The sequence below is a fragment of the Xenopus laevis genome, chromosome 2S (assembly GCF_017654675.1).
Source record: "Xenopus laevis strain J_2021 chromosome 2S, Xenopus_laevis_v10.1, whole genome shotgun sequence".
NCBI classification, from domain to species: domain Eukaryota; kingdom Metazoa; phylum Chordata; class Amphibia; order Anura; family Pipidae; genus Xenopus; species Xenopus laevis.
The window spans coordinates 73,123,763-73,195,851 of record NC_054374.1 but is presented as its reverse complement, the minus strand read 5'-3'; the positions used below and the strand labels follow the sequence as shown (position 1 = coordinate 73,195,851).

The following is a 72,089-nucleotide window of genomic DNA, read 5'->3' as shown; positions in this document are numbered from 1 at the left end:
TGCAATACAATATCAATGCAAAGTGATACATCGTACATAGTATTTCCCTTTTTTAAATGGGCATTACAAGTGTCTATACTATTTGCATCTATTTGCAGCTAAAGATGGCTGCACTTTTCTTCATTACTAGGTAATGTTGTTTTTTTAGATAATGAAACGAAATGTTAGTGCGGTATCCACTAAAGCAGCAGTGCTCACATTTCATTCTCCTTCTCCAAAGCTCTACTCTAACAATAAAAGTATTTGCCCTAAAGCCCCTTGTCTGCGAGTGAGTGACAGCAGCTGCCCCTAACAAGGTGGGGAATTCTTCCAGACTGTTCCTCTCTGCCAGGCCCTGGGGCCTATTCACCTCAGAGGTGAGCAGATTTTAATGCAGATCCGAGCAATGTTGACCTTGCAGTTTCCCACTGTCAGGCAATCCAAAAACATAAACACAAATAATAATAGATGTGGGAAATATGAGATGGAATAAAGTGTTTTTTTCTGCCAATTTGGCCTCTTCCATAATTATAGGGACAAGTAAATTGTTGGAAAAAAGATTAATGTGGGCTATTTCTTCATATAGATTATATTCAGTAGATATATAAATGAAAAGTACTCATCTCTTACAACACTATGGTGCAGAAGAGAACAGATATTCATAACAAAGTCAAATTACATAAAACACAATAGAACATTCCATTCAGGCTGCTTTTTTTCAAAAAAGGTGCTAATTTAATGCTGTCATTTAACCTGAAAGGTTTCACAGTGTGAAATTCAAAAATGAACTGTTGTTCCATCTTCATTAATCTAAATCAAAATTTAATATGGGGGCTATATATCTAATCCATCCAAATGACTTCCCTTTTCCAATGTCCGACATACAAGCCTGCATAACTAGGTGCAAATGGTGTACCCATAGTCGTCCCACGTATTTGTTTGTGAAAAAAAACCCTCAAAAAAAAATAATTATGAGTAAAAACAAAATCAATAGCCAAACCTAAAAAATAACTTTGTGCCAAAGACAATTGAGACATATGTTTTACAAAATAATTAACTGCTTCTATTCTATCCTTGTTTGGTATACATGTGTATAAAGACGTGATATCAAAAGTCACTAATCTATAACTACGTTCCCAAATAAAGACCTTCAATTTATTTAAAATGTTTGATGTATCTCTGACATACTTAGGGAGCTAGCACATGGGCAGATTCGGGGAGATAGCCTGGCAACTAGCCTTCGCCGTGCCTGCCGCCTGCTATAATAACAAAACACTAGCGCCAATGCACTAGCGGTGCTTCGATTTCCAAAGCTACCCGAAGTTGCCTCACGAGAAAAGTTGCCTCATGACAAAACGCTAGCGCCAATGTACTCGCAGTGCTTTGATTTCCAAAGTCGCCCGTAGTTGCCTCATGAGGCAACTTTGGGCGACTATGAAAATCAAAGTGCATTGCCGCTAGCGTTTTGTCATTATAGCAGGCATGGCGAAGGCAGTTCGGGGAGATTGTCGCTTTGCAGAAGAGGCGATTAGTCGCCAGGCGACTAAATCTTCCCGAATCTGCCTGTGTGCGTGAGGCCTCAGACTCTAACTTAATAACCATAGGTGCCAAAAAATGATCATCATATGTAGATAAATTTGCAGTATCCGACTTCATACAGGACATCCTGGGGGACAAGTGATAGCCTTATGAATTTTTGGAAGGTGACAAAACCCTGGGATTCTACGGTGTGGATTCCATATATAATCTTTTTCTTGTCCTGATATTGCGCCACTTTCATAGCCTCCCATCAATAAAACACTTAATTCCTTCAGAAAATCGTGTGTGGGATCTTTGTTTAATTTTAAATATGTTCAGTCTTGCCTAAGTTGTTATTGTACAATTAATTACAGGCACAGTACATTGCCCAGAGGTTGCAGTCTGGCATCAGTGGGGCATCTTCAGTTAAACATTGCCGTAATGAAATACAAAAATAGAAAGCAAAGACCTGGGTGGTTACTACTAGCAGTTGTGTTTGTAAATCAACCTATACATGTCAGCTGCTGTGGAATGTTGGTAGTTGTGAAATATGAGGGGGTGTTTGGACCCCCTCATATTTCAATCCAAGCACCCTTCCTTTATTTCTTTTGTAATAGTGAGTTGAGTCATCTGTGTATTTTATACCCAAATATACATACGATTGCTGCAAGAGTACAGCTCTACTACTAGTTAAAAGCAGTACGGTACATATTTTGTTTCAGTTCCTACAACCCGCACCATTGCCCACTGTAGATTTTACACTTTGTCTAAGCTGAATGAATCTAGTTATGCTTCAGCCAGTGATGTGGTGATGGTTGTATCACAGAGCTCTGTGTTACTCAGTGGCTTGACCCCTCCAGTGTCCAAGAACATGTGATGTCTATGAGATCATCTCAATGCTAACATTGTAATTATCCCACCATAACGAGAATGAAAGGCTGTCACTGATAACTTCAAGTGGACGTCACTGTGGTTTATTTATTAATGTGACGTCACCTTTCATTTATTGAGTCTCGTGGTGAACTTGTTATGATCTGTTAGAGCAAGCACTATCAACCAAGCCACAAGGCCATAATTCAAGTTTTTCTGACAATGAATGGTGTAACCTATATCTTCTTTGTATCTAATTACTTTAGCCATTTTTAATTGATAGAATAATTTGTTTACAATTGTGGGAGCAGACGGATTTGGCTTTGCAACATTAAAGCTCGTGCAGATGTGCAGAATTGATTCTTTGTATGACGAAAAATCATTAATGCAATGATGATCTACAACTAACTATTCGGATTAAAATAATTAGGAAAATTAACAAATCAGACAATGTTCTGACCATTAATTGACAGACAGCAATCGTAAGAAAGTTATGTCTGACAAATTTTAGACACATGCAAAGTATTATCATTACCCAACAGACATTTTCTGACTTGTCCAATCGACTAAATGACCAATCACCATGGTACAAGAATTGTTGGGACGATTACTTTGAGCCCACAGACTGTCTGGATATTGTACAAAACTGTATCTTTGCGTCTATGGGCACTGGTACCAGCCGTATATTCAGTTCTGCAGATTGTGTGCAAAGTTATTGTAATCTGTTATTACTTAAAAACTTGTTGATGTTGTATAATTAATGGATAATGAAGATTATATACCTTGTAAAGCAACTGAATATATGTCAGAATAAAGCAATTGGGGCTGTTATTTTAAGGGAATATCATAATTTACAAATGAAATTGAATATATTGTAGTCCAGCAGCTAATAAATTAAAGGCATTGTTCAAGAGTTATTTACATAGATGTTCCCGGGTTTGAGTGAGACAACTCTTTTCCATATATTATATAAAATTACCACTGGGTATAATGTGTGTGGCAGATAAAACAACTGATATTTTAAATAAAATTAACAATAAGTAAAATGGCAGGTCTCTTCTTTTGCAGCTAATGTTCTGAGCAAAACAATGGGATTATTGTGTATTTTTAACATTATATATTGATCCAATATTAATCCAAATTTTTTAAACTGTCCACTTGGGGAGCTATTTAATTGGACTTGATTATATTTTACTGAACCTTGGCAGATGGATCAATGTGGTAGCTCTAACTCATATTAATAAAATGTACAGATAAATAAAGCAGAATAACCTATTATCCAGACTGCTTGGGACCTGGAGTTTTCTGGATAAAAGATATTTCTGTAATATGGATCTCCATACCGTAAGGCTGCTAAAAACCATTTAAACATTAACTGAACCCAACAGGTCTGCTAAAAACCATTTAAACATTAACTAAACCCAATAGGTTTGTTTTGCAAATCCCAATAAGGATTGTGTATATCTTAGTTGGGATTGAGTACAAGGTATTGTTTTATTATTACAGAAAAATAGAAAACCATAAAAACATTTATGAATTATTTGATTAAATGGAGTCTATGAGCCTTCGAGTAATTCTGAGCTTTCTGGATATAGTATCATAGAAAAAGTTGTTTGGGAGAAAACAATTTCGTTGGGGAGCCCCAATGTAGATTTTAAAAATGGACAGAGAAACAACAGTAAATCAAGAGAACAGATGAGCAATAATATTTGAAAATGTAATAAATTCTACACATTTTGGTTGCAAAGTGTTGTGTGAAAAATGTCAGTTCATGTAAAAAAATGTTTATTCTTTTCACCATTATTTGCATGTGGGTGAGGATGGAAAGCAAAATTCTGCAACATTCTGGCTGGAGGGTTATTCTTTTTAATTTCTTTTCTCAAGAGTAGTTTTTTCCCAAGCCTTGCATGATTGTACGTCAAGTATAATAATAAGACTTGTTTGCTTGCCAAGAGGTGTAAACCTCACAATATACTTCACTCAACAAAAGAAAATGTTATGCAACTTGTCAATCCACATTAACTCAAAATATCCAATGGTTAAACAGTTATTTGCAATTGTGTTTGAAATCAGTAATTAAAACATATTGGAAAGTTGCTTTACTACAATCTATTTCATTAGGAAAAATAGTATTTTTTGTTTATATCCCTTTTTAAATCCCATTGTTTATTTGACTTGTTTCTGTCAGTAAGATTGTCATTTCATAAGAAGCACAAATGTACTTGTAAGAAGTACAATTAAATATAAAGTCGCAAGTGTCAAGGTTTAATTTTTATTTTTAAGTAATTTACACATTTAAAAAAAATGTGCTGCTTTTGTTTATTTCATTTCTAACTTTTTTTTCCTGAACGAACTCAAGCCATTTCTCTGCTTGAGAGCTAAATTACAGTACCATATTTCCACCTAGTGGCAGTTTTATATATTGAGTGTCTGGAGGATGCATTGCATCTATTTGTCTGTAGCTTTCATTTTCTATGTGGAACAAAGACTTGCTGAAGTAGAGGCAATGATACAAGAGCGGAAGTACTAACATACCTCCCAACATTTTGGAAGTAAAAAGAGGGACAAAGATTTTTTTCCCGCACATAGCGCAACAATTTTTATGACCACACCTCTTTCTGTGGCCGCACCCCCTAATTACCATGTTTGTTTTACAAAATTTGGAAGGTTATGAAAGTTTGAAAATATTTCTCCTTATGTAAACTGTGTTTTTGTGTCTCAAAATTGTTACAAAGTATCTTATTTGCACCTGTTAGCTGTTCTGGGCTCTCTGCTAAAAGCCAATTAAGTGAGAAACTTTGTTTCTTTTTCTGACTGTTCAGTGCATAGAAAAGAGGGACTTTCCAGTACAAATGAGGGACTGCGGGTTGAGCTGTCAAAAGAGGGACTGTCCCTCCGAAAAAGGGACAGTTGGGAGGTATGTACTAAGTACATGTAAAGTGAGGCTAAAACCATTAATAATACAGAACATGGGTTGGTTGATCCCAATGTTATTAATAGGGGAAAAAGACAAATATATAGGAAGGCCGTTTTTTTTGTTGCAGAAAAGGTGGCAACCCTAGTTGCCAGTAGTTTACCTCTAGCTATAAAAGGGTACCCAGCTGCAATCGATCTCTTTCTCTCTAGCTCCCTAATAATTTGGAGAAGGGAGGTGTCTGAATACATTAACTCGTCCCATCAAAGGGGAAACTGGGAGCTGTAGTTCAGCAACAACTGGACAGCTGCAAACTGGATGATAAACAAATTATGCAAAAAGATGTTTCATTTTCTTGTTACAAGCAGGTGTGGGTGTATAGGAGTGTATAATTGCTTTGTTATACCTGTTTCTTCTGAACTATTTTAACATGAACATTTCATACTTCAGTAGATAAAATAAATAACAAAAGAAAACAAATATTATTAGTCTAGGGGTTGAATCCAAGATGTTCCCTGAGATGAACTTACTAACAGCACTGTGGGTGTAAAGCATTGCCATTTTGTGGTTAATATCCTAGCTTACATGATGATTGGAAAGGTGTCAGACTGCAATACTGGTGAGTGATATTGGCCTCTAGACCTAGTTTTAGCCTTTAGGGGAGAATGTGATAGATTTCAATTGTCCCTTTTGATTTGAGCTCATTAATAATGGAGTGGCTTGGGGCCACAGGGTGTGACGTGATAGTGTTAACTCCATCAGGTTTGCTGAACATCACAGGGAGATAAATAGCTGGACCAGAACCTTGTCACCTGTAAATTAATGTTATATGGCTAAATATCCCTCATATGGCTGGAAGGCCTGACATTAAGTAGCCATGGAGACAACATTGGAGAGACAAGCCAAACTTTCCACAAATGGATATTCTTTATGCTCTTGTTTTTCTTACAACATATTGGATTCCCCTGAGCATCCATACATGTAAGGGTAGGGGACTTCACGGATGATTTCCACGCGATCCGACGTGCTGTACAAAAACGCAGGTGCCACGTTGGATGCGACAGAAATAAGGTAAGTAAAGCGCGTTGGATCGCGCGAAAAATCGTCCGTGAAGTCCTACCCTAATTAGCTAATACCTTTACTGAGATCTCCTGCTTAGCTTAATATCTTTGTATGTAGAAGTAATCTTTATTATTTCATCCATAGATATTTAATTTGGATCTCCTGGGACAGGAATTGATTTTCTACATTAGGGAATTCTCAGGAGAGTACTAGCATGATACAATTACACTATACTTAAATTATATATAATATAATAATATAATTAAATTATATTATAGATCCAAAACAATTGTTGTTTATGATCTTTATTTTATACCAGCAGCAGTGTCACAGTGAGTACAAGTGCAAGTGAATGAACTGGGTGCCAGAATCTATTTACATTCAAGTGTTATGTTTATTAAGATAATTTATGCATTCCAGGTGCCAACACAACCTACATTAATCCCACCCTATGGCCCTTGTTTAGTTGTAATAAAACTAATAAACTCTGCATCAATTAACACATGTGCTCTTTAGGAATATGCTTCAGAAAACATGCTAGAAAAGCAGCTATTCTTACTCTAGCAGTAGTCTAATAGTCAGTACATGCGGTGTCCTTAGGGCTGCACAGTCAATACCGTGAACAAGGCAAAAAAAAGAGACAGGTTGGTTCACTTAATCTTTCCACTGCCTACTTAATTCTGGTTTTAAAGGAACAGTAACACCAAAAACTTGAAAGTGCTTTAAAGTAATGAAAATATCATGTAGTGATTCCCTGGACTGGTAAAACTGATCTGTTTGCTTCAGAAACACTACTATAGTTCATATAAACAAGCTGCTGAGTAGCAATGGTGGAAATTGAAAAAAGGCTATATGGCACAGGTTAAATAGTGGATAACAGATAACACCATTATGTTCTACAGATATTATCTGCTGTGTAACCTGAGCCTTTTCTCCTTTGAATGGCTGTCCCCATTGCTACACAGCAGCTTATTTATATAAACAGTAGTAGTGTTTCTGAAGCAAACACACCTGTTTTACTAGTGCAGGGCAACACTACATGATATTTTTATTAATTTAAAAGACTTTTATTTTTTGATGTTACTGTTCCCTGAGGAAAGCTTTATTACCCATACCATGCATATTTACTGAATTAGTCCCCACCATACCTACAGTTTCCAGTTTTACTGGAATTTAATTTCATACTGTGCCTCCAGGTTCTAGGTAACTTTCTCTTGTAGACAATGCCTTTCCTCTTCTAAAAAGAGTCACATGGACTCTGTCAGCTATGGCCCTGTTAATTCCTACAGCTGTAACTTGCACTGGCCTCAGATCTGTATACTTGGTGATTAAGTGGAATAACCCCATCTTTTCATATGTGGCAAGCTATTCTTACTATTATTATTACTTGTACTACTACATATAATAATAAAATAGATTTAGAAAGTGCAAGTTCAAGAGGTAAAGAGGGCCATGTCCAAAAGAACATACAATCTAAAAGCTAAATATTTCTCATATACAATAGCGGATTGCATCATAATGATCATTATCATAATCATTAAAGGCTGTACGGGAATCACTGTAGCTCTTTTAGACAAAAAAAAAATATCTATATATGTATGTATATATATATATATATATAAATATATATATATATATATATATATATATATATATATATATATATATCTACACACACACATATATGAATAAAAGATAATTTCGATGAATGACAAAAGTGCAGAAAGAAAGAACAAATGAAAGAGAAGAACACTGCAGAACTGAACAAGTTGTGGAGCAGTTGGGAGGCAGGAGGGTTAAGTCCTGCCTAAGGTGTGTGTGAACAAAATTTAAACGAAGGTAAGAGAAAGGGTCATTCAGAGCAAACATGAAGTGCTTTCCAGATAGACAAGTTGATTAATAAAAAGAAATGTTAAAAAAAAGCAGCCCCTGGGCAGAGTCATTTCACATGCACTTGTCAAAATGTTGCTGAAAGATCGGAGGCCAGGAAAGTGAGTCTGGCCTCGGGGAGAGCATGTTCCTTTGGCTTTTCCCAGGTGTGCTCTTGCCAGTGACATAGAACTTACCTGGGAACTTTATCCCTTGCCAAAACCTTGCAGAGCCGCAAGGGGAAAAACAGTCAGAAGGGGGGGAAAAGGGGGAGGAAATAGTGGAAGCGTAGAATAGAGAGAAAAGCAAAAAAACTGAGTTTGAGAAGAGCAAAGTGAAAGTAAGAGGTAAAGAGGGACTAAAATACACATACCAGTGAAAACGTGGGTAATAAAAACAGGATATGTGGTTCTCATGTTTGTTTGTCTTATTACATATGAATTAAGAAGGAACTACTTTTGCCCCCATAAAGAAACAAAACAATGCCTTTTTGTGTTTTTGGCAGATATGTTTGTTCTACTATGCTTTTGGCTTCATTATAACTTTAGGAAAAAGCCTATTTTCAAACCATAATTAAATGCTCTAATAAAAATCAGTTTGTACTTTTGTTAAGAATACCTCAAACCCATGACCTGCCACTCTATGTAAAAGACATACGGGGGTGATGTAATGAAAGGCAGAATATTTGGTGCAGGGCTAGTAGTCCACAGCTGACCACCCAGTAAATGCTACCTGCTGATTTATTTTCACGGGGTTCTAGATCTTTCATGATCATTGTGCTTTTCTTACATTATGTGATATTAGAACAAACATCCCTCTGTCTTGCTCCATAAATAGTGTATTAAACATGGCTTTACATGGCTTACTTATAGTGAAGCAATAACCACCCTTTGGTGTGAGGACCAAGCTATGGACATCACCTCCTGGCAAAGCTGCAGTTTTCAAAGTAAATTGCTCTGTCCCATTTGCTTTATGTTGTGGGTAAAGCAATACATGAGTTTCTAGTAGGGTTGCCACCTTTGTGTGGCTCATTATCTGGGCAGGGGGCAGGGCTTTGACAACATAGGGGAGGGTCAGTAACGTTACAGGCTGGGAGTGCCACATCATGTGGGGGGGGCTTTGACATGGGGATCGTGATTGGCTGATTTCCGTATCAATCAGGGGAGATCCTGCCAGGTATTCCGTATCTGGAGAATCAGCAGACTGTCTTGACCCGAGCAGCCCTTTTGAAAAACAGGCTATCCAGGTCAAATCTGGATAGATGGCAACCCTATTTTCTAGTAACCCATAGCATAGCATAGCATAGCAATCAGTAGGTAGAGTTTATTGGCTGGCTTGTTAGGAGAAGGAATCCTGTAGGAAAAGTATAACTGGAAAAGGAGTGGCTGTCATGCTGGGAGTGAGTCGAGCAATCAATGGCTGTCTATTACATTTAGTGGCCTATTTATTAACATTGTTTGTCTCCAATGTTAATACATATACCCCCCCAACTTACATTGTCTTTATGCGGGTGCACGTATGTGATATTGTTATTACTACTGATACGTATTTGGCAACTTTACTTTAAGCTTAGTTTGGAAGAAAGTCTGTCATGGTAATTTTGTCTGTTGTGGATACTGCATTATTGTTCTCAAAATGCTGGAAATTGGCCTATAATGCTCCCCATGAGAATTGTACAAATTAAATGTGCCTTTTTGTTCATACTTTTTGGGTTCTAGTCTTCTTTGCAGACAAGAAAGTACATAAAATTGCCCTCTATCCACTGCTTTTATCTCTCCTGCCTATCCTTTTGATGGATTTATTAAAGGGTAAATTGTCATCAGCTACCGCTTCGCACCACTTTGCCACGTGCAAATTTGTTACCACTACGCTAATTCACTAAAATGCAAAGTTGCGCCGAACGCTGGCAACTCTTTGGTAGCGATACTTCTTCAGTGCAAGCATTTCATAGAGAAGATTTGCTAGCATTCGTTTACGCCTAGCGAAAAGTCGGCAGTAATCCTACACTTAGGTCAATTTGAATACAGCAGGTACATTAAAGTTGTATGTACGTCTTTATTAGAATGTGTTGTTGGTGGCCACTTTTTATTACGAATGTCCAAGGAACCTTAATAAAGACAAAAGAGATCATATAATGCCCAAGACATGAGCCCACTGTAAAATGAATGTTCCATGGCCCTCAAATGTCTGGAGAAACTAGATTGAGGAAGATGTAGCTTAACTCTAGCAGTTTGCCTGGTCTGAGGTGGCGAGAAGGAAAGAGGTAACGTTCAGTAAAATCCGCACTTTAGTGACTTTGTGGAGCAACCACTGTTCTCATGAGCAAAAAGTCGCCTGGCGATAGAGTGCGAACGAATGCTAGCGATGGTCTCTTTTGCTAGCGAATTGTCATCTGCTCCTGTTAGTGAATTGCCAATGTCCCTGCGGATGTGATTTCTGGTGAAAAGTCGCTAGCGTTAGCCACTTCGCACTTTAGTAAATCTGCCCCAATGTGATTAAAGACCAAAAAGAACCTGCCAACCCCTCTGACGGTCTGTTTCCCTGTAAAGACCCTTGTTTTGAATAACTCTTTTCAAAATGGTATAACACATTATTTTATTTATTAAATATTAGTAAAAGAAACATGTAGGTGGAAATGCAACTGTGCTGAATTTTCCTTTCCACGAGTGTTGAAAGTGGGGTAATAGACTTGGAAATGATATTTGTAGAAGACTGATATCTTTCTTAAGTGCCCCTGGGCACCCTCCTGTTCTCTAATACACAGCTTGAATTGGTTTTGTTGCTAGTGTTGTATTCTCTAAAATCATGGAAATAACTGTACTATAATGGAATCAATAAATTACATGTTAAACACGTTCCTAGAGCTGAATAATAATGAAAAGCAAATACATTCCTCACTGCCTTGTGTGTTTTTAAAAGCACGTTTCAAACCCAAAACATTTCAAAGGGCTCCTGGTTTGGCAATATACTGTTGTACTTACACAATGTATTCTCCAAAATTATCTGCACAAAATATCAGCTACATACTGTATGTAAATATGTTAGTGAAAGGGAACAAGGAAGCAATCATAGCCCTGTTACTACTCAACAGACAATATTTTACATTCAGAAGGCCCTTGGCAGCATCTGGTTTCCAGAATAACATGTCTTCTTGACAAATAACGCATATTAAACCAGAGAAAGCAGAGGAATTGATCTCTTTGCTCTTCTCTCCACACTGCTTCCACATAATGTTGGTGCCACTATTAAGCAGAATTAACACAGAAAACAAACATCTTTCTAAAGATGCAGTACGATGCCTATTACAGCAGTGTGTAGTGCGATTGGTCAGCTTTTTACAGAAAACATTTTCATCAAACAAAAGGTTACCTCCTAGTTAGGGAAGATATCCATTGCAGGCGGAGATTACATGAAAATATTAAAATAATAATGCAAAATATTGCATTAAAATGCTTCACTGGAGAAGATACATAAAATATACTACAGGAAAAGCACACTTGTATCCCTGAAGAAATAAAAAATATATGCATTAACAGGCTTTTATTAATCTGTATTTTAAGCTTAAAGAAAATGCATGGGGGTAGAGCTCTACATCAGGGGTGTCCAACCTGCGGCCCGAGTACTGCATGCGGCCCAGAATGGATATGAATGCAGCCCAGCTTGAAATGCTCAGTTCCCGAGGAAACGTCATAATAATATAATAATAAGTCTTTTTAATATTCAGGTGTCCCATATTCCAGTGTATAGCTCCATCTGGTTATCCAACTGGTATTGTAGTTCTTTTCTGTGTGCTTTCTTTACTTTTACAAATCAAAAGTGTTTGTGTATTTCATGTATGGCCCCAGACAATTTTACTTTTTCAAATGTGGCTCAGGGAAGCCAAAAGGTTGGACACCCCATGCTCTACATCAGTGATCCCCAACCAGTAGCTCGCGAGCAACATGTTGCTCTCCAACCCCTTGGATGTTGCTCTCTGTGTCCTCAAAGCAGAAGCTTATTTTTGAATTCCAGGCATGGAAGCAAGTTTTAATTGCATAAAAACTAAGTATAGTACCAAGTAGAGCCTCTTATAGGCTGCCAGTCCACATAGGGGCAACCAAAGAGCCAATCACAGCTCTTATTTGGCACCCCAAGGGACTATTTTATGCTTGTGTTGCTCTCCAACTCTTTTTACATTTGAATGTGGCTCACGGGTAAAAAAAGGTTGGGGACCCCTGCTCTACATCAACTCAGCTGTGTCCTTGCAAAAGTATTAAACAAAGGGCCTCCATATTCACAAACTATAATTCTTATAACTTTCACAAAGAACATTGGGCAGTCATGGAACTTTAACAGGAACAGTATATTTATTGAGCAGAAAGGTAATTCCTTCTGCAGGTGTCTGCTCCTAGTGTACCAAATTCCTCAAAAGTTACTCCAAGGAATTACACTAGTATCCCCTGAGTCCTTCCCACTTAGGTCCCAACAATCTGGCGAGTGTCACAGGAGGAACACCATGCTTGGTCTGGAGGTTTGGCCACCTTCTTATATTCATTCAGGATATAGAAAAAAGGCCAGCACAATGAAGCAATATTTTGTGAAATGTAACATTTCAGGAGTACACCTCGATAAAGGGGTGTTCCCCCGAAACATTGCATTTCACAACATGAGAACACAGTGTGTGGACTAGGCTGTTAATTCCATACATCATTATGCTAAATTGAGAAGTCATTTTAAATAATTACATTAAGTTTTACAATTATTGGACCATGCTTGTGATTCTAACTGACAAGAATAGGTAACTATAATTTTCTGCTCTCCGTGTAACCCTGTTCAGACACCACAAGAGAGCACACAACTTAATCATAGACAAGCTTCTATTATGAAAGCAGTTTCCACATAAAACATTTGTAAGATTATATTTCTGTGTCCATCTGATCTTTCTTCTTCGCTTGATAACTTTTTCATATCAGAAAAAGTATGTCTCCACAGAATAAATGTTATGAATAAATGTATGCCTAATCCAAATCGTAGCTTGTTGTTAAAGGCATCCTAAGTGGTTTAAATGACCTGCATCTGCCCCATGGAACTGATATCAGTTTCCTTAGCTGTGAAACATATGTCCACAGCCATTTTGCAGAAAGGACATTATCCAAGGAGCCTGGGACACATTAGCAGCCCTTTCATTGGTAAATACCAGAATGGCACACATCTCAACGTTAACATTTAGTTAGGAAAAATATCAGGGATATTTGTGATAAAAAGCAGCCATCAGACAACTATAATACGGTACTGTATATACAGATGTGATAGGGTGGTGCTAGTAACTGGAGTGAGAGGAGGCAGTGGTGCTTTTGTTCCCAGGTTGGAAGACACAATGAAACCCCCCTTACTCCTGCTGTGCTGTGCCCCAGGATCAGTAGTGTAGATAGCATCATTGTGCTCTTCAACCAAAAAATTGCCTACTACACTACTACCCACCAATACCTCAAAGCAGTGCTGCATCTGGTTATCATTCTTTCATTATTTTTATATCCAAGCTATCCAATCCAAAGCACATTTTTAAGGTGCTCAAGAAAATATTACAAAAATATGATGCCATAACAAGAATGAAACCTATTGATCTGTATAATCTCTCTATTTATGAAACGATCCATCTTTATACTTATTAGTAGCCTATAACTATCACTCTACCTATTATTTGTCTGACTATGGATTATGTTTTAGTAGAGATTATATTTCCAAATGGCAAATAATTTACTAGTAGGTGTAGTAGAGTAATAGAAAACCAAAAGACCCAACAGTCATGACATACATGCTGCCGATTCTGTGTAATTGAATCATTAATTGAGGCTTGTTCCAAATAATAGCAGTGTGGAGTTTAATTCGTGAGTTCATTCATTCTGTGAAAAAAACCGGTGTCAATTACAGCCCTTATTTAAGGAAGGAAGGAAAAATATTGTACATGCCGATTATGGTGTATTTCTCTCTCTGAGTAAAATGAGTCGTTCTAGATATTGTTCAAAAGAACAGCGTACTTTGATTATAAAGTTGATTGGAGAGGGGAAAACATATAAACAAGTGCAGAAAATGATTGGCTGCTCAGCTAAAATGATCTAAAATGCTTTAAAATGGCAACCAAACTTGAAAGATGTGGAAGAAAACTAAAACTACCATTCGAATGGATAGACGAATAGTCAAAATCACAAAGACTGTTACAATTAGAAGATGACGTTGTGAAGCCCAGCTATTGGCTAGAAGCCCCCGCAAAGTCCCATTGTTGAAAAGACGTGCTGAAGAGGTTACGATTTGTCAAAGAACACACTGGCCTAAAGAGAAATGGCACAACATTTTGTGGACTGATGAAAGCAAAATTTTTATTTTTGGGTCTAGGGGCTGCAGACAGTTTGTCAGATGACCCCCAAACACTAAATTTAAGCCACAGTGTTTGGCCTATTTTTGAAGGGATCATGGATCAGTTTTAGACCAACAAGATTGATGTTATGGAGTGGGCAGGCCAATCCCTGGACCTTAATCCAAACGCTAGCAACCAGACTGCTGAAATTGCAGAAATTGAAACTGTAGAACTGCTGAATAAAAAAGCTAAATAATTCAAAATCACAAATAATAAAACAAAATGAAAACCAACTGCAAATTGTCTCAGAATATCAATATACACATCATGGTAAAAGTTTAATTCAAAGGTAATTAATCCCTTTAATGCATCAACGTATCTTATCTGTGCATTTTACTTCCATATTATTTCCTAACTGCTAACACTCATCTACTAATCTAACCCCATTTATGTCTATCAACTATATATGTTTTATACCTATCTGTATGTTACGCATTTCCATTTATCCATCAAATCAACATATTTATTTTGTCCATAGAAAGTTATATTACCAGGCAGAAACATAAAAACATCTAAACTATACAGAATTGGTAAATAAACAGGTCTTACCTGATTTTCTATCCAACAATGAATTCTGTCAGATTCTTTTATGCAATATTTGAAAGTTTATTTCCACCCCTGCAAGCTAAGGAGAAAATACATATATTTCATTGCTGTCAGCTGAACAAAGTCCCAGGGCTTCGAGGCAATGGGGAAAGATAAATCAATAAGTTAAAATGAAGATGGCAGATTGATGTGGAGGATGGAGAGGGCGTGAGATGTGCTTGCTGTGTAACCTTACTAAGGGGGTGTTTAGCTCAATCTGTAGCTTAAATGGATATTTTAAGGGTTAAATGTTATCTCTTTAGAAGCAGGATTTCAGGATTTTTGTCCTAGATCAGACATTTTTTTAGCCAGTGCTTTGCCGAACAAAATAATAGAACTAATGAAGAGACATATCATCCGTTATTATAATGGATCTATAGAAGATCCATATGTCTTGAAATATAGTGGATAGTTTAAGATTCAATATACTTTTATATATAATGCTTGTTGCCAGTGAGGAACTCACCACAAATTTTTTTTTTGCATAATGAAAAATATTTAATTCTAAGCAATTTTCATACACACAAACACAGTTCAACAATCATGGTAGGAGAAAACAGAAATCCACAGAAATCCAAGGGAAAAAAAAACAAGTAACTGTTGCACTCAAAAGACTTATTATTCATCAGTAGGACAATCATGTTACGTTTCAGAAATAATTCCTTTTTCATACATGTCACAGCCCCCCCCCTCCTCTTGGAATGCGGTGTTCTTCTTCCCCCATGCAAAGTGCTTTTTGTTATGACCAAATAACTCAATTTATGTCTCATCAGTCCCAAGCATTTTGTTCCAAAATGACTGTGGCTTGTCTAAATGAGCTTTTGCATACCTCAAGCAACTCTATTTGTGGCGTGAGTGCAGAAAGGGCTTCTTTCTCATCCCCCTGCCATACAGATGTTCTTTGTGCAAATTGCGCTGAATTGTAGAACGATGCACAGATACACCGATACACCATCTGCAGAAAGATGTTCTTGCAGATCTTTGGGTTGTCTGTAACCATTGTCACAATCCTCCGCATATGCCACTCCTGTATTTTTCTTGGCCTGCCAGACCTGGGTTTTACAGCAACTGTCTGTGGCCTTGCATTTTTCTCATTACATTCCTTACAGTTGAAACTGACAGTTTAAATCTCTGAGGTAGCTTTTTGTAGCCTTCTGCTAAACCATGATACTGAACAATCCTTGTTTTCAGATCTCTTGAGAGTTGCTTTGAGGATCCCATGCTGTCCCTCTTCGGAGAGTCAAACAAATAATATCTAACATATAGTAGAACAAAATTCTGTGTGTATATATTTCTGTGGTGCTCAATCTGGAAAACCTTGATGCAAACCTCAGTTTCAATCATCCATGTAATGTAGAAAATCAGATGGCACACACTCTGGCAATCGTGCTAAATATTTGCAATTTATTGAGATCTCCACACAACCTCGGAAACATTGTGTGGAGATCTCAATAAATTGCAAATATTTAGCACGATTGCCAGAGTGTGTGACATCTGATTTTATACATCACCTAAGAGTCAAACAGAAGCTTGCAATTGGCCACCTTAAATACTGTACCTTTTCTCATGATTGGACACACCTGCCTGTGAAGTTTTAACAAGCTAATCCAACCAATTTTGTGTTGCCAGTAATCAGTATTGAGCAGTTACATGCATAGAAATTAGAAAAATTACAAGGGTACCCAAATTTTTGCACAGCCAGTTTTTCACATTTGATTTAATTTCATACAACTACACTAAAACTCTTTGTTCAGAAAAACCCCAGTACTCGGATTTTCCTGGGAAATGAAAGACGTACCACAGTTGTTTTTTTGTTGAAAGTGGAGTAAATTATTATGCAGGCTGAGAGGGGTTCCCAAACTTTTTCATATGACTGTAGATAGTGTGCAATTGCCCTAGGCTATGCCAATGCATACATTCATCAATTTATCTATAGACATCCTTTGTTCAAATAGTTTAGGACTTTTACCATTAAAGTGGACCTGTCACCCAGACACAAAAATCTGTATAATAAAAGTAATTTTCAAATCATTTAAAAATCTCAGCTGTCAATCAAATATTGTCTGCCCATCCTTTATGCCTAGGCATAGAGGCAGGGCAGACAATTACATTCACTTTCCATTCAGCACTTCCAAGATATCACTGCTCTCCCCACATTCCATTTGGGGTCATTGTCTTGTTGAAACATCCATTTTAAGAACATTTCCTCTTCACCATAAGGCAACATGGCCTCTTCAAGTATTTTGATGCATTGAAACTGATCCCTGGTATGTGATAGTCCCACACGAGAAACATCCCCATATCATAATGCTTGCACCACCATGTTTCACGGTCTTCACAGTGTACTGTGTCTTGAATTCAGATTTTTGGGACGTCTGACAAACGGTCTGCGGCCCCTAGATGCAAAAAGAACAATGTGGCTTCTATCAGTCCACAAAATTTTGCGCCATTTCTCTTTAGGCCAGTCAATGTGTTCTTTGGCAAATTGTAACCTCTTCAGCACGTCTTTTTTTTCTAAAAGAATGGGCTTCTTGTCGATAGCTGGACTTCACATAGGCGTCTTCTAATTGTAACATTACTCACAGGTAACTTTAGACCTTCTTTGATCTTCCTGGAGTCTTTGCCATTTTGGCTATTCTTCTATTGATTTTAATTGTGGTTTTCTGTTTTCTTCCACATAATTCAGGTTTGGTTGCCATTTTAAAGAATTTGAGATCATTTTAGCTTTGCAGCCTATCATTTCCTGCACTTCTTTATACGTTTTCCTCTCTCCAGTCAACTTTTTAATCAAAGTACGCTGCTCTTCTGAACAATGTCTGGAACACCAAGAAAGTCTGCACAACATTTGCTGCCTTCCTTCTTTAAATAAGGGCTGTAATTGACACTGTTTTTCACAGAATGAATGACCTCACTAAGTGAACTCCACACTGCTATTATTTGGAACAAGTCTCAATGAATGATTCAGTTAAACAGAATCAGCAGCATGCATGTCATGATGTTTGTTTTCTATTACTCTACTACACCTACTACTAAATTATTTGCCATGTAGAAATAACATTTCTATCAAAAACAATGATCAGGTTAGTGATAGACTGAACACAACTGCATATTGTATCTTGATATTCGTACCAATGTCTGTAAGGGAAAAATGATTTGGTATATAACTTTTTTGCATACCACTTGGCTTGTTGCTTATATTTCAGGGGTGAGCAGTGGTAAAGTATATAATACATGAGGATGTACAATATACAGGATGTACCAGTATAATAAAGGAGTGATTAAAAAAACATACAACTTTTGAAGGTAAAGGCATTCTGGAAACAAAAAATTGATTGTGTGACCCTAGGGGCCTAATTGGCCAATTTGTTTTAAGTTGATTGAGATTTATATGTTTTCACTGAAGCTATAATTCTTTTTTTTGGACATTACAAGGGGAATTATCTTCAATTGGACACTATGGGGCAGATTTTGTCAAGGGTCGAATTGCAAATTCGAAGTAAAAAAATTTGAATTGCGAGCTATTTTTGTGTACTTCGACTAGGGAATAGTCCAAATTTGAATATCGAAATTTATCATGTACGGTCTCTTTAAAACTTTGACGTCAACTATTCTCCATCTAAAACCTGCCAAATTGCTGTTTTAGCATGGGGGGACTCCTAGAACCTATTTGGAGTCAATTGGCGGAAAATACTTTGAATCGAATTCGATCTTACTTTGTTTCAAACAATCGAATACAGCCTATTGCAAAAAAAACAAAAAAAAACCCTTTGATCTTTTTAATACATTTTGGTTGGTCTTTTATTTTATTTAAATTTTGAACTCCCGTGACACACACTTTTTTCTCTCTCTACCTCAATATATCTATATCCCTCTCTCTCTATATATATCTATATCTTTTTGACCCCAAAATTGGTATGCATACCTTGTTTTATTTTCTTTTGTAGGAGAAAATCATAAAGGAACAGTAACACAAAAAAATGAAAGCATTTTATAGGAATGACAATATAATGCAGTGTTGCCTTGCACTGTTAAAATGGATGTGTTTGCTTCACAAACACTACTATAATTTATTAGTGATGGACGAATCTGACCCATCGCTAAATATTTGCAAAAAGGCTAAAATGTGCCAAAATGCATTAAGAAGTCTATAGGTCATTTTTTTGGCGCGTCAAATTTTTTTTTTTTGTCACACAGCTATTTTTTTTCAGCCATTGAAGTCTGAAAGCATAATTTTTGAGGCTTAACGCGGCCAAATAATTTCACTTATCACTAATCGTTTATATAAACAAGCTACTGTGTAGCCATGGGGGCAGCCATTTAACCACAGTATTCACAGTAGATAATACAAGTTCTGAAGAATCCCATTATTTACTGCAGAGCTTATTTGTGATCTGCTGAGTATCTGTGCCTTTTCTCCCTTTTCAGTGGAATGGCTGTCCCCATGGCTACCCAGCAGCTTATTTATATAAACTATTGTAGAGTTTCTAAAGCAAACATCAGTTTTACCAGTGCAGCACAATACAATTTATGTTCATTACGTTAAAGCACTTTAATTTTTTTGGTGTTACTATACCTTTAAATGTATTTAGGAGAACACAGAGACCCACTCTAAACAGACTATTTTTGGATTCCAATCCATAGGTTAACAATCCCTGAACTGACAATAAAACTAACAGTTGGCAACTTAAGGTGACCATACATGGGATGATAGAGGACATCTCCAAATCTTTTCAGTGTAGGCAGCTTATTAGCCCATGTATGGGTCTCACAGACTGCTTTATATCAGAAACGGTTTTAAAAATGTAGGTATGGATCTATGCACTCTGGAAAGCCTTTTTTTGAAATCCCTGCAATATGGATATTTTTAATTTCTTTACCCTTTAAATGGTTTCAAAATATAAAATGTACTGGTAGATTTTTCCCCTCTAACCTCTCAAATTTCACAGACGCAAAAAGAAAAACCAAAAAAACACAATTTATTTGGCATACTGCCTTTATATTTTATTTTAGACACATAAAACAAATTATATCCCTGCAAAGTTAAAAAATTACACAGCCAGCATCTCAAGTCTAGCAATAGGGGCTGCTAAACCATCCTTAAATAGCTTTAAAAAAAATTACCTCGTATTGCTATAGACATACATCCACTGAAAATTTCATATAACACGATTTAAACATCTATTGACAATATAGAAACCAAAAGAAATGTACATCAAAAATTCAATAATTGCAAAGTTTATACAAGGAATCCCCACTTCTAGACAAAGAAAGAAATACTATAAGAAATAAGGAAACGTACTTTATACTCATTTGCTAGGGGGAATTTAAAAAAAATGTTATAATAGTAAACTTTTCAAATGTCACACAGGTCATAAATTACGCAAAAACAAGCTTGAAATTTTTTAAAATGCCCTCAAAGAAAGCAGGTGGTGTCCCTTTTCAAGCAAGCCTGCATTTGGCTACATAATTGCTAACAAATAAGAGTCAGCGTAGGGGAATTAGCCCTCATAAAGGGACACTACTGTAAATGTAATTTCACATATGCATAATCTAGTATTTTGGATAGTACTTCCTAATAAAATGGGTGAGTAACCTTAAAAATATAATTGATGTGTCCAGGTCACTCCCGTTAAATACCATCTCTGAAGAGTATTGATGATTTCATTACCCCCTTTCTGCCCAGTCAGTCATTTCTCACTGATGGACAACACACTGCAAGACAACATGCTTTTCCCATAGTATGGACTGGAATGGGAAAACATTCATTGTTGGTAGATCAACTAACTGCCTTGTCAACAAGATATATTATATGTGCTTGGCAAGGAAAGCAGTCCATGGCAAAAAAACAAAAACAAACAAAATAAATAAGGAAAAAGTGCTTCTCAATTTATGAAAACCAGAACCATGGGACCTGTAAAGCAGAAAGTATACAACATTTGACAGACATTCTACCATTATTTCATGTAAGAGCAAGCCATTCCTAGGAGAGGAAAAGAATACAGACTGAAGTACTAAGTGACCCACTGCAAAGTCACACAACTGCAAATCTGAAAGATAATAAAAAGCATGTTCCTTTCTAACAAAATATTAAAATTGGCGAGAATCAGTTACAAGTAAGATTCGGACAGTAAAAAATGGTCAGTTCTGTGACAATGTAATTTGTAAGATTGTCATTAGCGCAAGTGTTAAGAGTTAAAATGCTTATGCTACAACTATCTACATAGACTAAACCTACCTTGAGACCACTCTGCAAATAAACCCCTAGACAGGCAGGCTGTTGCATTCATAGGTTATGCCAAAGTGCTGGTTTAATGCACCAAAAACACTCTTATGAGCATTGCTACAAGTCTCTCTTCACCTTGATACAATTATCTGAAGGCAAGTCCAACACAAATTCTGGACTATCACCACTGCCACCAATCTCGGGAAACCACAGATTATCCTTCCATTGCAGTTTTCAGCAGTCTGCAGTCTACCTAGATATAATTAAGATCAGTTTAAAGGGAATCCATCATTCGAAACATTTAATGCTTTCTTTAAAACAGTCCTGGAAGTAGGATGCCCCTTACCATGAAAACAATAGCACAAAAAGCCTGCAGGATTAACATTTAAACAATCTGTAATTATGCATACTTTGTAGCCATGTCACATGTACCTCCATTACACAGTATGGTATACAGAGTTCTAATAATGGGCCATTTTCAAGCAGATACTTGCATTACATTTTTTTCCCTTTATACTTTTACACACAAGTCATGGGTTGACTGGGTATAGGAAAAGGTTGTAACTGGACAAGTCTAGAGACCGCATTGAGAACTCAGAAATAATTCAAGAACCCAGAAAAACAAACAACTGCCAGTAAGAATGGAAAAATACAGATTAGAAAAACACATACATTTAGGGGGAAAAAAATCCTAAACATTCACGGCAAGACAGATTCCCTTTAAAAAGTTTAATGAGAGAAAAACTAAAATCTGCAACAGCTACTCAAACCTCAACTGGTACAGTATAAATTTTCCCCAAAACAGTAATCCATGCACACCCCTGCTATTTACTAGGAAAGAAAAAAAAAAGTCAAACCAGTTCACAATAGAATTGCTGCAATACAAACTGTACAGTGTTTTAAAATTTACAAAACACATACCCCCACGTCAACTTAATGCTTACCTTCCCTCCTGCCCACTCATGTCCCTTTAGCCTCAATTTACCAGAACTCAAACAAATAAAAAGAAAACAAATGCATCTGATATTGGAGTCTTAAGAAGGACAAAATCATACTTGCCAAACTGTACAGCTCTCCTCCACTGTAGGTATCCTGGCTCAGTTTTATATCTATATACAAGACCCTTTTAAGAGTCAAGTGGCCAAAGCTAGACACTGCAATAAAGTTGGCTGCATACTGAAGCTCATGGCACGGTTATGGTTTGTTGCTTATTCTGCAAGCCTAGAAATCTGTAAATAGAAAACACTGTTGATGATCGCAGCTAACCCAGAGTGGCTAAAAACACTATTTGTGGTGCGGGTGTAAAGCAGTAGCCTTCTGCAGTTTACAATTATGTAGTGAGGGGTGAAAAGCAATAGCCTTCTGCAGTTTACAGTTATTTGCGATGACTCTGGATTAAGCAATGCATACAAGTTTTTATTTACATATTGCACAAATAGTACTGGTAAAAGGTCTGCATTATTATTCTTTCACTGACCTTCAATATGTCATTAGTATTAACATTTTATACTTGGATTAAGACAGAAATGACTGCAAATTCATGTTAATATTAATTTTGGATGTTTTAGTACTAGTTTGCACTGTATTATATAGGCAATCTACTAATATCAGTCATTGTCTGTCACATAAAATAAATGCTCAGTCTTGCTAGTTAAGAGTGGGGTTTAAGCCTAACTGGGTTTCTAAACCAAACCTTCACTAGTAAATGGTGCGCAACTTGATGCAGTAGCCTAGTGACAATTACTGCAATGTAGCACTAAACATAGTCGTTTAAATATGTGAACCCTACACCTCCATATTTTGTGAATGACAACTCCTAGAAACATCACTCACTTAATGCCAGGACTGAGAAACAGTTTCAAGAGGGAGAAAGCCTCAGCCAAGGTTGCCAAAGAGCTTCCCTGTGGTAAAATTATTATTAATCTAATCATAATGTATCAGGTCTAACAATCATCACTTTAAACCAAACTGGGCAGTTACTCTAGAAATCCTCTGAATGACTACATCCAACAATTTCATTTGGGTGTGATCGGTGGTCACTGAGAATAGAAAGCCTGGCTGTTGTATGCATCAGCAAATCAGAGATTATATCCGGCTGCTCTTCTAATGTGGCCCAATCAATTTATGATCAGTCTAATTAGATAATATACAAATAATTACAGTGGACCAACTAAGGCATGCACCATATAAAAAATTTAGTGTGCATTTACTATATGTTTATAGTGGTCTGTGGAAAGCTTTTTGTGTATGACCAGCTATAATCTTGGTGAATTGAACTGCTGAATAAATCATCACCAATCAACACTGCAAAGCTATCAAGGTCATACAGAGATTCTCATCAAGCTGCAAACATATTACATACAAAAGATTACTACCATAGCACTTTCAGGAGGCCTGGCACTAAAGTGGGTTACCAAGCAGCAATAAAGCCCAAAGCAGCACAATAACCCTCCCGTTCACAACTTCTACTGTCCCAGTGAGGTATATTCTGTGTTTTTGTAAATATGGAGAGAAGTAAAGAAAAAGAAACCGCTGGTCAATCCTGTTGTCATGCTGTAAGAATACGGATAATCAGAGCAGAAAAACAGTGAATGCAACTGAGGTATACAAAAGAAGAAAAAAAAAAAGACAGGGCTTGTTGAAATTAATGGAGTTGCCACATCAAAAAAAACCTGCATGTCTGCAGGTAGTAGAGCACTGTAAAAGTTTGAAGTACCTTTTAGATTTGAGAGAGAGCAAGAAGGATAGCAAAGAGCATATGTAATTCGGTCGGTTTTCATTCATAAAAATGATACTAAGTAAAGGTATAATAGGAAAATTATGTACATGCTGATTATAAGAACACACACTTGCGTTCAGAGGACCAACACGAATATAAAATGCTGGTATAAATTGTGTAGTCTCAGCTGGCCCAAAGCTGCCTAAATCTCTCCCAGTGATGGAGTTGAATTCTTTGCACATGCAGGGCCTGCCCTGCTGGCAATGAATAATTCTATGCCATGGGTTCTAGAATTGTCTAGAGTTCATAGGCTTTACTGGAAGTAACAATCTCCATTTGATAGAAAAAATTCATTAACAGAAAACCATAGTTGTGAGAAAGTGATTTTGAAAATTATATTCCCCACAAATTTGCTGAAAGGAGAAAACATCTACACCATACAACACCCAAAATCCAGGAGGATGCTGAAATCATGTTAGATACTAAAATGCTTTATTGCCATAAAATTGTACCCCACACCCCATCCCTCCGAGTGTAAAAACTTAAACTGCAGCAGCATCGACACAGGCGTCTGTGTGTGTGCTGGCAAAATACTATCATATTGTTTTCCTGGGAAGCAAAAGTGCCTGGGAAAGGAAGAATAATGGCAATCTGCATGTGAAAAGTTATATGGCAGTGCTCGCCACATGGCCCTTATATTAAATCTTAATATTACACATTCATTTTATACAGAAATAAAAACTTACCTTAATTAATATGCAATATAGTGCAATAGATTTGCAGCCTACACTCATAAAAAGTACAAGTTTGCAATGGTTAAGAACCTGACAGACGGCATTACCTGTAAAAACATTAAGAAGGTATTTTACAGTAAGGACTAAACCTCATATAGCGAGTCTATGGCCCCACTCAGATACACTTTTCCATTTAAGTACAGTCGCAAAGCAGCATGTGGAGACAAAAAGCACGTACATTTTTGTTACAACCAAGGATGGAGAAATGCTGGCTTGCAAATTAAAACAATTAACACAAAAAGAGTTGCTTGGAGTAAAATGTTCAGATATCTTTTGAGCTTGAGGTAAATATTCAGTCCAATGCATCAGAAGACAATCCATAAGTTTTTTGATATAACTAAATAAAAATGTCTGCATCTTTCCTCCATTCAAATGCCATCATAAAGAGATTCAGTGCAAAAAGTCCAAAATGTGCTGGTGGGAAGCCAAGAGACAGAATTGGCCCTGAAAATTACAGGGAAGCCTGCTGAACAGAAGATTTCAGGGCTTGGAAAAGAAGTATGAGGAGAGTTTGTGCCAGTTCTCACTGTGCTGTCAGGCAAAGTACATTGTGTGTTGTGTGTCGTGGTGAATCTGAACAGCTTTGGCCAGAGCCTGAGGATCTCGACCATTGCTCTGACCAGATACATGACTTCCTTCAGCACTGTAAGAAAAAAAAAGAAACATTCATCCAAGGTCACATATAAGGCAAGACTATTCACAAGATTTTATTTAAAATAAAATTTAGCACTGTACAATTAAAAAAAAAAACACATACTTATTACATACAGAATGAAGAGACATTTTGGCCATGAGCTTCATTAAGGGCTAGTCCACACGGGGAGATAGGCACGCGTTTGCGGTCGCGGCGACAAAGCGCCGCGCCAGTCGCCGCGACCGGCGCAGGCGACAGTTTTGTATGGGCGCCTATGTAAAAACGCCTGTGCTAACCACACGAGGCGATGCGCTTTTCAACAGTCGCCTGAAAATGCCTCGCCAGGCTTTTTCAGCGACTGTTGAAAAGCGCATCGCCTCGTGTGGTTAGCACAGGCGTTTTTACATAGGCGCCCATACAAAACTGTCGCCTGCGCCGGTCGCGGCGACTGGCGCGGCGCTTTGTCGCCGCAACCGCAAACGCGTGCCTATCTCCCCATGTGGAATAGCCCTAAAGAAAAGCTGAACAGAAGGGGTAGGCTAGAAATTGCATACATTATGTTTTGGGCTTCTGTACCAGCCTAAGGGAACCACAGCCCTTTAGCAGTAAAAACTGCCCCAGTAACTCCCCATCTTCTTTTCTGCTGATTCACTGCACTTGTTCTATGCTGAAGTTACTTACTGAGCTTAGGGACCCATTCACAATATACAGTACACATAGAATATAAATGTTACACTATAAGACATTAGTAATTAATACATATAATTACTACATGGCAGCACAGAAACCAATACAACTAGCATCAGAATTTAATAATCAGCCTTGAAGCATCCGCTTATATTACAGACAAATCATTTTCTGCTTGGTAATTTGCGACAACCCCTAACAGCTGCTCAGAGCCCACTGAGCATGTGAGTGTTGCAAAAACTTAAAAAGATAGTGACTCCCTGTGACAAGTTTGAAGTCCTGGATCATTGATGCTATTGAGAAGCTGAAACTTAAGGCTGGTTCAATAAGTTCAGTATATAAAATATGGGATTCTTAGGCATATGCATGTTTAGGGTTTAGTTCTCCTTTAAAGTAAACTGATGGATACTATAGTTGATAACATTCCACAGGTGCTGCAGATAAATATATCAAAGTGAATATTAAAGGAGAACTCCACACAAACATAAGCTTTTTGAAAAGTAAACAATTTCTAACAACTTTGCAAAATACATCGATTAAAAAATATGCAGACTTTTCATGATTTGTAATGGTTTGGAACAGTTCCCTAAACCTAGCCCCCTGCTGATCTGTCTGACTAATTTTCTGAGCTGACTGACTACTGTTCGTTTGTATCAACAGCCATTTGTCCTCAGCCTGCATCCTCCAAACCCCAAAATTCCCTGCACACAAGATTTCAATAAGGAACGGAACATCATAATGCAATGCATTGTGGGTTATGTAGTTCTTGTACGCTGTCTGTAAGCTGTGGAGAAGTTGTTACAATTTGTAACATCAGTCGTTAGTCCCTCCTTCCCTGCCAGGATTTCAAATGATGCAGAAAGAGAACTGGTAAACAGCTGGATTTCAGCATAGAAAGGGACATTTATGCATACTTTTTAAAGAAACAGGTAACTGTGATGGGTATATTAGGTGTTTGTTTGTTATGTGGGCCTCTTTATCAAATTTTGGTTTGGATGCCGGAGTTCCCCTTTAAGCTTGAAATGCAGTAATTTACATTTCCAGATATTGTGCCTGCCCATGCCCATGTGATAGCCCATGCCTTTGAAGATGCACAATATATCTCATCCTCATCTTATAATTTTCTCTAGTACAGCCAAGATGAGGGAGAAGCACAGATATTAATTTATCTACATACATGTACAGGACATCGTTAATTCCAACAGAGAATAAGAGCCGTACCTGTCATGATCCTTATCCACAAGATGATACCTTGCTCTGAATGCAACCAGTCGAGCATAGTAGGCAGGAGCAGGGATGGAAACAGATCGTGTGCAACGCACATATGTGTGACACAGCTGATAGGTAAGTAGCTGGAGCTCATCAGCAGTGAAGCAGTTGTCATCCCATAGAACCTGGTAATGAGACGGACGACTTGTTCCCTAGAAGTAAAGAGAATTCTTTCAAAATGTAAACCAATATTAATTAATTGTACCAGTACAAAGCTGTTAAATACAGCTGAGCTATACAGCATTCAGTGGATGCCACAGTTACTCAAAACAGTCAGACCAGTAGCACACAGGGAGATTTGACTGCCACATTGCTCTCGGGGAAAATAGAGCTAGTTAATTAATTTCCCAACTTACAGCGTTCATGTGAAATTGAATATGTGCTACTCAAAGTCTTTGTTATTTCCTACTGCTGTTAGTTGGTTATCAGTGACAAATTATCTATTGGGGGCATTTTGACCTCTGTCGAGATCTCAAAAGACTGACCGTATTTATTCAGCAGCTCTCTAGTTTGATATTTCAGTTATATTTCAGCCTTCATACATTACATTTATGCCTAACTATTTTAGAAACATTTTTTTATTTTTCACAGACTATTTACCCAGTTATTTTATACTGAACAATTCCTTAAAGCCGAGACAGATAGTATTGCAGCTTGTTACCATGTATTTCCAGTACCTGGATCCCAGCATGACTACAGAGATAGAAATCAAACTCTGACGGATGTGTTATTGTGCTGTCCACTGTAGTTCCTGCTGGCACATTGCCACTCTTTCCAACCTACAAGAAATGTATGAGTTTGCATTAGGAAAAATAGGATTTTAGGCAAGAAAAAACAAATTTATAGATCGATTGATATAGACTTCAGTTCAGAATACATATTTAGAATTAACAGTGACTTACCCTTTCTGTTTTATCAGCACAAAAAAGCCTTGTATGATGCCTCTTTTGTACAACAATGTAGGTAATTCCAGGCCTGTAATCCTCTTCCAAGCTTATGCAGGCCTTTCGAATTGCCATAAGCTCTGGCCATGCTACCTGAATGGGGTTAGAAAAAAAGGTCATAAATAAAGTTTTTTTTTTTTAAATTTTATAAGAAAGATTTTAGATTGGAATGTCACATCTTGGACTTTAAGTCCATCTGCTGCATCAATTCTTTGCAAATCAGAGGGACAAAGTCCCAGTGTTTCTACACAATTCCAACTGAATGAGCTCAAGTCAAAAAGGGGTTAAGGTGGCCATACACCTTAAGACCGATTTGGCAGCTTTTCTGCCAATGTATGGGGGCTTTCGACGGGTCTTAGATGGATATCAATAGGGGAGGTTTGATTTTTCTGGCGATCGAGGACCACATCATTTAGTTGATGCGGTCCTCACCCAGTCGGTGACCATTCGGTTCATTGTAATCCGAATGTCCGGCCCTAGGGCTGAATGTTTAGATCAACCCTATATTGCCCTGATATTGGTGGGCATATCGGGGAAAGATCCGCTCTTTGTCGACCTCGCCAAACAAGCGGATGTTTTAGTGTATGACTACTTTTATATTTTCCCTTCAAAGTAAAAGGCTGGGCTGTGTGTTCCATTCGGTTCAGCCAGGCATGAAGATTCGTCCAACTACTGAACGGATTTGCATATTTAAAAAAATTAGGTGCTGGGGGGGGGGGAGAAATGATCACTGTGTGTGGTTAATATGTTTACATTTCCTTGTTAGTGTGATGAAAAGTCATGTGATTTGAAGCATTTGGTTCAGCCAGGCATGAGAAATCATTCTAATACTGAACCAAATCCTGCATTCAGTGCATCCCTAGCATTTTTCAATACAAATGAATTATAGGAATTAGCACCAGAATGTTGCAAACATCAGTACAGAATCTCACCTGTTTCATTTGACCTTCAGAAACACCTCCTCTATAGTAGATTATTCTTGTTGGTTTGAAGCGGGTTGACTTGTAAAACTGAATAAGCAGTTCCCGAACCATGTTGCAAAGATCTTGAATAACTTCCTGGCTGTACAGCAACTCTTGGGTTGTCTCTTGGCGTGAGGTCTGAACACGCACAGTGGCACAGTAGCGGCTCGGATGTCCATCCATACTGCCCACTACAGCAGCAATGGAAGGTTTCTTGCCATCCCCAGCAGGGGGGTGTGTTACATCAGCTCCCAAAAATATAACCGGCTGCTGAAACACTGAAGGTCTGCAGTAAAAAAAAAAAAAAAACATTTAAAGAGGTTGTTCACCTTTCAGATAACTTTTAGTATGACTTAGAGATTAAAATGACAATTTGCAATTGGTTTTCATTTTTCTTATTATTTAAGGTTTTTAAGTTATTTAGCTTTTTATTCAGCAGCGCTTCAATTTGCATTTTAAGCAATCTGGTAGCTAGGGTCCAAATTACTCAAGCAACCATGCATTGATTAAAGCACTGCATATCCTGACAGATTATATATATATATATTATATTATATTATATTATATTATATTATATTATATTATATTATATTATATTATATTATATTATATTATATTATATTATATTATATTATATATATTATATATATATATATATATATATATATATATATATTATACTAAAAGTTACCTTAAAGGTGAACCACCCCTTTAAGTACAATAATACAAAGTACAAAAAAGTACAAAACAATCTGAAGATAATTTAAGTAAACACAAATTAAAGTGTTGGAAATAGTTCTTATAGGATTTGACCAAATATTAAGACCACATTAGAAAGACAGCAGTCTGAAAATAATTTCAGATGATGCATTATGTTAGATGAATGAAAAATGTTTTAGCAGTGCAAACAAAAGTAAAGTTAATGTTGGTCACCAATAAACAGATTGAGAGCTGATTAAACATTAAATTATGAAAGATCAATGTATGGTCAAGGGAGGGCTAATTCCCTTTGCAAAAGGCCTCTCTATTCAAAAGCTTTGCTGCTCCCCATACTGGCTGAAACACTATCTGTTTTGGGTTCTCTAGCTAGATACATTTTGTTTTCCTACTTCCATTGGTTGAAGGTAATGTGCCAATATTAGTGTGACCCTGAATATGATAAAAAATTCCCTAAGTATGGACTACCTTCCTTCCTAAAAAGAAGCCACGTCCATCCCAAAAACCCATGTACCTTGAGCCTATTAAACTTCAACAGAAAAACCGTCATAAATAGATAGTAGACACATAGCTAAGACCCTTATATGACAAGACTATTCATTTGAGAAGGTTACAAATGGTTTTTTTTTATAGTCTTACCTTTGGTGAGGCACCAGCACATTATTAATTCCCCCTAGCTTGGCATTGATTTTCAGGCAGAGGTTTGATAGAGTCTGAGGAGACGTCTTGACTACATTTTTCACTTGAACACACTGGGTGGCCATACCAAGTAGTGTATCCCCTACTCGTTTCACCTCCGCTGTAAGTAAAAAAAAAAAAAAAATCCAAAACCATAAATTTCTCTTAATACTACACTTTTAAGTTGCAATTGGCGATGTGCTGAACCCATCATTTTTGGATTCTGTTGCATTTAAAAATCGGTCAAGCAGAGCTTTTAAGTCACATGAAAAGTTGTAAGATTCTGCAGAATACTGAACTGAATTTTGGATTCCATGCATCCCAACTTGAATATAAAATACATATTAGGGATGCACCGAATCCACTATTTTGGATTCGGCCGAACCCCCAAATCCTTTGCGAAAGATTTGGCCGAATACTGAACCGAATCCTAATTTGCATATGCATATTAGGGTTGGGAAGGGGAAACATTTTTTACTTCCTTGTTTTGTGACAAAAAGTCACAATTTCCCTCCCTGCCCTAATTTGCATATGCAAATTAGGATTCATATTCAGTTCAGCCTGCCAGAAGGATTAGGCCGAATCAGAATCCTGCTGAAAAAAGCCAAATCCTGGCTAAATCCCAAACCAAATCCTGGATTCGGTGCATCCCTAATACATATGCAAAAAAACAATTACACAGCCATGAGTACATTTTTTCCCATTTGCTTCATTTAATAGTCATTAATCTCAAAATGACAGTCATTAAGTTTTAAATTCTGTCCGTTCATGGTATTAATCATTAGAACTAGCACACAGTAATCAAGATACCTTAAAAGTATTTTTAAACTCCATGTGCAATTTGGTACTGCCCATAAACACGCTGGCCACCCCATATTATAAACAGATCCTAATAAATAATTATGAGAAATATAATAGAGATTAATTAGCATCTCATGCTATTTCATACCCAACTGAAAGTCTAATAATGTTTTCAAATTTAAATTATAGTTACAATTATTTAATATAACATTTTAGCAGAAGTAATGCAGGGGCAGATTAGACATTTATGCTTGCTTATATGCACTTTAAATACATTGTATTGCTAACATCCACTGGTAACATCTGTTTATACAGAAGCTCTAATATAACTATATAAGAATTTGTCCTTTTCATATGAATTAAACATGTTGCTGCCAAGATAACCCTTATTTGCAGGTACTGGACAGTTCATATACTGTAAATGTAGATAAAATGTCTTCATTTTAAAGAGGGATCTAGCCAAAAGAGACATTACCATAATCTTCCTTGGGTGCTTCGCTTAGCAATTTACATACACTTTGTTTTTAGCAGATTTTGTGATATTAGCACAGAAGTACATAGAGAACATATAAACAGTAAGGGTAGCTGACACCCTTGGCCTTCAAAAAAGTACTTGCCCAATTATCTTACCATAAACCGGGGTCTTGCCAGGCAAAATCACAACGATAAGTTGAAGACCAACATATGTCAACTTTAGATGTTTGAACATTGGCTCCACGCTGTCAGCACCTTGAGCATATTTACAGAAGCAAGGCTGACCTTGAATGGGCATCCCTGCATCTTTTGAGATCTTTCTTAACTGATCAGTGAAACTCCTGTTTTCAAAGAAAAAAAATATTACATGCTAGTAAGTAGCTTAAGACAATTTCTGTAAAGAAAAAAAAAACATGCAAATCCTGGTTCAAATCTCAAATTAGTGCATCTAAGCAGGTGGCTGCTTTTGTGAGGTAAGCACCACTGCCAACTCTATGCAGCCCAAAAATGGTGTCATGCTTGAGAAAGGGGTCACGCCCCGAAACGTTGCATCCGCAATAAATGAACAAGGTTAAACCTGCTAGTAGTACCCACGTTGTGCCGGTGTTTTCTGTGTCTACGTTGCTTTTGAGGTTGCCCAATTCCTCTATCATCGAGCACCTGGGATTCGTTTGATTCTGGACGGCCAGGGTGTGCGAGTGTAAGTTTTTCTTTTTACAAATGAAATAATCTATCCATTTCATGTGACATTGTAATCAATGCAGCACTCACTTTAACAAGTCTTCTCGGCATTGCTTCTGTGGTGCAAAACAAGCAACAGCCCAAACTTTGATCTCAATACCAGCGTAGAACTGCTTTCCTCTCATGTCCCAAACACCCTGGTTTGGGGTGGCCACAGTTTTATTCTAGAGAAAACAAAACAGAAACAATTCATTGACCTCTACACCATGATTATACGATTCTACACTTAGCTTAGCTAAGCCCCTGCTGTGAGTGAGCTGCAGACTTTGGAAGGGAGGGTGCCTGCATCTTCTTTTCTCTAACAGCTTTCTGCATGCTCATTTGTTAATGAAGTCCCGGTAATGACGCATGCGGATTGGTTAGGCTAAAGGGGAAGTTGAAACTTCACTCAAGGAAAAAATCAAGGCAACAATGCAGGCACACAACCTCCTTCCCTCCCTTCAAGTCTGCAGATCACAGACAGCGGCTAATCTAATAAAGTTAGGGCCCCTGTCCAACAATGTGTTTTTTGATTACACCACATAATAATGGATGGGGCCTTGTGATTTCTGATGGCAACCCTGTAAAAACACCAAAAAGTTTTATTGGACCCCATCTATAAATTGCACGTTTTTTTGTATTTAGAACTTCAATTGTCAATGTCTTCTAAAACCAAGGCTAAGAGCACAGCGCTGTTCCTTTGGCATTTCTCCACTGGTGGAGAAAAGCCAATGTGCTTCAATCTCATACTTCATGTATTCTGTACAGACAGGCATGGCATCAGGCTGTGTGCAGATACATAGCACAAAATGGAAAACTCCATGTCTGTCAGTGCAGATACACAAGGGAGAGGAGAAAACAGGTGGAGAAAGCGGAGGCACAGCCCCGTGTGCCACTGGCCTAAAGCCAGGTATAGATAACCATCTTCTATTTTGGTGAGTTTGCCAAACAACTTGTTCGTCGGATTTGGAAAGTTCTGGTACAAACCAGGTGTAGAGAGACCTGGTGGATGAATGTCCCCTATGTGACCCTATAGATTTTTAAACCTACCCAGTAACTCACATGCTAGGCAGTAACAAGTACTTCTTCTGTTTATACCTTTTAAATGTATACAAATAAAGAAAACCATCCTTTCTTCACCACTAGGCTACAGCCTTTCTTGTTTTTGACAATACCCTCAACCAGGGATCCCCAACCTTTTTTTTTACCCATGAGCAACATTCAGAAAAGAGTTGGGAGCAACACAAGCATGAAATGTGTGCTTTAATTGATCTTTTGATATCCATATGTGGACTGTCAGCCTACAGGAGACTGTTTGGCAGTACACCTGGTTTTTATGTAACCAAAACTTGCCTCCAAGTCTGCTTGGAGGCCACGGAGAGCAACATCCTTGGGGTTGGTGAGCAACATTTTGCTCACGAGCCACTGGTTGGGAATCACTGAACTAAACTACTGCAGGGATATGAAAAGTGAAAGATTCTGACCACCCACAATAATAGTAGTTTAGGCAAGACTGGAATTGCAAACCAAGCAGAACCTTCAGAGGATGTGGAAAACAAAGAGGAAATAAATGTATACATTTACGTCTACATTTTTAAATGCAAAGAAATGCAGGTTTCATTTAAACAGGTATGGGATCAGTTATTCGGAAACCTGCTATCCAGAAAGCTCCAAATTATGGAATGGCCATCTCCCATAGACTCCATTTTATCCAAATAATCCAACTTTTAAAAAAAAATATTTCCTTTTTCTTTGTACTAATAAAACCATACCTTGTACTTGATCCAAACTAAGATATAATTAATCCTTATTGAAAGTAGAGCCAATGTATTGGGATTAAATCATGTTTAAGTGCTTTTCTAGTAGATTTAAGGTATGAAGATCCAAATTACAGAAAGATCTATTATCTGGAAAACCTCAGGTACTGAGCATGCTGGATAACAGGTCCCATATCTATATTTCGCAGTTACATGTCCCTTTATTTTTTTTGTCTTACATTCTGCTCCTAACTTTCTGACTCTTAAGCTGGCCATACACGGGCAGATAAAAACTGCAAACAGACCAAGTCGGCAGCTTATTGGCCTGTGTGTGGGGCCCTCCGGCAGGCTTCCCCGATTGATATCAAGCCGAAAGTCGGCCAAATGTCTATCGGGAAGAGTTAAAAATCGTCTGTATTCCATACATGATGATCAGATTGTTGGGCCCTAGGTCCCACGATCGGATTAGGTGATATCGCCCACTTCAATTTTGGCATATCGGGCGGATATGTATGTGTATGGCCACCTTTATTTTAAGAATGTATAGCCCCTATGCTTTTCCACTATGAGCAATGAAAATATGTGAGAATATGGAATTGTTATTTTTGTTGCTATATCTCTTGCATATCTCTCATATCGACCTTTTTGGCTAATCTTATTTCCTTTAGTTATTAAATTTCAGGCTAACTGTTCCTTACATGGAGATCAGTAATGCATCACCAAATGTTAAAAGAAGGGTTGCTGATTCTACTACTGCCGTTTCAAATACAAAAAAGGAGGGTTGTGGGTGCACTCCTAAGTCCATATAAAAACATATTTAAATACAATCCCCTGTCTATAAAAAGAAAAACAGGGTTTTTTGTTACAAAGTTATGATCATAAAATTGATAAGCCGCCATACCACGTCAAGGTAAACCCCATACGGCGGTCCCTAACTTGTCTACCTGTGATCAAAATATAAAAGCTTGGTTTCAATCTGTGGACTAGATCCTCCCCCACCATCTGCATATGCGGCTTTTGAAAGGGAGACTGCCCAAACCAACGCCCATTTTTAAAAAACAAATGTGACTGTGAAGGGACTATAATGAAGGCAAAGTAAAGTGTATATATATATATATATATATATATATATATATATATATATATATATATATATATATATATATATATATATATATATATATATATATATATATATATATATATATATATATATATAGGTGCACACTTGTGTGTATGTGTGTGAATATAAGTATAAGTACAGGTGTGGGTATAGATGTAGAGAAGAGATGAAAAAGGAAGAGCTAAATGAGGAGTGTAATAGGTGTAATGTATGTGAATCAGTGCAAAAGTGTTACCTATAAGTCATAAGTGCAGCAGATACTCAAATACATACCCTACTCGTCAGTTGATTAGCTCCCATTCATTAGCAGACGCTTGGAGAGGAACAAACCCTTATATTAAAAAGTATACTCATTCTTACGCGCATAGGACGTACCAACAAATAGACCAATATTTTTTTTTTATCTCACAGGAACTTACACCACAATTGGGCGAGGTAAAGCTTTTTAATGTCCCATGGTCAGATCATTCCCCTTTAATGCTTCCTTTAATGTGTCTGATGATCTTGCAGGTTTAGGTGAAAACTCAATGATTAATTATTAATGATTCCCACAATTGAGTAAAATATAGCAACAACCCTGGAGCAATATTTTGAAGATAACGTGGGTTTCATTTCACAGGTGACTAGATTATGGGAAACAGACAAGGCCATTATCAGGGGCAAATTTATCCAGCTAGGATGCTGAAGTAAAAAACAGAGCAGTGCACTTATTGATAATCTGTCCCTGAAACTTGATAGAGCTATATGCGGGTTGTCACACTGCTGATCTAAGGAATGAAAAACTGTACCCAATTTGAACTTAATTTCTCTCTCACATACAAAGTTGTTAAGCCGTTTCGCTGGTCCCAACAAAGGTTTTATTCTAACGCCAATTCAAGCAAAATGTTAGCCAACTGAGACTGAGAAATCTACCCCCACCCTGTAGCAACATATCCCCTTAAACAAGCGAATGAACACCTCATTAGTAACCCTCAAAAAATTGTCCATAAATTTGCAGTTTTATAACTCGTTATATTTATCCCCATCCTACACCCTTCCTAGACAATACGACCGATTGTTTCACCAGCAGCTCCACTTCTACAAAACCAAGTTTGAACAATGTCACTGTTGCAGAAAGTCAGAAAGATTTAGGGCCTCCCAGTTAATACATTATGCAAGGTCTTTAAATTATTGGAAGAAAGCTGAAGATAATTTCTTCTTGGAAAGTTGGTGTTCACCAATCCCAGTGCAAATGCATGATCACTATACTTTACCCTTAAAATATCTCAATCAAGAGAACACTTGAATACTTGTCGGGATATAATAAAGTTCTGTTAATACATAAATACAGTATTATGAGAGCCATCTTACAAAGTTATAATCGAATGGTACTTCACTCCAGAGAGTATTGCTAAAAGTATAATGACAGCACACACTAGCTGCTTTGGGGGTGTACCCAAACCAGTTCTATGTATCATATTTGGTATACATGCCTGATAGTAGTTTGCATCTGGGCCAGAGTATACAATATTTTTTCTATACTTCATATTAACAAAATGTGACCCACTGTCTGCCTTACGAAATAGAAAATGCGAAGGCTTTACAAAACTAAAGCATAAATTGCTTACGGTCATTTTCTTAGCGACTAAACAAATTGCTAAAGCTCTTCCTTGCTTTTAAGCAAAATGACAAATGAAAAGATTGCTAGCTTTCTGTCCAACACTCACGCCAAATTCTTAAAAATCTGGCAGACATGGCTCAACTACAGATGGCCAGACCACTCAATGAACACACTGCTTTCAATATAATTTTATGAAGAGCGGTCTCCTCTTTTCATTCTGGTTTCAACCTGCTCAACCAGCGTTTTCAGTATCACTATGATAAATGGTAATTAGTCATGCCTTGAAATAGTTTAATTACAACTACCCTGTTTGACACAATACAGTGTTGCATTTAAGATGTTTCATTGTTCGCTTCTGTATGATTTGTTAAGATATAGACTTTATTAACAAAAATTATACCACAACCTTGAAAATGTCAAAAATTAAGGAAGAAAAAAAAAAAAAGAAGGGTTGCTGACAAATATATGTGTTTAAATCATTCAAATGCTGTTACAGTTTAAAACAGCCTCATGCACTCACCCGTCCTCCATACTGAAGCATCGGTGCTGGTAACACTCTGCCTGTAAGGTCTGTCATTTCATTATGAACAACAATACCAAACTCCTTAAGGTAAGGATCTGGTCCACCAACCATGCTGTTACTCTTCACCTAGGAAAACATAAGTAGGCAGAGTTAGCCTCACCTTATTTTAAGAACGGTATCATGTGGAACCTTTGATTTATTGGCTATTAGTAGTTAACTAATGTAGCCCAGGCCCTGCCACAGTCTACGCCACTGGGCATCACTGCTTCAATTGGCAGCTTTCATTTCTGAGGACATGAAGAAAAACAACAAAAGTGAAATGGCTTGCAATGACATGATGTAAACATAATGATATTATTTATAAAGGACAGGTCAACCTATTTTCCTCTTTATATCAGGAAATAGCTCCTCCCTATCTGTAAGCATAATAGGAGGGTTTATGCAACAGGAAAGCGAGAGAATTAAAAGGATTATTCACATAACTTTTAGTATGGTGAAGGAATACAAGTCACCGGCACAGGTCATCTTTTGGATCTTACTAAAGAGTAATAGTTAACTTAGGTGAACAATCGCTCTAAATGGATTCGGTCATTTTTGTATTATTTGTGTTACTTACTAAATTATATTGTGTACATTGCAAGCAATTAATTCTACCATTTAACATTTTATTATTGAACCTATAAAAGTGTATTTTGTTCTAATATTGGTGTGTAGGCAGTTATCTCATGTGCTTTCAGAGAGATCCAAGGCTTCAGAATGCAACTGTTTTCAGACAAGATGTTTTTCATACTCAAAGTAACTGAAGGAGTCACTACTTGGGTTAGCCAGACTTGGATTTTTACTACCGAGTGCTTCTCTCATATCTACCACTAGGTGGGGCACGGAAGCAAATCTAGCAATGCAGGCATCAGGGAGCAGTTAGCTGGCTGCCTTCCCATTGTTCTGCTGGTGGGCTTCTGGGGGGAGGAAGGTGAGGGAAATCTCTTCAACTTGCAGTGCATAATTAAAGAGTTTAACAGAGTAGAAGTCACATAACTGAGGGCACCTGGGAAAACATGCCTAGCCCATGTCAGATTTCAAAGCTGAATATTAAAAAAAATATATTTAATAAAATCTGTTTGCTCTGGAAATGGATTCCAATGAAAGATTCTGCTGGAGGATCTGTTTTTCCATGACAGAATTCCTTTAAAATATTTCAGTCTCCTACTACTAAAATTAAATCTACAAACCATCTTAAAAGGGATAATGTGTTCCTTTGAAGACATAGCAAATTATATCTTGAAAGAAACAAATCACTGTAGAAGCTGGCAGTGAAATTACAATTGTAACTTACAAAAAAATGCCATTCCTTATTAAAATGATGATGGCATTGCCGCTATTCTATTGCATGGACTTTCACACACTGGATAGGGCTGTGAGAGACATAACACACTACAACTGCAGCAAAATTGCAAGATGGTGAGTGTGGATAGGTTTGTTTTGAAAGTCTTGATAAAAATGACCATGCCATGTATGAATCTGGCGATGGACCTTCAATTGGTCATTCCATGGGGCAAAGATGATGTTTAATCTCTGTAAAGCACTGAGGAATATAATGGCATTTTTATACTACTAAATCAACTAATACCACAAACATTATTATCATTATTAATTTTGTCAGCACTACCAGTCTGCCCCATGCAGTTCTAAATATCAGCAGTTTAGAGGGTGAAGCAGCGGAAATTCTATGCGGTCACGAACCAAATGCCATGAGTAATAGTATACAAGCATAGAATATTAAGTACCTACCAGCCTGCTAATCTCCTCCTGTCTGTCTGGAGCAGATCGGGCTGTAGCTTTGATCATAGTGGAGGTCTGATTGTCGGTCAGCTTCTTAATACATCGCTGGCCAGCTACAATATTACAAACCTAGAAGAAATGCAATGCACACATGCATTAAGAATAACATTTTATTTTTAGCAAAGAATATCCAATGTGTAAATTAAAATATAACAAGACCTCAATTTTACGTTATGGCATTTTACAGTTTTGTGGTTCCAAAAATTTATAATTCATTTTAATGGGTGCTTCTCTAGGATTTTTGACTATAAATATTTCCTGATTTTTGTCCTCTGTGAATTCTATTTTTAGGTTTAAAATACTAACCAGATACACCCTTTATTCGTCCTGTAAAAAGTGGATTTCAGTTAGTTTGCATCTCATACAGCCAAACACAAATCACCTATTGCTCTTGGCTGTGCATCTAAATGTCAGGTCTTGTATATGACATGTACATATGGGGGGGGGGGGGCGAAGTCGCTGATTTCAATAGGTTTAAATCAATATATGTAGTTGAACCATTTCTTATGTTTGGCCCTGATGAGCTGAATACCTAAATTTCATAAATGCAGCAGTTTGTAATATTAGCAACTATCTAATAATGATACTTGTGTAAAATATATACAAATGTAGCACTTTGTAACAGTTCAGAATCTGAACCTGGATTACGGCATTGCCAAACAAACTCCAGAGACAGGAACATTCAAATATAAACTTCAATTGTGGAGAAACAGTCAAATATAAAACATGAAAAGCAACTGAAAAAAGGAATTTATTTCTGGTGAACAATCTGAAAAACAACTCAACTGAAAAAGTGTTTGGACTGTGAACAACCCCTATGTTCCGGTTTTGGATTCAATCTGGCATCTCAGTAATCCAGGTGCAGATTTTGAACGATTACATTTGCTAAATTAGTTGATGCATTTAAGCATCTGTAGAATATTGGCAACTATTGTATCAATTCTAACAGTTACCTTTAATGAAAATCAGGGATTCTGCTCAGCAGGGCCAAAGAAAGAAAGTATCAACCCCACCCCCAGAGCAGCTTCAGAAAGACATAAGAAGTTGAAATACTAAACTTTAAACTTCAATATTAGAAAAATGGTAAACAGAAAATAGTTAAAAGTAATTTTCACTGATAATATCATCAAAGAAAACCCTAAACTGTTGCACAAGTGGCTTGTTTAAAAATTGGTGAAAGACTCAAATCTGTCTATGCAGCCTGTCATTTGCTTTAATGGAAACAGACCATCAGCAGCAGTGACGAGAACAGACTGACATTACAAATGTTATGCACTGCAGCACTTTTGGGCCAGGGAGTGGAGGGATGGCTTTGCAAGCTGCTCTTTACTTCCTTTTTCACTTATGTTAAACCTTTCACATAATGTTTAACTGTGTTGCAGTTTCCGTTTCATAACTGCCAGTTTGATAACAATGCAAACATGTTTGAGGCACTGTGGTTGCCGTTAAGACTGCTAATATATGCATTTACAGTGCGATAATATTTTTGGGGCCTGCAGTTAAAGGAGTACTCCCCCAGGAGACTGGATCCTAGGGTTGACATGGAGAAGACCTTTTTTTTAATTTGTGTTAGAAACCTCTTTTAAAAAAAATATATATATATACGAAGAATTTAAAAATTCAGACTGTTTCTGTAATTTTCAAGTTAAACTTCAGTTTGCCCTCTGAGCAATCTCTCTTCATGCAACAGTTAGGCCAAAACACATTGGAGTGCACTCCTTTGAATGTATTACAGCTGTTTCACAATAACCAACTCTTGACACAAAGCCTGAATGCAACGTGCTGAGAGGGAGATAGTGAAAAGTAACCCAAGTGTTTCACAAACGGTACTGAATTTTCAATTATATTTAACAAGTTTGTAACTTCCATGAGATGACTTCTTATATTCCATGAAATTACAGTGTGAAATTACAGAAAGGCCATCTCCCTTACATTTATTTTTAATCAAATAATTCACATTTCTAAATAGATTTCCTTTTTCACATAAAATCAGTATATTGGTTATAAAAAAAAAAAAAAAAGACCCAACATTTATTCTCAAACACCGCATTCTGGTCTGATTTTCACAATATGGTGTGCTGATCTTTTTACAAACATACAATACATTTTTGATACTGCACCCAATTTATGCAAGTGTGAATGTAGAAAAACAGACAATTTCAACAAGGATTAAACCCGCTGATATTAATTTGCACATGGGCAGGATTGCTTTCTAAATACCGAGAGATTTCAGCAGTTTTCTTGGCTTGCATGCCTTGCTCCTCCTTTTCTTCATGTGTTCAACAATCCTCTGTGCCATTTGACTTCACATACAGTAACTTAATTTAGGGATTCATTTTTTTGGAGTTCTTTGTATGTGTAAATTTCTTGGGTTGTTAAAGTGTGTGAGTGTGTGTGTGTACACAGTAATACAGTAGGACAAGACTAGTCCTGTGACTGAAGCTAGGAACACTGACCCAGTACTTGAGCATGGTGTGCACCCATAAAAAAAAAAAAAAAAAAAAAAAATAAAGCAGTTTTTCAGTTCAAGACAAAACTGCACACTAATATTTGGTTACGGCTGACGCATAATTAGAAATATGCGATTATTTAACAGCATGTGCAATAATTACTACATTTGCAGTATGCCACTTACCTCAAGTGGTAGGTATGTGTGTTTCTGCTCCTGTCCCACTTGTAGGCAAGGGAGATGGGGATATTTTAACTGTAAGCTATATTTCTGCTTAAAGTACTGTGCAACAGTACACTCCATGGCTTGACCATTCTCCAACTGCAAAGGAAACCTGTACATAAAGGATAAATTATTTTTGAGCAGTACTGTATAGGACATTTAAGCTCACTTCAAGCATTTATTAGTGCATATTAATAACAGCAAGCAACATCAAAGCATTGAATCAAATTGTATTATATTAAATGTATAGCATACCTCATGTCTGCCACTCCCTCCTGACGCATTTTGCGCCATTGGGCACTTGATCAGAAGAGGTATGGTTGTATTAGGGCAAATCTTTTTTTTATACCCTGCGTTTTTTTTAACCCATATTCTGAGGTTCTCTGCCTAATCACATGATTTAATACGGTATATCCATAAGGTTACTAATGTAACCTTGTCAAAACATCAATAACTATTTTATTATGGAACAATTAAAAACCATTCAGATCAATTTTAAGCCTTTCAATATCATAACCTGATTTTATAATTTAACTTTATACTATGCAAGGTAATAAAACAAGGGAACATATACCTAAGAATATTTATAAAACACACAAAGATACAAAAATATAAAAATCGATTTAAGAGCACTATTTTTTTTCAAACCCAACATCAACTTCATCACAATAAAGTGCACATGTACTCTAGCGCATACATGAAATAAGGAGAGAAAACGTCTCTCAATATTTTAACAACATTCCTACCTTCTAACATATAACTGGGCAGATTTATCAAGGTCGAATTTCGGTTTCATGTGAATTTTTTTTTACTCAGTAAATTCGAATATACTCACAACTCGAATGGGAGGTTATTTAAGAAAAATTAGAACGTCTTATATTCGATTGAATAGTCCTGACCTGAAAATTTGAGTTAAATTGCAATAGAGTTATCCCTCCAAAAAAAAAAAAAAAAAAAAAAAAAACTGTCAGGAAGGCAATTAACATATTCAAAATGGTTCAATGGACCACTGACTTGGCAGGTTTTAGGTGGCTATTATTCGAATTAGAACGGTTTTCATGGTCGAGGTGTGATAAATGTTACATTCAAATTGGGGGATTAAAATTCGATGTGTGAATTTTGACACCAAAATACAAATTGAAAATTAGATTTCACTATTCAACCCTTAAAGGGGTGGTTGGCCTTTAAGGTAACTTTTATTATGTTATAGAACAGCCAATTCTAAGCAACTTCTCAATTGATATTTCTTTTTTGATAGCTATTTGCCTTTTTCTGCAGAATCTTTGCAGCTTTCAAATGGGCGTCGCTGACTCCCTTCTAAAAAACAAATGCTCTGTAAGGCTACGAATGTATTGTTACTTTTTATTACTGATCCTTCGGTTTAGGCCTCTCCTATTCATATTCCAGTCACTTATTCAAATCAATGCATGGTTACTAGGGTAATTTGGACCCTAGTTACCAGATTGCTTAAGATGCAAATTGTAGAGCTGCTGAATAAAAAGCTAAATAACAAAAACCTTCAAGAATAAAAAATGAAAACAAATTGCAAATTGTCTCAGAATATCACGCTACATCATACTAAAAGTTATCTTAAAGGTGAACAACCCCTTTAATAAACCATAATTTATTACCCTCTTTTTTATTTATTTATTTATTTTTTTCAAACTCCTGATTTTTCTTTTTGCTATATTCATTTTTACACACCACGCACCCTCTATATGGAAATCCTCTCTAACATAATTTTTTTTTTAATCATGCAGTCTACTGGGAGCTATTTTAACACCCATCTATCTGGCATTCCTACTTATGGTTTTGTACTGGAATAGGTGTCGCCTCTGGCGACAACTGATCTGTATATGCAGAATAGTGTAGTTCAGGGGCACCATCTTCCCTAGCGGTATCTTCTGGACCCTATTTCTTTTCAGTAATTTATGGAGCTTTCCAGCTCCAATAGTGCACGCACCAAAAGCTGAAGTGTCAGTGCTCAATTAATGAAGCTGCAGAGGCTGTCAAACATGGCATCCCTGTGCTCCACATGCTGTTCTGCATATACAGGGGAAACTTGTTCTGGTGTGGCACTGTGTGGGGGCGGTTTAGTTCTCCTTTAATAGAATATAATTTTGATGTTGTTTGCTGTGATTATTCTGCATTAACCATTAAGTCAGTATAACCCCGTCTTGTAACCAAGACACAAATAATAGTGCTTATAAAGACATGTACAGAAACCCCTTAATACTAAAGGAAATTGGAAAGTATCTTACGTCTGGTGGCTTGCTGGCCTTCTTGTAACATTGCAAACCCTGTATTTTCTTTTCATCTGTCCACAGTGTGTCACTTCAACTTTCAGACCTGAAAAATAAAATATTGATTTTACATAACATTGATGACTGAACATAGAAAGGGTGGAGAAAGTGGTAAACACAACTAAAGAATGTTGTAAATAAATCCACATTAATGCTAAAAATGTATAAAATAACCATCACCTCTTATTTCTTTGGTGAACTTGACACGCTGTGAATCAGTCAGAGGCTTGGTTTGCTCATTGATATTCTGCACATCTAGGACTTCACACATAAATTCTATGACCGGCTGAGCACGGTAAAAAGCGGTTGCAGAAACTAAATAAAAACAAATGCATTCGGTTACCAATAATAACTTGCATCACTGTTTTCTTTATGCATAAAAGAAAGTATATATCGGTGTGTGAATAGATTACATTTGGATGCTTTGATTGCCAGTTGTCACTCATTTTATAAAAACATTCATGTATAAGGTGCTTTTGTTTTGCTCACTGTTTTTATGGAAAAGTGGTTGAAACCCATACTTGAAAAGTATACTTTTCTATTGGACTGTGCAAAACCTGATTGCTTAAACATTAACTTGCAGGAGTGACCAAAATAGATAAGCTTGTGCGACAAAGCGGCAGGGCTGGTCTTACCAACTGTGGGGCACAATTGGAACCATTTTGGTGGGGCCCCCTAGAAGGTGTTTTGCGGTCTTACACAAGGTTCCAGGGCTGGGTGGCAAATACCAACTGCCTTTCCCTCTGTCCTATGAATGCTGTCATTTGGGGTTGGGGACAAGTTGGCCCATTGTTCCTCTAATTTTCTTTAGACTATGTATACAGAGCACATTTATTCATGTTCACAGTACAGTTAACAATAGTTCTGTAAAGAACTACCCTCAAACCTTCCTGTTTTATGGTAAATAGTTCAGGGGAATACCTATGCTGCTTTAGTTTTATGGTCTCTCTCTATACAGGCTATGAGCAATCTTAAGTGCTGTTCCTGCTGAATTTAGACCATGCCCACTTTGGAAAAAACACAGAATATATAGATAGCCAAGAGTCCATTTTAGCTCTTCCTAAAGCACAAATCTCATCATTTTGAGAAAAAAGCCACTGATGCAATTTAATTTATAACATCCAAAAACATTTAGCAGAATGAATACAGTTGCAATGTATAATACACAAGAACAAAAGGCAGGATGACCGCAGTGTCAATTCCATGTATAATACTCTCCCAGAACTCACAGCAGGACAGCACAGTGGCAATTCCATATATAAATACCCCAGAGCTCATAGCAGAATGACCCAGTGGTAACAACATGTACAAATAACCCCAGAATCAGAGCAAAATGGCACAGTGGCAATTTCATGTATAAAGACCCCAGAACTCACAGCAGGACAGCACAGTGGAAATTCCATATATAAATACCCCTATTTTTTTGTACAATATTAAAATAAATAATCTTACATCTTCAGAGTTTCAAAATCAAAATATCTAAGCTGAAGTTCTTAACACTGCACCGAAAGTTTGGGGGGGGGGGGTAAAGGGATTTTTGGAAAGTAGTCAGCCACCAACTTAACTGCTGCAGATAAGTTTCTCCACAGCCCAGTGTGAAGGAAATTCTTTCCCCGGGACACAATGTGTGGACAGGAATGTTGTTTCTTAATGATACTGACTGTGCAACCATGTATCTACCTTTTCCTTTTATGAATTGTTTTTCAATTACATCATATGTTCCTTTTCTCTTTGTTTTCTTTATCCATCTTTTCTATTTCCTTCTGCTTTTCAGCTTTTCATCTCTTTCACCTCTCTGTTCCCTCTTACTTCTCTCTACCTCATCTTAACATTTGGACATTTATTTGTTTAGCATACTTTTACACAATGTGCCATTTTCTCATCTTTTCTCATTTTTTTTTGTTAAGATAGACTCTTCTCTTAACCCCTTTTCCACTTCTCTTTTTTGCCTGGGACACCCTGGGTGCCGCATATGGCTTTCTCCTTTCCCCTACCCTGACTATTCACCAAGTTCCAGTATGTTTTATTCTTATGTAGCCATGTGTCTTTATAGCTACTTTCCATACTTCTCAACCTCAACAGAAATAAGCATGGTCAACTTCCAGAATCCTCCTCTAAGCATGCCATTAAGCTTTGTATATTTCTTTTTTCTTTTATAGTCCTGTGTGTTTTTGTTAAAATAAAATTTAATTTGTTTAATGCTATAACGCATATGACAATAACAATTTGCTCCATATTGCAAAGGCAGGGAAAGAAGAGGCCTTAATACCCCAAATCAAGTAATTACAACTCAAGTATTTTAGAAAAACAATACATTTTTTTTTTAAGAAGAAGAAGAAGCACAAACAGAAAACAAATCGTATTTCTTTAGTGCCTGATATTTTTTTTTTTCTAAATTTTATATGTGTCAAATCAGCTGGCTGGAATATTTGGAATTTTTAATAACAAAAATAATACTAATTTTTTTATGTAGGTTTTGAGAACTGTCCTGTATATAAATCTGTGTTGCAGCAATACATGTAAGCTTTTATAACTATATATTTTACCCCACCTCCATGTAGCACTCTGTCTTCCTAAACCTTTTATCTTCTCTTCACCTTTGTCATTCATTTTTTGTACTGTATTTAGTCAGTTTCTTTCCACGTAAAGTGCGATTGTGTGGTGTCTCACCCATTAGTCTATCTCTCTCTTATCACACTATGCCTGCATTGACCTGAGTTTCCTATACCAGAACGCTGCCACAAAGTTGGTCTGCCCCTTACACTGCCCTATAACTCCTCAGCATTCCTACACAACAAACTGTCCTCATTTGTAATGTGCTCTGCAGTAGCACCCAGAACAGATGAAAGAACAGACACCAAAAAAGTTCCCATATGCAAAATCTTTGCATCCTGACCCAAATGTGTCCTTGCTCTTGTCATGGTGCGGGGCCCCCATAGGCACAGGGCCCAACTGGTCCAATCGGCCTAAAACTGGCCCTGCAAAGAGTTCAGTGCAATTTAAGCTGCCAAAATTTGAAAAGCATACCACGCAAACATTTTAAAGTGACAAGAGTCTGAGGACCCACTTTGCAGCTTGGCATGGCTGAGAAACAAAGAACAAATAGCAGCAATAGCCTTTCAAGAGTAGAATATCCTAGAACATAACATCCAAGTAGAATACTACATCATCATGACGTAGATCTTCTACACAGTACAACTTAAAAGACCATTGTGGTAAAGAAAAGTTATAAAACAAAAATTACCATAGCGACAATTATGCTCAAAGCCTCTACTACAAAAAGCTTTTCTAGACCAAAATCAATAGAACTTGGTTAATGTAACTGGACGGCAACTACATTCCTATAGAAGCCTAATAATCTTCATATTTTAGTTTTAAGTATAGGAGTGGGTAAAGTTATAACTTCTTATCCACAGTTTAGTGAAACGTTCCTCCAGTGGCAATATTAAATGTAAAAATAAATTATGAAATGCTTGTTTGGCTTACTCAATTTGAAAAAACAATTTCCAAATAGGTCAGCACACAAATATAGGATCAAGAACTAAGAAACAGACTGATTTTTTATGTTCCCCCAAATGTGAGCAATTTTATTTTCTGGAGTATTGCCGTTATAAAATGGATAAAGCAATGCAAATCTTCTGTTGGTCCTAACTGTTGCACTCATCTCTGCACATTCTAGATTTAGAATTTTTGCATACCATCAATATTGAGCATCATGTTCCACATGGCTGGACGAACAGACTGGTGAAAGCCAAACCATACTTCTCGCCCACCACCGAGTGGGTGATAATAACCTTCAGGAGGAGAGAAGAAGGATCGACCAACTGGTGTGTACCTAGAGATATAAAAGCAAAATGCAAGTAGTACATCTTAAGGAGAACACTACATAGATAGTTGAGAAATTTGACTCTTCTGTGATAAAAGATTTATTTTAGTGTCCTTTATAAAAAAAAAAAAAAATTAAAGTAAATTTCACCTTCACAACCATTACAGAACTATAAACTTGAGCAACAATACTATTTAAAATACCTCATGGATGGTAGATGGCGAGTGATTACATCAAGAGCCTGAACAGAATCATCCGGAACTTCACTTAGATGCCCAGATAGAGCCTCTAAAAGAAGCTGAAGGCTCACTACAGAAACCCACTGAATAGTGACTTTGAAAGTCTGGTCTTTGCCTTCACCAGGAAGTGTCACTTCCAAATCAACCTGCAGAAATACAACAGTGTATTAAAAATAAGCCATTATAAAAGCAAACAATGCCTAGCCACTCCCATGGAATTGTTTAAAATAATATGAATTTGTTCTGTAGGACAACTACTCACATCATAAGTGAAAGGTTTTGTTTTTAATGTTAACATCACTTAACAAGCAGACCATAGGAAAAGAGCAGGGAATAAGTAGGGGCAGTGGTGAAGCTAAACTTAAGTGCATCCAAACACCAGTAGAAATCTAATACCAAAAAGGAATGTTTATTTCTAGGAAAAAAACTAATAAGAAGGTGGAAAGAGTCACTGCCTCCCACACATGCACAATGGCTGTCCGAAGTTAACCACCTATGCACATTGGAAATTGTAATATACAAATCTAGAGGTTCCATTAAAAAGTTACAAAAAATTTGGGGTAAATAGTTGGAACCAACTACTTAACAAATAGCACCCAACAGATGACAAGGGAAAAGAAATAGATGGTCAATCCCACTTAAATGCTAGGCTATAACAATGTTACGAATGTGATTGTATAATACAAAAGGTTATGCATTCCTATTATTTGTACAATGTGAAACCTGTCGTGATACAATACTGTAAGCAAAGATGACACATATGTGCTGACAAATCTCTAAGGAATCTGGTGTAAAATTAATTTTTCAAGTTTTGTTCAGTATATCAATAGCTGTAACAGGGTGTAGTGTGTCTTAACAGCCCAATGACAATCTTAATTCAGTAAGAATGAGCACATCAGCCCATTTGAGACAACGGATAATGGGAAACAATATTTAGACATGAGGGTATTCAAAAGGCTGAGAGAGGCTGGGAAGCAGCTGTTTCTCACTACCTGTCATAATAGTTCTAAAAGGGACAAAGAGCACTGAGCAGAACTTCTGCATAGTCAATTGAACAACTAAATGGCCAACACAACGTCTGATTGAAAATTGCTGAACTAAAAGATTGGTACAGTTAGTAGTAAACCAACTGCAAACATCTTGTAAAGTTTTAGAAATAAAATATGCATTTTTTGGTTTGTCTCCCAACTAGAAGGGGATAAGAAAAACAGCATTAAATATGCACACTAACATTCAGATTGCTATATGGCATATGTAAACACATTACACGCGGCAATCCAACAACCACAGAAAAAAACCTTCTTTTGCAATTTTGTGCAATTAAGCCTGATTGCTGTGTTTTACATACTAAGAGTTGAATGTTAGTAAATGGAAAGGTATTTTCAGGAGATTTGTTACCTGCAGATAGTGCAGTTTTCCCATGGGTGACAAATTATGTGCACCATTACTTTATAGGATATTCCCTACTTAGTTTAGCGCAAAATAAGAATTGCACATCTGCAGTGTCGGCAACACCTTTATTACCTGAAGCAAACGTCCTAACACATGGATGTCAATTCATTGCATACAGTAGGCCAAACTATTAAAAGTGGAAATAAAAATCTGTATACAAAGCTTGTGATTAATCACTCGAGAACTGTGGCATTACTAGCCTAAATTACTTACTCTGTCCCTGCCAATTGGTAGTGGTTGAGCAGTGTACATGTTCCTTTTACCATCATAACCTGGCTGGCAGTCTCCAAAAATTGGCATCTTGAAATGACGTACCATTGTATCCACCACCTCCCTGCATAACAAAAGAATTAACATACGGTACATCATATCGTGTTACTTGGCTGCCCTTAAAGGGTTGTTCACTGGAGTTAACTTTTAGTATGATTTATAGAGTGATATTCTGAGAATTTGCAATTGGTTTTAATTTTTTATTATTTGTGGTTTGAGTTAGGGTCGGACTAAATGGAGGTTTTTGGCGCGATCCGAAGCGCTGCGACAGAAGGTTAAGAGATAGAAATGTCGCAGCGTTAATCCGACACGACTGTCGGATCAATGCTGCGACTTCATCCGACATTTCTATCTCTAACCTTATTTTTGTTGCAGCGTATCGGATGGCGCCGAAAATGTCCATGTATTCCTACCCTTATTTAGCTTTTTATTCAGCAGCTCTACAGTTTGCAGTTTCAGCAATCTGGTTGCTAGGGTCCAAATTAAACTAGCAACCATGCTCTGATTTGAAAGAGACTGGAATATGAATAGGAGAGGGCCTGAATAGAAGAATGAGTAAGTGAAAGTAGCGATAACAATACATTTGCAGCCTCACAGAGCATTTGTTTTGTAGATTGTGTCAGTAAGCCCCATTTGAAAGCTGGAATGATCCAGAAGAATAAGGCAGATAATTAAGACTAAAACAAATGAATAATGAATACCAATTGGAAAGTTGCTTAGAATTGGTCATTCTATAACATATTAAAAGTACTCCAGTAATCCAGGATTCGGTCTTTTTCAGCAGGATTCGGCCGAATCCTTCTGCCCAACCGAAATGAATCTGAATCCTAATTTGCATATGCAAATTAGGGACGGGAGGGAAATTGAGTAACTTTTTGGCAGAAAACAAGTAAAAAATGTTTTCCCCTTCCCACCCCTAATTTGCATATGCAAATTAGGGTTCGGATTTGGTTCGGTATTCGGTCGAATCTTTCGCGAAGTATTCGGGGGTTCGGCCGAACCCAAAAAAGTGGATTTGGTGCATCCCTAATTAAAAGTTAACGTAAAGATGAACCACCCCTTTTATGAATAACTGTAGCATGGATTAAATCTATTCACAAACGCACAAAGTAGTGCTACACAATCAGCACTGCTTTTTGTGGCATCGGGTACCAACTGTGACTCGTCTGCTCAGGTCCGATTCATAATTCCAAACATATTGCTGCAGCACTCCGATAGTGAAAACTCTATTTATTTGTGCATCAGGTGAAGCAACGTTTCGGGCTTAACCAGCCCTTTATCAAGCACTATTAAACAACATTCAGGTACGTCTTTTCCATACACCACTTATTGTGGTTTGACTTTCTTTGTTCTTTAAGTCCACCAGAAAATCAGGTAAACATTAAATAAACCCAATAAGCTGGTTTATCTTAAATTTGGATCGAGTACTAAGTTTAATTATTACAGAGAAAAGGGAAATTAATGGAATCTATTGGAGACGGCTTTCCATAATTGGGAGCTTTCCGGTAATGGGTTTCCAGATAATGGATCCCATACCTGTACTGCAAAAGGCAGTAACCTTATTTTAATTAGCAGGATAAACTTTTAATTTGATGAAAAATACATATCAAACCCTTTTAAAAGCATGAAAAATTATTTATACAGTATATAGTTTTATACTACCTGTTGACTCTCCTTGGCCTTTTCTCTGGCTTGATGTCCACATCATAATGGTAGACATCTATCTTTGGGATCTGAACCTGAAAATGGTTTGCCAGTAGTCGAATTGACTTTCCCAATGTTCCCAGGCCAGGACGCCGCGGAGGCTGGAAGAGGTTAGTCGGTGGAGGGCCTGAAAGTAAGGTAGAGAGGGAAGAACATTATAGAACACAATTTAAGTTGCCTCTGAAGGCACCAACCAAATTATCTTACAATAAAAAAAAAAATTTTTTTTAATTTATTTTTATTCTGGAATTCAGAAAAGGTTTTACGGTTTGTTATGTAACGGTGGATACAAAACAAGGCATGCTTAAATGCACAAGACCTAAAGTTTTAAGTAAATTCTTAGCTCTCCATTTATGATGCTTAAATTCAATAATAAATCAAACAATCTAGTTTAAATAAACAGTAGCAAAAAAAAAAAAAAAAAAGTGTTTTAAAGTAATGAAATATATGTAGTGTTGAACTGCATTGGTACAACTGGTGTGGTTTGCTACTATAGTTTATATAATCAAGCTGCTGTGTATGTGGCCTGAAAAGGGAGAAAGGGTACAAGTTACACAGCAGATATCAGATAGGTTGTGTAGTATAAAAAGGAATTCTTCAGAACTTATTTATCATCTATTGTGTATCCTGTGCTTGAATGGCTGCCCCCATGGCTACACAGCAGCTTGTTTAAATAAACTATCATTGAAGCAAACAAACCAGTTTTACCAGTGCAGAGCAATAGCACATTATATTGTCATTCCTTAAAACACACTTTCATTTTTGGGTGTTGTTCCTTCAGTCATGATTTCCAGATATTTTCACCTAAATTTTTTCAATTAGGCAAGCTAAAACTAGCAAAATGATGCAAACAAATTAACCTTAATAATAATAACCTTAAGTTGCACTGGATGCAGTTAGGGTAAATAATGAAATGGAATGACCAGGCAGGCTTTTTCCTGTAGCCTATGGCTACCACAATGCCCCACTTGCAGGCATATCTTGCTCATACATAGTCAAGACTCACACATAAACGCATGCCCCAATCTTTGGCACAGGATATGAGCATGCACATGACCCAACTGCACTTGTGCATAATTAGGTAACAATCCCACACACATCTCCCCCCAAGTGTTGGATTAATTTATCCATAGGGATAGTGCTGCACTTATAACTTTATATAGAACATAGAATCAGATGTCATATACTTAGGCTTCCATGGCATGTTCCTCACATCAACTTCAAATCACCGCCATCCTTGCTGGTACCCTCAATATGCCGATGTACGTTTTGCTAGATTAGCGACCTAGGACGTACGTACATGACATGGAAGCACAAGTATATAACATCTGAACTTATGCCATCATACCTTCCAACATTTTGGAAATAGAAAGAGGGAAAAAAGATTTGTCATGCTGGTTGAGCTGTCAAAATTGGGTCTGTCCCACTCAAAACTGGAGAGGTGGGAGGTATGTGTTATATAAAGTTACAAGTGTGGCACTATCCCTATGGAGAAATTAGTCCAACACTTGCGGGAAAGAGGTGTGCGGGATTGTTATCTAATTATGCAACCAATTGACTAAACATTGTGGATAAGCATTCCACAGAAAATACATAACTTGGTTGCTATCTAGACACACAGTGGAGAATCCCTTCAAGCCCCTCAACGTGCACAAGGGAATGGCACTTTATTTAGAATATAATGTGATATTTGGGGAGAGACTAATGTCCTTGAGCGGACACTGAAGTGGGCAGTTTAAGTCAAGCACCTTTAAATTTTAATCTTCTGTCCAGAGCGATACTGCATAGAATAATTGTTGAGGGATATTTTGTAAATTGTGCTGGCACCATTCTGACTTCTAACACATACTGCTGAACTATAACTCACAACTTATGTTCGAAGCAGTATGCCTGTGTAGCAGGAATTCTACACTATACATAGGCACGGAGGAGGATTCCTTCACTGCATATTGTTAAACTATAATTCACAAGTTGTGTGGAAGATCATGCCTGTATAGCAGGAATTTAAATTATATAAAGACAGAGGAGAATTAATTTGAACTCCTAAGAAGTTTTGTGAACAAGGTGTTGGCATCATTGTGTAAAAGGTCACAGTTTAAAAGCGTGTTAAGAAGTTTTGTGATATAGGGTCATCTAACTTATCCCGAAGGTAGATTTTAATTAAGCATGACGCCCCTTGTATTTTAAACCCGTCAATGTTATATTTACATTTTGTACAAGTTTTATAATGCTATTTTGAGTATTACCAAATAAAAGGACACAATAAATGGACTTCAAACCGGTTTCATAACGATATTGTGTAGGTATTAATGTGCACAACAATACACCACCATTTTTCAAGTACACTCAATTATTGGGTGTGGAGCACCCCCCTATTTTTGCAAATTATTGGGGACCGGTGATTTTACCTGTGCCAATTGTCTCAAATACTGTGGTGTCAATATTAAACTAAATTAATGACAGGAATAACATAACACTAGCACTATCTGGCAATTAGTGAAGCTCAGTTACATAGATGAGCTATGCAGGTGATTTTTTACTCTTTTATTACTATCTATTTGAATTATATTTAGGTAAACAAAACACCTTGCTGTCTGTTACATTTTGGAGGTAATAGGGCTCTTTATGATGTGCAATAAGCTCATGATGTGCAATAAGCTCATTTTATATATAAAAATGGCATAACACACATTAAAAAAAAATTACATAAACAAATTCTAATGAGGAACTGTCTACACCTACTCTGCAGATGCTAGTATCACAAGACTACTATAATTCTAGCCACACCCCATACTGACCAACTATCTGGGCAGAAAGTCTATTTTCAGAGAATCATGGTACATTGAAAATGAACTGTCCTGCTAGGAGAGGTTTTGCATCACAGTTCTTTAAAATGAAGACATTCCACAACACTAAATCCATTTGTGTAAACATATGTCTTCAAAAATGTAGTGAAGCAACACAGATGCCTGCCAACAAATCTATTAAGGATGTCCACCTGTTCATACATTTCTGGAAGAGTTTGTCAGCAAGGCAGGTCTTGGTGATGGAATGAGAGAATCTACCATAAAGCCTTAAAGGGGTTGGTCACTTTCAAACACTTTTGAGTTTAGTTGGTTTCAGATTGTTCAACAGAAATAAAGACTTTTTCCCCAATGACTTTCTTTTCTTTAAAGTTTAATTTTTCACCTTCTAAAGGAGCTCGGGGGGGGGGGGGGGTCGCAGACTCCGTAACTGTTTTAAATTGATACATTTAGTTGATACTTTTGTTATCTTTGTCCCTGCTAAGAAGAATCCCTGCGCTTCTTTAAAGGCAGAAAAAAGAAGCTAGAAGTTAGAATGGATACAATAGTTGCTAATATTCCACAGATACTGCTGAGAAATGTATCAACTAATTGTAACTAAATGAAACAAATTGCAACAGTTCAGATGCATCTGGATCAATGAGCTGCCAGACAAACATTAAACTTACATTTTGGGAAAATGGTACAAAACAAAAGATGGAAAGTAACTGAAAAAAAGCCTGTTTATATTGAACAATCTGAAATTAACTAAACTGAAAAGTGTTTGGAAGGTGAACAAACCCTTTAAGCGGTTTACTTCAGGTTCTTTATAACCTCACTAACTCATATACCCTACTTTCTAATACAAGGTGGACACAGACGTTGATTTAAGTGCAATCTGACAAATCTGTTAAATTATCAGGTGGTTAGTGGGCACCGAACGATTTTTTATTGGTCCAGTTAGAAGATTTTCATTGTTCACAGTGAAATCTATCCTTTGTTTGCAGGGTCAAGCAGGCAGCTGCTCCCAGTTTTCCTAGCTTCAACTAGACAATATTGCTTGAAATGGTCTTTTTTGTTGATGACCAAAAAGTACATTTAGGGTTAGTTCACACAAGGAGATTTGGGGAGATTTTGTCGCTTGGTGACTAATCGCCTCGACTTCTGGGCGACAATCTCCCCAAACTGCCTCCTCGTGTCTTCCCATCTGGTAAAATGAAAAGTCGCCTGCGCTAAAGCACACGCGTTGCGGTGTTGTCCGAAGTCGCCTCACGAGGATTAATTAGTTTATTAATCAACAAGTACTATTTTAATGGAACAGTAACATTAAAACGCGTTTTAAAAGTAATAAAAATATAATGCCCCACACGGTTTATATAAATAAGCTGCTGTGTAGCAATGGTGGTTGCCATTCAAAGGAGACAAGGTTCAAGTTACACAGCAGATAAGCTCTGTAGAACATAATGGTGTTATCTGTTATCTACAAATTAACCTGTGCCATATAGCCCTTTTTCAATTTCCACCACAGCTACACATCAGTTTGTTTATATGAACTATAGTAGTGTTTCTGAAGCAAACAGATCAGTTGTACCAGTGCAGAGCAACAGTACATGATATTTTTACTACTTTAAACAACTTTCATTTTTTGGTTTTACTGTTCCTTTAAGCAGAAATAGGGTTTTTTATTTATTTACCACAGACCTCTGTGATTCCACAGATAAAAGAAACCTTGATACTAAGGGGCAGATTTATCAAAATTCACAGCATTATGGCTCACCACAGAAAAATGCATCCACTTTATATTCATTCCAACAGGATATTTAAATGTGGAATTGGGTGAAAGTTAGTATAGTATAGTTTGATAAAAGGAATAGAAAGTAGGGGAATTTTTTTCTGTGGTGAGCGCTAATCAACCACGCTTATCCCCCAAAGAGTAGTTGATACCGTGCAAGCGGCAGCTACAGCTGCACTTTTAAGGTGGCCATACGCAGGCAGATTAAAGCTACTGATATCGGTCAAACTATAAGATCGGCTCATTTGGGGAGGTCGACAAACAAGCTATTTCCCTGATATGCCCACCAAGGTCGATATCGGGTTCTTCTGAACGGTCGGCCCTAGGGCCAAACAATTGGATTATACGAAGATAATGGGCTCAGGAGGGTCATAAAAGAGCATCAAGCAGCTGATATGGTACTGAAACGCAGTTAAAATTAAACTTACCAGACCGATATCTGGTAAATTTTTTGCCGGATATCGATCGGGGAGAACTGTCGGAAGCCACAACACACAGGCAGATAAGATGCCGAATCGATCTAAAGGAGAGATATAGGCATCTTAAATCTGCCCGTGTATCGCCACCTTTAGACCGATATAGCATTTTATCTGCAATCTTGTGGGGGCTTCCGACAGGTCTCCCTGTTCGATATCAGGACAAAAATCAGCCAGACATCGATAGGGCAGGTTTGCTTTTTCTGGTGATCAACTAGCTGATGCAGTCCTCATCCCGTCTGCACCCAGTCTCTGTTGTAATCCGATCATTCAGCCCTAGGACCGAATTTTCAGATTAACCTGTTATCGCCCTGCCTTTGATGGGCATATTGGGGAAAAGATCCGCTCATTTGGCAACCTCGCCAAACAAGCGGATCGTATGGTGTATGCCTTTTTTTAGTCGAGAGGATGTACTTGGCACTCTCCTGAAGACAGATAATAAACAGAACGTGCCACACCACCTACTAGCCGCATGCCCTCCACCACAAAAAGAAAGAAACAAAAATGTTAAAGAGTGCTGTAGTGGAGACTACTATTTACAAGCCTGATATAGCAATAGAAGCCATTGGCTCCGAGCAGCGACTGAGCCCGTGTAGCTCCCAGTTTAGTGTTGTGTTCCCAGCAAACCACTCTCCTCGGCTTTAAATGGCAAAAAGCAACAGTATACAAACCCCCGATCAAATCGAACACTCGTGCGCGTGCGTTTACACAAATATCCCTCTCTTGTCCCACTTATACCCACGTAATCGTATCAGTCGTTCACATGATGCTTCCCCAGGCCTATCAACCTCGGAGACTGCCTGCCATTTGCTTCCGCTTTGCCTCCCAACCCAAATGTCCAACTCACCAGGCCCCACCGCCTCCATCTCCGCTGCTGTCCTCTCCGGGAGTCTCTTTTTCTCCGGAATATTTGCTACGGGTTGGGGTCCCTCTAAGCACAGAATCGGGGCCGGCGGAGGGGGAAGCCTCACTGACCAAAGGAGGCCTCGTCGTACAGTGAAAGGGAGGTATAATGAGCCTCCGAGTAAACGTCGGCTCTATTGGAGGCTGTCCCGCCCGCACTCCGCTTACTAACACCGCGAAGCAGCTATTCGGTAGCCTCAGATAAGCGGCGTCGTCACCGGGAGAGTGCTACTACGAGCGAGGATCAAGCGTGGAACGAGAGCGCGCACGGAGGGCGATTCGGGAGCGCGCACACAAGTCTGTGCGCGCGAGTTAAAGAACAGCGCACGTTTAGGCCACTCTAGTTTGTCCATGGGGGAAAAAGCATTGCATTCATAACAACAGACACTTCAGCCCTCCACTAGTTGGAACACCTTCAGGGGTGGCTCTGAGTTGTATTAAAATAAAAGATGGAGGGCAGCTGCTGCTAGTAAGCAGGTAACGGATGTCGTGTATTCTCCACAACTTCCCCACGACTCTACAAAGCATAAAAAGTGGGTGGGGAGCTTTTGTGTAAACTCCCCCGAATTTGGTTGTCACATTTAAAGGTAACATCCGCCCAAAATGTTTAAAAATGAAATGTGGAAAATGAAATCATGTCATACCAATATTGTAAATGAGGTTAAAGGGATATGTCATGGGGAATTTTTTTTTTTCTTCTTCAAAACGCATCAGTTATACTAGTGCTGCTCTAGCAAAATTCTGCACTGAAATCTGTTTCTCAAAAGAACAGATTTTTTTATATTTAATTTTGAAATCTGACATGGGGCTAGACATATCGTCAGTCTCCCAGCTGCCCCTAGTCATGTGATTTGTGCTCTGATAAACTGTAGTCATTTTTTACTGTAAGTCGGAGTTATATCACCCCCTCCCTTTCCCTCCAGCAGCATAAGGGCTCTTACAGACGAGCGTTTGAAGCTGCACTCCCCTGCGTTCCGTTTTTATGTGTTCAGCCACAGGGGAGCGCAGGAGTAGACGCATTCAGTTTTTTTCAATGGGGCTGTACTCACACAGGCGTATGTAGGCGCAGAACGCAGAAAAAATGCAGCATGTTGCGTTTCAACCTGCGTTCAGCGCCGACATGCACCTGTGTGAGTACAGCCCCATTGAAAAAAACTGAATGCGTCTACTCCTGTGCTCCCCTGCGGCATAACACATAAAAACGGAACGAAGGGGAGCTCAGTTTCAAACGCTCGTCTGTAAGAGCCCTAAAGGTGGCCATACACAGGGAGATCCGCTTGTTTGGCGATGTCACCAAAGGAGCAGATCTATCCCCGATATGCCCACATTGAGGTGGGCGATATCAGGCTGATCCGATCATGGGCAATAGGGCCCAACGATTGGATCAGAATGGAGGCAATACGGGTGGTGGGATCATGGGATCGAATCAACAAATAGATGCGGCCGTTATGCAACTGGATTTTTTACCCTGCCTGATCGACATCTGGCCTACTTTTGGCCAGATATTGATCGGGGACGCCCCACACACACAGGCCAATAAGCTGCCGACTCGTTTTGTCGTCAGCTTTTATCAGCCCGTGTATGGGTGGCCTTAACAACAGAACAATGGGAAGCTGTATAACAGAAGATAACAGCTGCCTGGTAAATATAAGAACAGCACTTAATAGTAAAATCCAGATCCCACTGCAACACATTCAGCAAAATTGAGTCCCACTGCGACACATGCAGTTCAGTTGAGTAGGAGAAACAACAGTCTGCCAGAAAGCAGTTCCACATGACCAGGCAAAATGACCTGAGATGGAGCCTACATACCAATATTACAATTAAAAGTACACTTGCTGGTTCAGGAATTAAATTTTATATGGTAGAGTTAATTATTTGCAGTGTAAACAGTGTAATTTAGAAATGAAAACCACATCATAAAAATCATAACAGAATCCAATCCAATGCAAGGTGCAGCGCACAGGGTTGATAAACCCTGTCCTTACTACCTGCCACAGGGCAGACAGTAAGTACAAGGCTGCCATCATGGCCTGCATCCACCTCCATTACTTATCTTGCGTTTTTGAATCATATGCAAGTTGGGGGACACCTGTTTGCCACCCTCCACCTGACCCTTATATACAGTATACACAGCACTGCTGAAAAGGAGTCCAGAGATCTGTAGCAATTCTGCTAGCATAGAAAATTACAGAAGAAGCAGACCCTGCAGCTACGGGTGATCTGCATTCTCTGTATAGGGTCAGGAGTTGACCTATGATTTTGGCCCGGAAAAAAATGTATGGGTGGGGCCCGGTCCATAAAGTAACCCCAATGGACCCTCGGAGCGCAACTAAATATGGTGGACAAAGCTTTGTTAAGGTGGCCATACACAGGCCTTTAAAATATGCAAAGGAAATAGATACACAAATAAATCTTGCTTATTCTTCCCATAAATTGCTTATGCTTCCCATACCAAACATTTAGAGGATAACTACTGCATGAATCACAAATACATATTTGGAAATGTTAATGGACAGTTACATTTCATTTCAAGAATTTAAACATAGGAACCACAAAACAGTAATTGTGGCATGTGCAATAGGTGCCCCTTTGGCACAGATCAGAGCTTGTAAATTTATCTTGTAACCAGCTGAGAGTTCTTTTTGTAGGGATTTTTGCCAAATTTTCCTTCAGATCAATTCTAATTTCAAGTGATCTTGCATGTTTAGGATCTCCCCTCATCTTACTTTTCTTCAAGTATCTTATGGTGGATTTTGGAGTAGGTTTAGGATAATCTTGTAGGAGCCATTCCCTTTCCATCTTTTTCACAGTTTCACATTGGCATCCAGAATTTAGTGATATTTAGTAGAATCCATTCTTTCTTCACCACATACAAGATTCCTGTTCCATGGTCTGCCACACAAGCACATAGTATAATGGATTCACACAGTATTTAATTTTTAGCAAGGTGTTCTTTAAATGCTCCTTTCCCCAAACAAACTTTGGTGTTTGTGGTTACATTTTTACTTTAACAGTTCACTACGCTTGTTTCAAAAGGCCTGTGGCTTATCTAGATGCTATTTTGCACACCTAAGACGTTGACATTTTGATGAGGTGGCAGCTAAGGGATCCTTCCAAGCAGATCATGTTCGTACAAGCAATGCTGCACTATGGAATGATGCAATACAACCACTGTTGGAGCCAAACCTTCATGCAGGTCCTTTGCAGTCATATGAAGATTTGGCTTTCAGCATACCAGCAGTTCTCAGTTTGTTTTCTCAGTGTTCCAGACCTTACCTTGATTTATTGATGGCATTATGGACAGTGAAAATTGCAAGCTGGAAGAATTTTGCAATGTTTTATAGCCCTCCCCTGCTTTGTAAGCATCAACTGGCTTTATTTTCTGAATCTTATTCACTTGCTTAGAGCAACCCATGGTTGAGTGCAAGCCCAAAGTCTGGGGTGTCAGAGATTTTATTAAGCTCTGCAGTTGTTAACAGGTGACTACACCTGTTAAACTTTGTATAATTGGACAAGTGGAAGAGACACATGCAACATTACAAAGACAGCAGGAGCTTTGGGGGGTTAAATGAATGGCTAAAGTCTTGGTGAAGGAAAGTGTTTGACTTCATAGAGCGATGGGTTTATTTTTCCTTGGGGTTTAACTTTTGGATTGCACCTCAATGAAAGGCGATTCCTTTGTGCTAGGGGAAAAGGAGGAGGGAGGGATGTGCCATAGTATAGCATCTAAGGTGATCCCACTGTTACAAAGAAAACTGTAAAAAATAAACTTAGATCTATATCTTTATTGCATAAGATACATATCAGAGGGAAAAGTGTAACCTATGCTATGTATACATGCACTGAAAATTATATAATTGCTATCATTGAGACATTGTGAGATTAAACATGTGACTGTGCCATGAATTTATATGGTTATGTATATATGGGAGGAACAGAGATTAAAAAGGGCGGAGAAGTTTGTCTTTATGTAAAGCCAGAATTAAACCATGCACAAAAGAAATTGCCCAGAGGGATTCCACCCCCTCTCCAGTATTATCTCTGGTAGATATTTTGGCTGGACTAGAGGTTACAAAGAAAATAGTCATTGGTGTGAGCTTCAAACTACCCATATAAGTGAGGAGAATGAAGCCCAGCTACTATTACAAATGGAAGTGAATTCAGAACTAGGTCGGTCAAGTTGTTATGAGTCACATCAGTTATCCAGACATTGACTTGAGTAATAGGATGGCCAAGACCGTAAGAGCTAGCAGGTTTGTAAATATGCTAATTAACGATTTCAGGTACTGTTGTTTAGGAACCTACTATGAAAGTTTCTCTGTTGGATCTAGTAATATCCAATAATATCAACTCATATCTAGCATTTGCGTGGGTAAGCATTTGGGAGACTAGTGATCATAACACAGCCTCCTTTTGGATTATGGTACAGGGACAACTCTAACGGAGTAAACAAAACACAAAATTTAGACAATTTGGTAAACTTTGGCAATTTAAGGGCAGTTATAATTTGTTAAGAAGCAGCCAACCCTGCAGTCCCGGCCCCCCTTTTCCATGGCCCCCTGAACAGTTACGCCACTGGATGTGAACAATTAATCCAGTACTGATACTTTCTTTAAAGCTTTCATTAGATGAGCAATCTCAGCAGTCAAACTTTAATAAGGGGGGGGGGGCAGAGGCAGCCCACGTGATGTTCATTTGAAGAAGCATAAGTGGTTCTTTATGGTTAGGGCAGTGAGATTTTGGAATGCCCTGCTGGGTGATGGCAGATTCTATTAAAGAAGAACTAAACCCCTCAATAAAAAAATCCCTTCGTACTTCCCTAGGTAGTCTTACCTCCATGCTCCCTATCTGGACTGGGAATCAATACAGGCCCCTGGCATTCCAAGTACAAAGAGTCCCCAAACAGCCCCCACCTTCCCACAATCTGGTTGCTAGGATCCAGTAAGCAACCAGGCAGTGGTTTGAATGAAACACTCAAGAGGAATAAAATAGGTCTTCAATAGAAAAATAATAAAAATGAACAATAAAATTGTAGCCTCCCAGACTAAGCTACATTCAGAATTGATCACTATGGTGCATGCAGATCCACAAGGGAACAATGAATGGGTCTGTACCCAAAGGAGCACACAAATCATGACTGCAGATTTATGGATGTCACAGCTCTCATTAACTACTAACTGGAAATGGTATTGAAGAATTCTTACTAGTGAGATCAAGTGAGAAAAAACAGATGTATTCCCATATTTAATTCACAGTCTGCCCGAGGCGGCACTAGAAATGCTGCCCCCCCCGTCCGTCGCGCTTACCTAAAAATCTCCAATGGGAGTCAGACGGGGCCGCATTGCTAGCGCAGAGAGCAAAATTCCGCTCTCTGCGCTAGAAAAGCCAAATTTCCGGTTTAATAACCAGAAATTTGGCTCTTAAAGTTACCAGGAGTGGCTTTTTGTCACCTCTGGTAACTTCTGGGGAGCTGCCGCCTGAGCCCATGCTATGTAGAATAAAAGGGAAAGGGTAATCATTATTGGAGTTAAATCTGAGTTAAAATAAAATCAGGTTTTCAAAAGACAGTTTTGTGAATATGGTGGATTTGTATACTTTGGCATTAAATTATCATTTCAGAAAGTCACTAAGTAAATGCGGGGTACCCCATTTCTCCATACAAATATGGAGTATATAAAGCTGGCATATGTTTTTTGGAGGTGTTAAATGTTGCTTGTCTTAAGTCAAATTATGTAAAATTAACAACATTGGTTTTGACATTAAAAAAAAAAAAGGAGTAGTTGATACAATTGTGAAATTTAAGTTGTCTTAGCTCCAATTTAGTGTATTCTCCCCTATTTCTTTCAGAGGCAGGCAACATCTGTGCTAATCCAGGTTTGTGAATAGCACAGCTGGAGCTCTCAGATATTTATTCAAAGCTTCACTCATGCGATCATATACTCAAAAGGGTTAGCTTGAGCCAAAGTGATCAAACACTATTTTCACAATAGCAGTGTAGTATATCTAGGATTGATTCTGCATCCCACCATCTGAGATGGCCTTGCGAATGCTACCCACCTCACCTTGATGGAGTGGGGGGAGCACATCGCTAGCACATCACTAGTGCAAAGAAAGTAAATACGCTTTCTGCATATGAAGTGCTACATTTCTTATTTAGAAAAAAAAAAAAAAACTTTCCCCTTAACTTTCCCAGAGATTTTTTTATTCTGTCCATGGTATACTGCTACACACTACCCCAGCTGAGTGGGCTGCCACCTTTGGCACCAAGTATAAATTTTCAAGATTCATTCCTTCTTGAGGACGACATATATTCTGCATCTCAACAGCTGCTCAGCTGAGCATGTGTATGTCACAGACACTTTCCAAGATGGTGACCCTCTGTGACAAGTTTGAAGTTCTTGATCATTGCCGTCATTGAGAAGCTGAAACTTTATACTGGTGCAATAAGTTCAGTATTTAAAATATGCCATTTTTAACTATGCTCATTTTTAGGGTTTGGTTCTCCTTTAACCCATGGATATTTCATAATTTGGAAAATATGTATCCTGCAGATTAGGCAGTACTAGCAGCATGTGTAAGCAGCTTGTAAAGCTGCAGGCATTGGCAGGGCATACAGAGTCTTCACAGCTGAAATATAAGAGGTTGCATGTAATTTACCACCAAATTGATACATTCGGTTATTAGAGGGCCCTGCCCAAAAGTGATTACAATCTATAGGAAAAAAAAATATGCCAATAAAAATTTGGTGTATGTTTTTTGGTATTATTAACACTGGCATTAATGTAAAATTCCTGAAGATGGGAGTTACAACTGGCTAAACTGCTTTAGTCCAACTTTTTGACTATAAAATTGGTGTAAGATAAATAAAAAAAGCCTTTTAGAGAATTGTAATGTAACTTTAATGTTTTTCTGGCATAAAAATTTACTCAAATTGAATTCATCATAAATCCACTTTCTTTAATTTCTTTCTAGTGTTATGATTATTCAACAGTAGATTTTTTTTAAAATTGATTAACTATAACTGGCCACAATGTGTGATCATTCAGAATGATCAGTTAGCCCACCAGCTGATTTACACAGGCCAAACTACCTCAGAGATGTCAACTATCCCTATTTCATTAGGATGATAATTACTCTGGATAATCTTCTCTTGAATGTATTTGAGCCCTTATTTCAATTTACTATTTAGATTACAGTCGGATTAAGTTTACATTTATGCACCCACATGACTGGATAATTATCATCCTAATGACATGAGCTGGGTGAAATCTGTTTCTCACCACAACTTATGTTTAGCCATCTAGACACAGAACACCTAATGCTGGGCAATAGCACCGCACACACATATTAAAAGAATAGGTTTTATGCAGCTCCTGTAGTTTTGCTCTTCAAACACTGATTTATGAGTCACATGTTACTCGCCAGTTACTTGTACTTGCAGTTTTTAATGGCAGACTCCCATGTCAACAAATTTGAATTGCCTAGGTATGAGGGTATTCATTTCGTTGGAAGTAAAATGCTGAAGACACAAGCATACAGCCAATCAGGTGCTGCTGTAGATTGTTAACCCACAGAGGGCTAGTCAAGAAACAATAACACTCATATGACAAAACTCCATTTTTTTTGTACATCTCCCCAACATGAACATTTCCACATGGCACATGTGGACAGTAGGTTAGGGACTTCTCATCAACACAATAACAAGAGATAATCATAAGCACTACAGCATTTGTTAAATAGTTGCTAGAAGGAGTATTCTGTGAGTTGCAGTTTCACAAAAGATCCAATACAGTGTTTCTTATTAATAAAAATAAGTAGTATTGCCAATATTTTTGGCAATACCTCACCAAATAATGTGCACCATTCATCTATGAAAATGAGTAATCTAATTTTTTCCAAAACCTGTTTTTGTTTATGTATGTATGTATAGTTAGCAAAGTATCTTTAAACTTACCAACATTTTGCAGACACCCAGCACTTCCATTTTTAGTAACATCTCGGCAGACCGTTTCACTTTCGCATAAAGTTTTTCTGCCCATTCTCTCCTTCTGCCTCAAAAATCACTTCAAATGAGCAAACCTCAGCAACTTTAACACACCTGCTTATATTGGATTTTCCCAGTTCTCTACCACTCCACCCAGGTAGGACTGCCTGTCATCCATCACACCTGAAGATACTTTTAAATGAGGAAAAAGTGTTTTCCTAAATGAAACATCTGTGATGACTGTAATTACTACAAGTGCATGTATGCCATTAATAATCTGTTAGGGAAAATATATAATTGCTGTAGTAGATAAAGAGAATTTTTCTGCTTTGTTGAGGTGCCTGGAATATATATTGCAGCATTCACCATAAAAGAAATATGTCAAAAAGCATAGAAAAATTCAGCTTTGACATTTTCTACAACTGCACCCCTCACTCACCTTCACATAAAATGAACTGAAATGAAATCTTTGACAAGACCAGTCTCTAGTGATGCCAAACCAATAACTACTCATTGTGTAACTCCATATAATATATGTTGTGGGTAAAAACTCTTTAGACTTCCAAACACCTAATTCACTATGAATGTAATTCTCCCTCTTAGATACAGATACAGGGTCTACAATCCATTATCCAGCTAGATCCAAAATCTAGAATTGCAATTTCCCAGATTCTTATTTATTACTTGACTGTAACTATGCTACATAAATCTATGGTGACAAAAACAATCCTGTTGGATTTTTTAAAATGTTTTTGTAGCATTAAGAAATGGAGCTCCAAATTACAGAAACACCCCTTATTTTAGAATCTTGCCTCAGGTGGCAGGGCCCCACAAGTAACTGGGGTAGCAAAAAGCTGCTCCTGGTAACTTTAAGAGCTGAAATTCCAGTTACTTAACCTGCAGTCTGCAGATCTCCCAGTGTTTGTCTGCATTTATACATATAGGAGAAGTTAATTCTAATACCTTGTGCTGATAATTTGTAATTGTAAGACACATAAAAAATGCATAGTTTCACATTCACATCACAACATGTCACATCAAAATCTGCTCCATGTGTCTGCACACAGGCTGATGCCATGTCTGTCAGTGCTGAGACATTGCAGAGAGGAGGGGAGAGCCAAGAGCGCACCTTTTGTTACATTAGCCTTAATGTGGCCTCGGCTATAAAGTCTTGAATCCCACACAGGATTTAATTCAAGAATTTATTTAACATGATGAAGAGCACTATATCCAGAAAGTGCTGCTGTTAAACACTGTGCTTGCTTGTTAGCAATGCACCCAGGAAGCTCTGCTTTCTCTGACCATTCAACCTACACTGGAGAAACTATGCCTGTAGAGCTCACCAGGCCTGGACTGGGAGTCAAAATAGGCCCTGCCATTCCAAGTACACAGCCCCCTACCAGCCCAAACAGCCCCCGACCAGCCCACTACATGGTAACTTTCTATGGAAACATACAGCAGCCCCTCTGGCATTTGCCAGAACCCACAGATTGCCAGTCCGGGCCTGGAGCTCACCATCAAGGGTCTGTGGTGACATTTACTGGTGTGGTTAAAACATTTAGATGTAGAGAGTGTTGTTTCTTTTTATTATTTGTGGTTTTAGAATTATTTAGCTTTTTATTCAGGAGCACTCAATTTGGAATTTTAGCAGCTATCTGGTTGCTAGGGTTGTAATTATCCTAGCAACCAGACAATGCATTTAATAAGAGACTGAAACATGAATAGTAGGTGGCCTGCATAGACCGATATGACACAAAGTAGAAATAACAATAAAATTGTAGCCGCAAAAAGCAATTGTTTTTTGGCTGCCTGGGTCAGTGACTCCATTTGAAAACTGGAAAGAGTCAGAAGAGAAAACCAAATTATTAAAAAACTATAAAAATAATTGAGAAATTACTAAGGTCATTCTATAACTTGATAAAAGTTACCTTAAAGGTGAACTACCCCTTTAACTCCTAAGTAATTTATTAATCTCACTTTGTGGCCATAGACACAAAGATCCGCTCGTTTGGCGACAAACGAGCGGATCTTTCCCCGATATGCCATTGACGAGCATGGCTATATCGGGGGTAATCTGATTGTTTAGCCGTATGGCCAAACGATCCGATTACGATGTGCCATGGGCTCCGGCGGGATCGGTCGGGTCAAAATCAAACCTGACCGATCAACAAAAGGACTGATCTCCGCCGGACAAAAGCTGTCGGCACTCCCCACACACCTTGATTCCTCGATCCTCGATTCGTAGGATAGGATCTGTGTCTATGGCCACCTTTAGTTCAACATGGTCAATGAGTTGTGCAGCACAAATTAGTAAATACTGATTATAAACAATGACATGACTAACCACTATTTTTAAGGTTGTATTTTACAGGATATTCATGGCTCTTGTTATTATATGTAATCTAAATACAGTATCTCCTTTTCCCATAGATATGATGATGAGATCAGACTTTAACTCTGAGCAATGACAAGAAAAGCATGCATTCTGAAGGACAAAATTCCCTGATTTTATTTAGTAAGCCAATAAAAGGTATCACCAAACTGTACATTTTCTGCCTGATTTTCCTGCAGTACTTTTTCTTTGTTTGTCCATTGTTTAAGGGGTGGTTTGCATATATTCCCACAGGCCTTTAAAATGTGATTGCCATGCAGTGCGGTTTTATGTGGTCCACTACACTACAAGGCAAGGCACATGATTTCAATATGCCCTGTGGATCGGTAGAAATTTGAATAGACACAAATGCTAAATGCAAATGTGTTTTTCATCAAAATACCTCAAATCACACCCTTTGCCAATGTCCTAAAACTTAACGTACTCTATAGATCAACACTAATTTCTAGTTGCTATTAGTTACTAATTTGAAGTAGAAATTGATTCTTCCCATAAAGTAGATTTTGGCAATGAAGAAAACAAACAGAGGGCGAAAAGGGATAAATTCCATTTTTTTTTTAACAAGTGTTCAAACAGCCTTGGGCATATTCATTAGAATAACAAAATACATGGTCAAACATAGAAACTGTAAACATTATTTTGTTACACTGCTGCAGCACTGAACATCTGTTTCGTGGAATTTAAAAGGGCTTTATAGTCTTTAGTCCAACATGTGTTCAATCAGTAGGGCCTGTGCTATTGTTTTAGTTCCAAAAGTTCTATGCCTTTTATTTCTTGAGCATCTTAAACAGGGAAATTTAAGTTACTTTGTTCCTTGCAAGGTAGACAATTAGATTATCAGTGCACAGATAATTCACTGCATAATGGATTCTTACTAACAAAACAGTCACAACAGAGCATTAGTGGAAGAGAGTTGTATACTGGTAATCTCATTATCTACTCACAAGGACCAGTCATGGAGTAGGTTCAGTTTCCCTGTAAGGACCAGTCATGGAGTAGGTTCAGTTTCCCTGTTTAGCTCAAAAAATAACAACTATAGATTTTACTTGTGGTTAAAGACATTTTCATCACAAACTCTGCTCATTAAACTCATGCTAAACAAGGAAGTATAATGCCCTTTTAAACTCTGACTTCATCCAAGTTTCACTGAATGCAGCACCATGCAAAACGCAGAAGCCTTTTGTGGGAAAAAAAGTAATTGCTCAGGGTGCCACCTGCTGGTCAGTCCTTCTGACTGTACAGTTGAGAAGAATATGTTCAGAAGAAAAACGGAGAACAATTCTGAAGTTTTCTGCTCCGGAAAGAAATGAGAGAGGTTGTCTGAGGTTTCTGTTAAGACCTACTTCTAAATTCTATTGCTGCCTAATATTTCTCTGTATTGACGGAGAAAAGATTAGCCAATAGTTGGTATTATACATTTACCTGCAAAGTACTTGGCTGTAGATTTGTAATTCCCTGTCTTTCTACCATTTATCTAAACTAAAGGTGACCATAGACGTGCAGATTTACCTTCATATTGGACGAACGATCGTTCAGTGCCATCTTCCGACCTACCACTAACCATTCAGATCAAATAAAGTAGTAAAAGAACAGATCAGACGATGTTCTGCCCCTGACAGCAATCGTGTCAGACAAATGCTGGTGACAGTCTCCCACTGATATCGTCAGATCGGCAATACATGCAGAGATATTATTGGTAGCCGACAGAAATGTTCTAACCTGTCCATTCAACTGAACGATCTCCATCCAAAATGTCGGGACACTCCACACACGGAGATTTGTACGATCAAATCTTTGCGTCTATGGCCAGCTTAAGTGGCATGAATTGCATCCACCTGTTACGCACGTGATGTTGCCTATATTCCTACACTTTATACAGGATACATTAAAGTTGTTGTTCACCTTTAAATTAACTTTTGCTATGATATAGAGAACTTTATTCTGAGACACTTTGCAATTGGTTTTCATGTTTTATTATTTGTGGCTTTTGGGTTATTTAGCTTTTTATTCAGCAGCTCCCTAGTTAGTATTTTCAGTAATTTGGTTGCTATGGTCCAAATTACCCTAGCAACCATGCATTGATTTGAATTAGAGACTGGGATATGAATAGGAGAGGGCCTGTATAGATGAGCAATTAAAAGTAGCAATAACAATACATTTGTAGTCTTACAGAACATTTGTTTTTTTACATGGCGTCAGTGACCCCTATTTGAAAGCTGGAAAGAGTCAGAAGGGGAAAGCACATTATTCAAAAACTATAAAAAAAATAAATAATGAAACGCAATTATGAAGTTGCTTAGAATTGGCTGTTCTATAACATACTAAAAATTAAGTCAAAGACAAAACACCCCTTTAATGGGAATGTCACCTGTAAGACAAATTTTAAGTCCAACGCACACAACTTATTGCTGCTAGGGTTGCCACCTTTGTAAAATAATTTTACCGGCCAGCGGGGGGGGGGCGGGAACTAAATGGGCGGAGCTGTGGTGCAAAAAGGGGCGGAGCTATGACACAAAAGGGACGGGCCACATTGGCGAGGGCAAGATGAGGAAAACTGATGCAAAAGGGGTGGAGCCACATCGGGGAGGGCAAGATGAGGAAAAAAAGGTAAGTTTCCACCCGAGGGCAAGGCCTTTTCTTATGGGTATTACAAATTACCGGCAGCTACATTGCCGGTAAATTTGTAATACCAGCCCCCGGCCCTGGCAGGTGTTTTACCGGCTAGGCAGGTAAAATACCGGCCGAGTGGCAACCCTAATTGCTGCATGCACAAAAAAAGGCGAACCTTGCCTCAGTTGGCAGCAAGCAGCTGGCTACCTATGATGGCCATGGCAAAAAGCTGCCTCTGGTAACCCCAAGAGATTAATTGATGCTTTATAAAAACCGAAAGTCGGCTCTTCTAGTGCAGAGAGCACTATTGTAGAATAGAATTTTGTGCACCAGCCCCAGAAACAACCCTGAACAAAAATAATTGTATGCATATAGAATTTTGTGTATTTCATACACACTTTAATAAAGTACACATACTACAACACAATGAGGGCACACTGCTGTGAAATCCAACCCCCTTTAGCTCATAATATGGTTATAGGTCTAGAAAAACTATAGTGAATGAGTTGTTGAACCACAGTTCACCAACATTTCTAAAGCTGGCCATAGATGCAAAGATCCGAGAATTATCGTACGATCGGACTTTCCCATCTCCCGACCCACCACTAACCATTCAGATCAAAGTCTTACCAGTCAGATTAGTTAAAGAACAGATCAGCAATGTTCTGCCCCTGACAGCAATCGTACGATATCTATGTCCAACCAAAGCTAGTGACAGTCTCCCACTTAAATCGTACGATCGGCAATACACGCAGAGATATTATCGGCACCCGACAGAAATTTTCTAACCTGTCCGATCGACCAAACGACCGACCTCCGCCGGACGAAAAATGTCGGGACTCTCCACACACGGTACGAAAATCGTACGAATCCTCGATTCGTACGATCAGATCTTTGCGTCTATGGCCAGCTTTAGATTCCAAAAGAAAAGTTTTAAAGTCTTATCCTAAGCAGGGTTGCCATCTGGCCTGTATTTTACCGACCTGGCCGGTAAAAATGATGGCTGATCCCAATGTTATTAATAGG

The 72,089-nt window shown here is 37.9% G+C and overlaps 1 protein-coding gene across 3 annotated transcripts; it reads right to left on the bottom strand.

The window, feature by feature from the left end:
• Positions 1-20,166: 20,166 nt before the first annotated feature.
• Positions 20,167-66,197, bottom strand: ago4.S (argonaute 4, RISC catalytic component S homeolog). Of its 3 annotated transcripts, none has more exons than XM_041583982.1 (18): positions 66,032-66,195; positions 52,079-52,247; positions 50,360-50,480; positions 48,659-48,840; positions 48,328-48,464; positions 44,810-44,944; positions 44,588-44,675; positions 42,291-42,438; positions 39,605-39,724; positions 37,814-37,942; positions 32,865-32,998; positions 32,250-32,434; positions 30,780-30,939; positions 29,394-29,709; positions 28,420-28,554; positions 28,195-28,296; positions 27,470-27,669; positions 20,167-25,570 (listed from the first exon to the last, which is right to left on the bottom strand). In XM_041583982.1, the coding sequence occupies exons 1-18, from the start codon at positions 66,114-66,116 to the stop codon at positions 25,462-25,464; spliced, it is 2,655 nt and encodes an 884-aa protein (XP_041439916.1). In that variant the 5' UTR covers positions 66,117-66,195; the 3' UTR covers positions 20,167-25,461. The 3 variants fall into 3 exon arrangements, with proteins under 3 accessions (XP_041439916.1, XP_041439917.1, XP_041439918.1); XM_041583983.1 differs by lacking the exon at positions 66,032-66,195 and adding an exon at positions 58,019-58,535; XM_041583984.1 differs by lacking the exon at positions 20,167-25,570 and having other exon boundaries at positions 27,478-27,669; positions 28,179-28,296; positions 66,032-66,197.
• Positions 66,198-72,089: the final 5,892 nt, after the last annotated feature.

Bases quoted from the DNA above. Each gene is read 5' to 3' on its own strand.
- ago4.S (XM_041583982.1), bottom strand. From the start codon at position 66,116: ATGGGCAGAAAAACTTTATGCGAAAGTGAAACGGTCTGCCGAGATGTT. The intron at 32,435-32,864 runs GTGAGTGCTGCA...CTTTGAAAACAG, and splicing joins TGCCGAGAAGACTTGTTAAA to GAGTTTCACTGATCAGTTAA. The intron at 25,571-27,469 runs GTACGGCTCTTA...TTTTTCTTACAG, and splicing joins GTGGATAAGGATCATGACAG to TGCTGAAGGAAGTCATGTAT.